Raw genomic sequence first — 72089 nt, 5'->3', positions numbered from 1 at the left:
ACAGGGCATTGAAGCCCTCATTTCAGCAGTTAGGATTACCCTTAATGTGGAGGAGGAGGAGCCTCCCTCACAGGTTTCCTTGTTTAGTAGGAAGAAAAAATCTTCCATTACCTTCCCCTTTTCAGAGGAATTGGAGGCCCCTTTATTGAAGGCCTGGAAGACACCTGATAGAAAATTTCAGATGTCAAAACGTTTTAACATCTATTACCCATTTCCTCAGGAATCAAGAATGCGGTGGGAAACCCCCCCACCAGCGGATACGTCTGTATCACGCCTGTCCAAGAAAGCAACTTTACCGGTACCAACAGCTGTGGCGCTGAAGGAACCGTCTGACCGTAGGTTGGAAACAACACTGAAATCAATCTACACCAATGCAGGGGTACTTATTCGCCCGGCCCTGGTAAGTGCTTGGGTTAACAGGGCAGTGGAGGTATGGGCTCAGGAGTTGGCTCAGGGCCTTTTATCTAACCGCCCAAGAGAGGAGTTACTCCCTTTGGCGGAACATATCAAGGAATCTGCGATTTACCTCGGAGAAGCAGCTAGGGACTCGGCAGAGTTGGCTGCAAAAGTCTCCGCCTCCTCCATTTCGGCCAGACGTACCCTGTGGCTCAGGTCTTGGCAGGCTGAGGCCGAAATCAAAAAGGCAGTGGAGGCCTTGCCATTTACAGGTGATTTTTTGTTCGGCCAGGAGTTGGACAAACTAATTGCCCAGGCTACCGGGGGGAAGTCAACCTTTTTGCCCTCAGCACCTCCTCCACAGAAGAGAGCTTTCGCGGGGCCGTCCTTTCGAGGCTCCTCTAGGTTTAGGGGAAAGACCAGAGGCGCCTCGGCGTCTGCCAGAGGCAGAGCCATGTCCTCTTTTACCTTGTCCTCCGCCGCAGCCTCGCGGCGTCCCGAGGCTAAGCCAGCTGACAAGCCCTTGGCATGACGGGCTTCCAGCCCACCTGGGGGACCCCAGGGTGGGCGGCCGCTTACAAGCTTTTCAGGTTCAATGGCTTCAGACTTGCAAGGACAATTGGGTAAGGAGCATCGTAATGCGGGGGTACGCTTTGGAGTTTGCCTTTCCACCACCCAGGCGGTTCTTCACTACAGGACTACCGGTGGATCCCTTAAAAAGAGAAGGGATTCAGAAGGCAATCCATACCCTCCTTCAATCCAGAGTAATAATCCCAGTTCGGAAAAACAGGGTCTTGCAGTAGGGTGCAAGAAAAAGACTGAATTAGTCTTACCTGGGGCACGCTTGTTTGATGTTTGTAATATTGATTTATTTAAAACGTAACTTTTAATTGATGTTCCTCTAAAAAAGAGAAGTGACCTTAGTCACATTGGTCTGCACCTTGTGATCATGAGATGCAGGTCCTGTCAGTATTATAGATAATACCAATGTTACACACAGATATCGGGTTTTTCTTAAAAAAGATGATGATATTTATTCAAATGTTTTCATCAATCATTAGACACAGAGAATATTTTTAACAGAATCTCTACAAATAAAGTGTGTAACAGCAAATTAAGTGAAAATTTTGAGGGGAATTATAGTGGGAAACAATGCAGGAATAGCCTGATACCAGTATTATACAAAATTATCAAGAGTGTGTTGAGTAATTACCAATAAAACCCCAAGAGGCTATTTCTCTGTTGACATCTGAAATCTCATTATTCTCACAAATCTTCGCAACTGGAGAAAAAATATTCTCTGTGTCTAATGATTGATGAAAACATTTGAATAAATATCATCATCTTTTTTAAGAAAAACCCGATATCTGTGTGTAACGTTGGTATTATCTATAATACTGACAGGACCTGCATCTCATGATCACAAGGTGCAGACCAATGTGACTAAGGTCACTTCTCTTTTTTAGAGGAACATCAATTAAAAGTTACGTTTTAAATAAATCAATATTACAAACATCAAACAAGCGTGCCCCAGGTAAGACTAATTCAGTCTTTTTCTTGCACCCTACTGCAAGACCCTGTTTTTCCAAGTTGAGTTCTCTGAAACTTTTTCTGGGAGCACCACCAACCGGCTATATCGCAGATCACTTTTTTTGATGATATGCATGTTGGTTGATACAATCTAAGACTGATTAAAGACTGTTTGCGGATTAAAAAAAAAACCTTTTCTAATAATCCCAGTTCCCCGGGAACAACGAGGCCTGGGTTTTTATTCAAACTTGTTCGCGGTCCCAAAACCAGACGGATCCCTACGCCCAATCCTAAATCTAAAACTCCTCAACAATTACATTCTGTATCAAAAATTCAAAATGGAGTCAATTTGGTCTGTAATTGCAAGTCTGGAGCCATTGGAATTCCTGATTTCTCTCGACATAAAGGACGCATACCTCCACGTCCCTATTTGGGAGCAGGATCTGCAATACCTGAGGTTCGCAGTCCAGAACCTGCATTTTCAATTTCAGGGCCTTCCTTTTGGCCTGTCTTCGGCACCCTGGGTGTTCACGAAGATAATGGCCTGCATGGTGGAGGCTCTCAGACGACAAGGCGTCACAGTGATCCCTTATCTGGACGACCTGTTACTGAAGGCCTCTTCGGTAACACAGCTCCAGAGGGATGCGTCCCACACCTGTCAGTTCCTAGTCCAGCACGGCTGGATTTTAAATTTCAAGAAGTCGCAGTTGATCCCTGCTCAGAGACTGGTCTTCTTGGGTCTCATCCTAGACACAGTCCAAAACAGGTTTTTTTCTCCCTTTGGACAAAATACTCTCGTTACAGGATCTGGTCAAGAAGGTGCTTCAAGATCACCAGGTCTCGGTCCACCTGTGTATTCGGCTCCTTGGAAATATGGTGGCATCTTTCGAAGCCATACCTTTCGGTCGTTTTCACTCACGACGGTTCCAACTAGACCTGCTCAGCCAATGGTCGGGATCCCATTTACATCTGCGCCAGTTGGTGAGGCTTGCTCCTCATACCCGTCTGTCTCTGCAATGGTGGCTCAACAAGGAAAATTTGTTGGAGGGTCGCAGTTTTGTGGAACAAGATTGGACCATTCTCACCACAGACGCCAGCCTCAGGGGCTGGGGGCAGTGGTGCTGGGACATCAGTTCCAAGGCAGATGGTCAGCACAGGAATCCAAACTCAGTATCAATGTACTAGAGTTGAGGGCTATTCGGTTAGCATTGGTGCAGGCCACCCCTCTGCTGAAGGGGCGAGCCATACGAATCCAATCGGACAACGCCACGGCGGTGGCTTATATCATGAACCAAGGGGGCACACGGAGCAGGAGAGCAATGCAGGAGGTGAAGCCGATTCTACAGTGGGCGGAGCGCCACACCATAGCCTTTTCGGCAATTTTCATCCCCGGAGTGGAGAACTGGGAGGCGGACTACCTCAGTCGCCAGGATCTCCACCCGGGGGAATGGGCTCTAAACCCGTCGGTTTTTCTCCAGTTGGTACAGAGATGGGGTCTTCCCCAGATCGACCTCATGGCCTCCAGACTGAATTGCAAGCTGCAGACTTACTGCTCTCGCACCAGGGATCCAGCGGTGGTGGCAGTAGACGCCCTGTCAGCTCCGTGGCCTTACAGGCTTGCTTACCTCTTCCCGCCGTTTCCTCTCATACCACGGCTACTCAAACGGATCCGGAGGAAATCGACCACGGTCATTCTAGTGGCTTCGGACTGGCCCCGTCGAGCCTGGTACTCGGACCTCCAGCGCCTGTTGGCAGACGAACCCTGGCGGCTTCCTCTACAGGAAGATCTACTGACGCAAGGACCATTCTCTTACCCCGATTTACAGCGGCTGCGTTTAACGGCGTGGCTGCTGAAACCATCCTTTTGAAGAAGAGGGGCATTCCGCAGGAGGTAATACCAACTATGTTGAGAGCAAGAAAGGAGGTGACGTCCGTGCACTACCATAGAATTTGGAAGGCTTACGTCCGTTGGTGCGAAATAAGAAATTTGCCCACTACTGCTTTTGGCCTAGCAAGACTGCTTGGTTTTCTTCAATCAGGTTTGACTGCTGGTTTGCGGCTCGGCTCTGTCCGTATTTTTTCATAGAAGATTGGCTTTACTCCCGGAGGTTCAGACCTTTCTAAAAGGGGTCCTCCGTATTCAACCTCCGAGGGTAGCCCCGACAGAGCCTTGGGATCTTCCTTTGGTTCTGGCTTTCTTACAATCATCTACTTTTTAACCTTTGGAGTCGGTTAGTTTGCGACTACTAACCTGGAAAACAGTCTTGCTTCTGGCATTAGCGTCAGCCAGGCGGGTATCAGAGCTCAGTGCGCTCTCCTGTAGATCTCCTTATTTGGTCTTTCACGAAGATAGGGCGGAACTCCGGACGCGGTTGGATTTCTTGCCCAAGGTAGTCTCGGCGTACCACATGAATCAACCCATAGTGGTCCCCGCATTGTCAGGGGATTCCAGCTCGTTGGATGTGGTCCGAGCATTACGCATTTATGTGAACAGGACTGCAGAAATTCGTAAATCAGATGCTCTGTTCGTCTTATATGACGCCAAGAAAAAAGGATGGCCGGCTTCAAAGCAGACGCTAGCACGCTGGATTTGCCTTACCATCAAGCAAGCATATCTGTCTTCGGACAGTAGGCCTCCTTCACCAATTTCTGCCCATTCTACACGTTCTGTTGGCCCATCCTGGGCAGCAGCTAGAGGGGTCTCTATGACTCAGTTGTGTAGAGCGGCCACCTGGTCCAGCTCTCAAACCATTCAGTTTTACAGGTTTGATACATTCGCATCCGCAGCGTCCAATTTTGGCAGAGCGGTTTTGCAATGTTCTCAGCGCTCTCCCTCCCATGGGGGTAGCTTTGGGACGTCCCCAGTGTAAGCAGCATTCAGTGTCCCCTGGGAATGAAGGAGAAAACAAGAATTTGGTACCTACCGATAATTCCTTTTCTCCGAGTTCCCAGGGGACACTGAGCGCCCACCCAGCGCAGACACATTGGGTAAGTTACAGTGTGATTGGCAGTTGTGTGGATACTTTCTGTTCTACCTGTTATTACCTCCTCTCTCTGGGAGGCTTTCTGGTCTCTCTCTCTCCTCTCCGGCACAGTTTCTTAGGCTGGTTTCACCACCTAATGAAAGGAGGAATGGAACAAAATAAAATCAACTTCTTGAAGGAAGCTATAGAATTTATCCTGAACAACAACTTTTTTTGGTTCAAAGAGCGGTACTATCAGCAGACAACTGGTACCCCAATGGGGACCAAATTCGCACCAGCCTATGCGAACATGTTCATGGGCTGGTGGGAAGATGAAAATGTTTGGAACAATAACCCCCATCGGGAACAAATTTTAATTTGGAGAAGATATATAGACGATATTTTGTTTATATGGAGGGGAGATCGAACAACTTTGGAGACTTTTTGCAATACTCTAAATCAGAACGACCACAATATAGAACTGACTTTCAATATCAGTGAAACAGAAGTACAGTATCTTGATTTATGTATATATGTTAAGGATGGAGAACTACACACTAGAAATTACAAAGAACCTACGGACAACAACAACTATATTCCTATGGCAAGTAATCATCACCCCACGTGGCTAAAAGGGATTCCGTCAGGGCAACTTCAAAGAATACGACGGAATTGCTCAGAAGTTGCAGTTTTCACAGAACAAGCCAATGAAATAAAGAATCGATTCATAGAAAAAGGCTATCAAGGGAAAAAAATTGAAGAAAAAAATAGAAGAACTTAAAACACATGAGAGATCACAAATGTTAAAATATAAAGATAAAAAGAATATCACAAAACCAAAATTAGCGTTCATTACAAAATACAATAATCAGCATAGGGAATTAGAAAAAGTTTTTAAAAAACATTGGCATATCTTAACCAAAGACCCGTTATTAAAAACCCACATTGGAGAGAAGCCCACTTTTATATATAGGAGGGCAGACAATTTAAAATCCAAAATCGTCAAAAGTGCAAACCCGGAACAGAGGGAAGGAAGAATAAAGACAAAAGGTTTTCACAGGTGTGGTATGTGTCCCATGTGCAGGACCCACAAAGATACCCCCACCAAAACCACAGAATTTGTAGCCACAGCAAATGGATCACCGTTTAAAATCCAGGAGTTTATTACTTGCAACAGCAAGAATTGCATTTATGTAATTGAATGCTCATGTGGACTTCAATATGTGGGAAAAACCGGTAGAACCCTAAGAGAAAGATGGGCAGAACACGCTCGAAATATAAAGAAAGGGTTAACGGGACACCTTCTCTCAGAACATTTCAAAAACAAACATAATTGTTCTACTGAGGAAATATCAAAAGTGATTGGGATAAAAAAGGTAGTGGGTAATTGGAGAGAAAAAGGATGCGAAACCCTTCTCGCAAAAACTGAAATGAAGTTTATTTACAATATGAAAACCCTCACCCCAAATGGCTTAAATGGGGATTTCGAGGTAAAATGGTTTTTGTAAAAAGTGTAATTCTTCTCTTTAAACATCAGCCCACTACCTTACATAATATAAACTACCCCCTTTTCTTTCACTCGATTTTAAGATTTTTTAACATTTCTATCAATTTCCCTATTCCTATACTTCTATTGAAGTCATTTGCAAAACGTATTATTGAATTTTATTGTAAACGTACTATTTCAAAAATCCATTAGAGATATCTACAGGAACGTATGTATATAGAAATTAAAGACAATATGGCCGTGCGTTCCACGGCACACATAACAGGAGGGACTTATATCCATCAAACCAGGAAATGCATATTTCCATCCCTTCTCCATGCGCCTGCACGTTACATTAAGCTCTGCTGTTCTGACGTCTACCAGGAAGTGAGACGCACGGCTGTGTAAAAAAACATGGCCGTGCGTTCCATTATGCGTTCCAACCGCGATCCCGTCATTTACCATTAGTAATGACGGCGCGGAGAGAAGGAGGCGCAGGCTCCACTATACAGTGAACGGAGGTAGCCCCCTCCTATGTATATACTAAACAATAGCTGGCACCAGCATTAAATAGAGTGGAGGTATACATATCACAGGACACAATACCCATATATGGACATCCGGTTTATGGACTTCCGGTGTCCTAATTGACATGTTTGTTTGAAAGGTATACATTATATGTTTTCTGTAAACATATTCTTATGTTCACAATGGGACAGTTATTTTTAACAATGTGATAAGATTTTTGATGTATTTTGTGTATTGTAAATAGCATTTTATGTTGGGAAACGCCCCCCTATGATGCAATGGGGAGGAAACCATACTGGGTATTTAATCCGGATTGTGACACCAATGCAACACCACCTTGATAAAGACCTGGAGGTCGAAACGCGTCGGTGCGGTGTTGCTAAAAGATTTTAAGGTATACGGAGTTTATGTCATTTGCTAAGAGACCTTTGCTGTTGATGAGCGTTCCCGGGCATATAACATCTGTTGCTCCCAGGCATAGGCCACAAGCAATCCACTAAAACTTGTATACAGTTTGTTTTATATTTTATCAATAAAAAAAGTTTGGATATTCACGTTGGGAGGACGTCCCTTATTGAAAGATACCTTGATGAGAGGACCCCCATACACAAGAAAGTAAGCATACATGTGAGAAAATTAAAGATACCTTGATGTGCCTTCTAAACACCTTTTTAGTGTAAGCATACATGTACGTCACCCTTGGAATAATCAGGAGACACGTGGTGAACCTCTAGAGATATTACTCACATTGGGAAAGAAAATTTCTAGCGGTCCAAGAAACCTACAAATAACTTTTCCCCATTTGAAAAATTGGACTACACATTGTTTTTCCGTTTTCTTTTCCCATTTTCTTCCACATGCTACATCGAGGAAGAAAATAACAGACTCCCTCAAATATTTACCAGAGACTGGGACATAGTAAGCATCATTGCCTAACTGTGGGCGCTTTTCCTTATTTTCCATTGTATTTTGTATTTGTTTACCAGGAAGGTAACTCCTGGCTAGGAAAGTGCTGCCCTTTTAGCGCCATTTTGTTGTATTTTACTGGTTTCACACTGTCCGGCTCCTACCGGACGGGAAATTACCGCACGGCTTAAAAGCCGTGCCGCCCCTACAGTGTGTAATGGACAGCTATGTGTCCATTCACACAGGACGGCCACGGCACGGTTACCGGGTAGCAGCCGGATCTTTCCACTGCAGTGTCCGGCTGCCGTGCCGTGGCCGTCCCATCCTCACAGGTCAGTGTGTGCTCAGGGTGATGGGGGCCTTTCACACACACCGGTCATTTGGTGTCCGGTTTTAGCTCTCCACCGCCCCCAAACTGACGTCACTTCAGTTTTTACCCTCAAATTTACATAGCACTGGCTCACGGAGCCGGTGCATGTGAAAGAGACAACTGTCAGGCAAAAAGCCGGACAAAATGTGTCCGGCTTTTTGCCGTCCGGACAAAACCGGAGTGTGTGAAACCAGCCTAAGGCTGGTTTCACACTGTCCGGCTCCTGCCGGACGGGAAATTACCGCACGGCTTAAAAGCCGTGCATGTGAAAGAGACAACTGTCAGGCAAAAAGCCGGACAAAATGTGTCCGGCTTTTTTCCGTCCGGTCAAAACCGGAGTGTGTGAAACCAGCCTAAGACTGGAGTCTGGGAGGGGGGATAGAGGGGAGGAGCCTGTCACACTCCAAAAGAATCTAAAGTGCCGACTCTTCTAACACCCACTCTATCCCCAGTGTAAGCAGCATTCAGTGTCCCCTGGGAATGAAGGAGAAAAGGAATTATCGGTAGGTACCAAATTCTTGTTTTTGAATCTTATTTAAAATGGTGACTCGTGAATTTGGAATTGGCTTGACAAAAAAATAAATAAAAATGTCCTTTGCTACACTAGCTTCTGGATAATTTTGGGTATCATCACATTCTTAACAGGACTCCATAGATTGTAAGCTTGCAGCTTGGCCCTGTTACCTCCAAGTCTGTCTGTTGCTACCCAATTTGTTTTATCACTGTCTACAATTGTAAAGTGCAACAGAATCTGCTGCACTATATAAAAAACTAAATAAATAATAGGGGTGTTTCTGGTTGGTCTGCAAAAGCAAGCTCCTTTTAATGGACAGAACCATGTTCACCTCTGGTGGGGCTGATGTAACCTATAAAGAGAGAGTTAGATTTAGGGGAGTTGTTTTGTTTTTGTGAAGAGTAACTACTGGCTGCTTTATTTGCTTTAGATTTCAGTTTGAACACACCCCACCCAAATCTAAAGGTGCGTACCCACGGTACGATTTATGTTCTGTATGATATTGTATACGATGTCCCAGTGGTCAAAAGCATAAGATTTGTGCTTAAAATAACGTACAATGTGCATAAGATATCATATACGATATGACATCACAGCTGTACTACACTATACTATCTTATGCTTTCTAGCCAGATTGCGTTGCATGCTCACCCGAGCAGCTCCCTGCCAGATGACCGGCGGGAGCGCGCATCGTATGTCGGATAGTGCGTACACACGGTAAGATATAGTGCTAGATTTTGCACTATATCTTACCGTGGGTGCGCACCTTAACTATCTGCACATGTTACATCAGTCTCACCTCCAGTGCACATGGTTTTGTCCATTAAAGAAGGAGTTTGCTTTTACAAACCAACCAGAACCATGACCCCACCCCCATATTTTCATATTTTGCAATGTCTTTCAGTATTGGGAGCTCAGGTGGCAATATTTCCCTGCCACTTGTTATTTTTCAAAAGCAAAACAAAATTAAAAAATATTAACATATCAAACATTTGGTATTATTAAACCGTATTGCAACTTTTAAGCACCCATCATTTCTGGAATTTGAAAGTTTAAAACTTTGACATGCCATTCATTGAGAGATGGATCTGAGACTCAAGCCGCACTAATTTGAGGAAGCTCAGATGTTGGCTTTTTTTCTTCAGATCAGTCTGTCAGAACCATTATTTATTTACAGTTTCTTATATAACGCAGCATATTCCGTTGCGGAAACCGTGATTAAGCAAACTGGGTAGATACAGACCGACATGGTTATAGATTGTAAGCTTGCAAGCAGGGCCCTCCTATCTCTATCTGAAGAAAAACACCAAATCTGACTAGTGGTTTGGGGCTGTGCCCAAATTATGGCCCTCCAGCTATTTTGTAACTACAAGTCTCATCATGCCTTACCACGGTTTTGCTATTCGGGAGTGCTAAAACTATAGCAAAGCATGCTGGGATGTTAGTTACACAACAGCTGGAGGACCATAGTTTGGCCATGCCTGGTCTAATTGAAAGCCACACTAGCTAGCAACCATGCAAACTATATTTGCGTGTATAGATGTACAAATGATTGAAAATTCCATCAAGAGGATGGATGCTTACAGTATGGATTTTGAGATGAACTACACCCTGAGCTATTGCAAAAGAAGAAATTGGTGTATGAAATCCCTCTGTAGTTTCCCATTATTAGCACTGTGTGTATGTATAAAGACCTATATACGTCAACCTATCACACATTAGCCATAACCCTAAATCTATCTGCCTAATATTGTCTATCTTTTCCTGTCAACACTGCTGAGACCTGTCAAGGCCTGTTGATTTATGAAGGTGTCATGGTATCTGGCACTAACAGGTTAGTAGTAGATCATTATCAGTTTCATAATTTGCGAGATGGGGCTTCCATGGCTTTGACTTATTTTTCCAACCCACTCTACATATCCGATTTAGATCTGGAGAATTTGGAGGCCAAATCAACATCTTAAAAACATCATAATCCTCCATGCCATTCCTGAACAATTGTTGGAGTGTGTCAAGGCATGGCAATTAATACATTTATCAGGGAATACCACTTCCCTGAAAGGGCATCTTTCTTCTACGACATATTCAATTAAAATGCATTTTATTTGCAAAACTGAGCGAATAAGACATACAAGCAGCATCTGCTGATTAAAATTGTACACCCTTATTCTATGTAAGAGTGCAGCTGTATCTGCATAAGAAATGGAATGCTTTCCTTGGATACGCTGTAAAGTAGAATTTTGTATGCAGCCGCAGTCACACACTGAATATAGGCATGCGGCATATTTTAGTCAGCAGAAGCTGGTTGTGCATCACTTTCCCTCTGTTTTGCAAATGAGACTCATTTTAATGGTAAAAGTTGCAACCCCCCACCCCTGAGCAGTGGTGGTCAAACCATGGACTGTTGGTAGAGCTTGAGGACTGGTCTGGCCACCCATGGCATAGAGGATAGGTCTCGGGTTACACCTGTTTTTACGTGATTATATATATATATATATATATATATATATATATATATAAAATCTCATCTCCAAATAAAACAGATGTCACTCCGGATCTTGCTGTGTTATAAACAACGTTTACTGGTGCTTACGGCGTTTCGGGCTTTACCTGTCTTCACTCCGGGTCTTGCTGTGTTATAAACAGCATTTACTGGTGCTTACGGCGTTTCGGGCTTTACCTGTCTTCAGGACATACTCAAGTATGTCCTGAAGACGGGTAAAGCCCGAAATGCGGTAGGCACCAGTAAACATTTATAACACTGCAAGACCCGGAGTGACATCTGTTTTATTTGGTTATATGATTGGACGCCGTTCCATTTTGATGGGCACCTGGGCAGCTTTATGGATGAATACTACAGGATGGGCAGTGCCGGACTATAAATATATATATTTATTTTACGTATTGTCTAAATAAAACTTTTTAAATTTATTACAGTATATATATATATATATGGTACTTGTTTCCTAGCACGGCCACAATCGGGAGTAATCGTGTACCTTAAGTTAAGGTACACGATTAACGCGATGGACCCGATTTCCTATGAAATCAGGTCCATTTGGCCGGCTAAGACAAAATATCGGGGGCATCGCGTCGGTCGGGACCATTAACAATGGTCCCGACGCGACCAGCGCGATGCCCCCGATTTCCCCATAGGCTTCAATGTTAAAAAATATTTTAACATTGAAATCATGTCGAAAAAGGTAAAATATCGGGGACATCGCGTCGGTCGGGACCATTAACATTGGTCCCAACGCGATGCCCCCGATTTTTCCATAGGCTTCAATGTTAAAATATTTTTTAACATTGAAATCGTGAAAAAATGTGAAAAAATGTGAAATGGGCCAATATGACCCATTTCACATTATAGATGTTCCCGTCGTCACCCCACGATAGACGCCAACCCGAAGCGTGGCGAGCGGCGGCGGTGCGCGTCCTCCGACATTTTCATTCCCCTACTATCCACGTCGGCGTGGAGTTGAGAATAGAATAGTGTGGCGAGCCACCGAGCCCGAAGCGTGGCGAGCGCACGCGTATAACTTCACAGGTATACGCGTCCCCTCGCGGGGCTCGCCACGCTTCGGGCTCGGTGGCTCGCTGCGCTCGCCACACTATTCTATTCTCAACTCCACGCCGACGTGGATAGTAGGGGAATGAAAAGGTCAGAGGATGCGCACCGCCGCCCCTCGCGGGCTCGCTGCGCTCGCCACGCTTCGGGTTGCCGTCTATCGTGGGGTGGGGTTTACGACGTTAAATTTGGGGGGGTTGGGAATATTTTACATTGAATCCAATGTAAAATCGGGTCCCAGGGACCCGATTTACATTTCATTCAATGAAAAAATCGGGTCCAATAAAAATCGGTCGGTCGCGTCGATCGCATCGCATGCGACCAAATCGCATGCGATGCGATCGACCCGATTTTTCCGACACGACCACCCCACGACCACCCCGATGTAAATCGGTGTGGCCGTGCTAGGAAACAAGTACCATATATATATATATATAATATATATATATATATATATATAATGGTGAGTAGTCTGCACTTGCTGTCAGGACAACTGGGGTGGTACACGAACAAAGAAGGATATATACAGTAGAATATTGGCACTCGCTCACACTGTAAGAATAACGGAAGCTTAAAGATGCGTTTGCAATGTTTCGGGCTTTATTAGGCCCATCGTCAGGCAGTACAGTACTGGATACTAATAATAAAGCTTGAAACGTTGCAAATGTATCTTTAAGCTTCCGTAATTCTTACAGTGTAAGTGAGTGCCGATATTCTACTATGTATGTGTGTATGTGTATATATATATATACAGTCATGGGTTGTTCGGGCCTCTGTATAAGTATGCAACTGCGTGCTGGTGCCTCCCTGGATGCTGGATAAAGGACAAAGATCCGGGGGGGAGAGCCTTGAAGGGGTTACCTCAGGAAAGGAGGTGGCACTCAGACGTCTTTTTTTAGAAGATTTTTATAGAAGGTTGCAAAGTCAAAACATAGCAGTGGTCGTCAACGTTTCGAGACTACTAGAGTCTCGTCCTCTGGACGTGCGCTGAAAGTGCAAGGTGCAAGTGCATATAGAATAGGGAGAATACAGAGCCGTTAGGCTCTCTTACCTTATAAGTGCTGCGTGTGTGTTGAAGACGCTGTTCCCCGCTGCCAGGACTGAACGCTCAGCTTCCGGGTGTGTGGCTCCGCCCCTGTGTGACGTAGCCGTTGCCTAGACACCATAGACGCTGTGTGTCTGAGCTTACCGGCATCTGGGGGAAGTACATCTGTGTAGGACCAGCTTGAAACTGCTGGAAATAAAGTGACAAAATGCGTGCAGTAGTAAACTTAAAAAACGAGTGAGCAGCATTAAAACACTATGGCTATGATAAAGGTTAAAGGAACCAATGCGTGTAACTTGGTTTGGAGCCGTTTTACAGACGTCTATTTTACAGACTTTCTGCTGGCACAAATACAGATCTCAAGCCTCTCTTGCACTTTCTCTGCTCACGTCTGTAATACAATAAATATTAGTCATATACATGTTACTCTGATGGATGCCGGTAATACTACAAGCTAAAAAACAGTTATGTCTATACATGCATGTAAACATCTAGATATATGAATAGCTGAAAAAACTGAGAAAATGGTAATATAGTTTTTTCAGCTATTCATATATCTAGATGTTTACATGCATGTATAGACATAACTGTTTTTTAGCTTGTAGTATTACCGGCATCCATCAGAGTAACATGTATATGACTAATATTTATTGTATTACAGACGTGAGCAGAGAAAGTGCAAGAGAGTCTTGAGATCTGTATTTGTGCCAGCAGAAAGTCTGTAAAATAGACGTCTGTAAAACGGCTCCAAACCAAGTTACACGCATTGGTTCCTTTAACCTTTATCATATCCATAGTGTTTTAATGCTGCTCACTCGTTTTTTAAGTTTACTACAGCACGCATTTTGTCACTTTATTTCCAGCAGTTTCAAGCTGGTCCTACGCAGATGTACTTCCCCCAGATGCCGGTAAGCTCAGACACACAGCGTCTATGGTGTCTAGGCAACGGCTACGTCACACAGGGGCGGAGCCACACACCCGGAAGCTGAGCGTTCAGTCCTGGCAGCGGGGAACAGCGTCTTCAACACACACGCAGCACTTATAAGGTAAGAGAGCCTAACGGCTCTGTATTCTCCCTATTCTATATGCACTTGCACCTTGCACTTTCAGCGCACGTCCAGAGGACGAGACTCTAGTAGTCTCGAAACGTTGACGACCACTGCTATGTTTTGACTTTGCAACCTTCTATAAAAATCTTCTAAAAAAAGACGTCTGAGTGCCACCTCCTTTCCTGGGGTAACCCCTTCAAGGCTCTCCCCCCGGATCTTTGTCCATTATATATATATATATATATATATATATATATATATATATATATATATATATATATATATATATATATATATATTTTTTTTTTTTTTTATTAGTGCAAAAATGCAATGGAACTTAGGAGTCTTGTAAACATATCAAAATGTATTGGCAAACATATGGCAAACTGTGCCTCAAGTGTCCCTTTCACTTTCTACACAAAGGGTTTAATACTGTTGATAATACCCAAACTATTATTTTCAGATCATCTGCTACAAGAGGTTTCACTGTTTTTTTAAAATAATGAAAATGTAAGCTATCTAGACCTGTTGAATAATTTTCATTTATAGCCTTAAACTATCCCTTTGATGTTTTTTTGTACCATGATGTAGTATGTGAATACAAAAATATTTAAAACTTTTGTGATCAGTTTGTTTTTCATTTTAAGAAATCGATCATTAACATTTTATGCTGCTGCTCTGAATGGATGGTGCCCCTTGATGGGTTTGAACTGGAGATGTAATTTGTTTTAAGTATTTCCATTTCAGAAAGGGTGTACACTCAACCTATTGGAGGTAACCGGTTCACCTGGCACAGAACGTCTACCATAAGGTCCATAAAACATCTGGCTTCCTTGGTATCAAAAAAAGGTTGTGATGGTCCAGCTGGATGGAAGAATGTCACTTTCTTCAGAATAAATATGAGCTACTATTTGTTTTCATAGACAGCAGTTACATACCCTCTGATGTCAACAAGTGGGAGCTTTACTTGGGATATCTTCACAAAGGTTTTTGTTGTGGATACTGCATGGAATGACCGCATGGAAATTTTGGGTACCAGTAATTGTTACTGTGTTTTTGAAGTGGTCATCCAGAAATAGTGCTGTCTCGATATGTTCTTGTGTTGAGAATGTAAAATGCATTCCTATAATGTTTTCCTTTGCCAATCAAAAAGTTGTGGTGTAAAAATATGATTATCTTATGGATGTTCAGGATGCTAACCTCTTCTTCACAGTGCCACCTACAACATTGCAAGGCCCTTTGCTGTAAGCAATCACTGAAAAATGCCACTTACTTTATAGCAAAATCATATTTATGAGCACTTAAGTTGACAATGTTTTTCTTGTTCGCAAATTGAGCAGTTGAACAATGGGAGACTTAAAAAAAAATGAGGTTGGTTTCCCAAATGTTTTTTGAGTTTCCGCTGGAAGCAGTAGACAGCCACTGCGGTGCACTCCAGACAGTCTGAATTAACAGCATAGCTCAGATACTCCGATTTTGTCTAACCCAGGGCTTGACAAATTTGTAAAAAATCTAGGAGCCTAGCATGTACGATTTGTTGCGCGGTACCGTGCACATCGCATCAGAGCCTGCGAGTCATACTGGCTGCAAAAGCAGTCTGTTGGATCGCATCTGAGCCAGGAAGGCTTGGCTGAGATCGCATGCAATATATAGGATGCCATCCTGCTCAAGCGGAGATTGCATGCAACTTCTTAGAGGGGAGAAGTCGCACAAGTGACTTGCATGTAAATGTAAAAGGAGTGCCTTTTGAACACAATTGAAGTGTCTTTCCACTTAAGTTGCATTCCTGCACAATATTGGGAGTTGGCACTGTCGGTAGATTCTTTTCTATTGAAGTAAACTGGAAAAATTATTGTTTTGTTGATTTTTTTGTGTAGTGCTTTAATAAATTAAGTTTTCATGAATCACTCAAAAATAAATTCTCTTTACAGCAATCTTGGGATTTATTAAAATCAGAGTGAATCATTTTAAGATAAAAAAAACCCCGTAGCATTAGGTGAAATTCAGATTAAGCAAAAACTCTGCTACCCTGCTCTGCACTGGTACTGCCGCTGCCTGTCACACTGTCTGACAGGCAGCAGCCAGCAGCATGATTCGCCAGTGTCAGAACCCTCCCCCAACCTGCTCATCAGTCCTAATTGCTCCTATCACAATAGATAACAGACAGGCAGCAGTGTCGCCATCTCTCCCCCATGACTCCTCTCCCATCAGTAGGAGGCACCAATGCTCCTTCTCTTGCTTCCTTAGATGGACAGGAAGTCACCTGACTGAGGGCTGTGCACTGGAGGAGCTCTACACACCTTGGGAGCTGAGTAATGTGTGTTTAGGGGGGAGGAGGGTGTCATAAAGTAACGTGTGCTGGGGAGGGTGTCAGCAAGTAATGTTTGCGTGGTATGTGTCCGTAAGAAATGTGTGCTGGGCAGGAGTGTCCGTAAGTAATGTGTGCTGGGCAAGAGTGTCAGCATGTTATGTGTGCTGGTGAGGATGTCAGTAAGTAATGTGTGCAGGGGAGGAGGGAGGTGTCAGTAAGTTATGTGTGCTAGGGAGGGCTATCAGTAATTTATGTTTGATGGGTGGGGGGGTTCAGTAATTAAAGTGTGCTAGGGGTGTCCGTAAGTAATGTGCATTGGGGGGTGTCAGTAAATAATGTGTGCCATAGGAATCAATGTTAAATGGTTCCAAATGGTCCCTGACACCAGATTTCACATTAGGGGAAATGTTAAATGCCCCCCCAGGGTCCTGCCATTAGGTGTATTAGCCCAAATGCCCCCGCATTGTTAACGCCACCTCACCACCAACGCCAACCCGAAGCTTGGCGAGCGGCGGCGGTACGCATCCTCCGAATTTTTTCATACCCCCACTATCTACGCCGGCGTGGAGTTGATTTCATATAGTGTGGCGAGCGCAGCGAGCCACCGTGCCCGAAGCGTGACGAGCCCACGCGGAATACGAGCCGGAAGCGTGGCGAGCGGCCACAAAATACATGTTAAGTAATCCGCGTCCCCTCGCGGGGCTTGCTGCGCTCGCCACGCTTCGGGCTCGTATTCTGCGTCCGCTCGCCACGCTTCGTGCTTGGTGGCTTGCTCGCCACACTTTATTAAATCAACTCCACGCGGACGTGGATAGTGGGGGTATGAAAAAATTCGGAGGGCGCGTACTGCCGCCCCTCACGGGCTTGCTGCGCTCGCCACGCTTTGGGTTGGCGTTGATGGTGGGGTGGCGTTAATAATGAGGGGGCATACACCTAATGGGGGGGCCTGGGGGGCATTTAACATTGCCCCTAATGTGAAATCTGGTGTCAGGGACCATTTGGAACCATTTAACATTGATTCCTATGGCAAAATCGCGTTGATCACGTCGATCGCATCGCATGTGTGATTTGGTCGCATGCGATGCGATTGACGCGATTTTCCGAACCCGATGAAAAAATCGGGTGCCCAGATAATACAAAAGTACCTGTATTTTATTTATTTATTTACAGTTTCTTATATGGCACAGCATATTCCATTGCGCTTTACAATTGGTGTAAGGCTGTTGATGCTGACACATAAGTGTTATTATAATCATAATAGTAGAGTTAAAAATGCCTTCATTATATCATCAACTGTTACCATTATATCATCAAACTGTTACTGTGAACTGATTTTTCATCAGTCATCAACAGGTAAATTGAACAACCATTACTCCCATCTAATGTGAAAGAAATAGGTCAGGGGTGGCCAACCAATCAGAGACAAAGAGCTCAAAAAAATGTCACCTTTGGAATGACATTTATAGGAGCATGACCTTGTGTCAAACCTCAGTGTTTAGATAGGATGGGGGTGAGACAAGCACATAAAAATGCACAATTTCTGTAATCTTTCCACTATAAACACTTTATTTCCTTTTCACTTTGCCGTAATTTTTTTATTAGTGAGACTCTTGACAATCCTTGTCTTCAATATTTTTTTTTCTAAATTCTGGCTCATACACGGATGAAGCTTCTCACAGTAATTCGCTCAAATGTGAGTCTGTGAGAACAGATCAATGTTTTAATTTCTCTTATTTCAGTGTTGAAAAAAAAAGACTCACAAACGGTAACAAGTAGACAGCCCCCACTCTGCTATGCAGCTGCAGACCTGCTCTTATGCTCAGCTGCCGCACCCCTCGCCGGACGCATTGAATACTGCCCAGTGACTGAGTGTAAGTATATGCATTACTATTCAGATCTGTTCGCTAGCAGCCTAGCGAACAGGTAAACACCTGCATGGTACCAAGGGGATTCGTCGGCAGGGGTGGGCGTTTAGCCGGGCGGCGTTTATGGGCTTGCTAAGCAGCAAATGACCAATGCTGAGCAAACCTTGCTGAATCAGGCCCAATGTGTACACACTACTTTACTATTTCAGGCGTTATGTGTATAAGTGACGTCACTATATAGAGTCAGTAAGCAGGGTACTCGTGGCACCAAGGAAGAGTAGTGCTCTGTTCCATCACCTATACACCGCTGGATCCCTGGTACCTAAAAAAAATTGAGCTGGGATAAGCAGTGGGATGTTTAGCAGCCAAGGAGACAGGTGCTAGAGGTCCCCTCAACCTCTAGTGTCTGTATTGGGAAACGAGCATGTAACCCCCCTGAAAATGAGCATGTATCTCCCCTCCTGACATCGAGCATGTAATCCCCTGACAAGCATGTAACCCACCCTGGGCAACGAGCATGTAACTCCACCCTGTACAATGAGCATGTAACTTCCCCCTTGACAACAAGCATGTAACTCCCCCTAGGGCAATGAGCATGTAAACCCCCCTGGCAAGCAGCATGTAACCCCTGGCAACAAGCATGTAATGAGCATGTCGGTAAGCAGAATTTATGTGGCATACTATGTAATAGGCATTATGGGGTTTGGTAGAATATGTAATAGGGAGTACAGTGTGTGGTATAATCTGTAATAGGTATTACGGTATGAAGCATAATCTGTAATGGTTAATATGGAGTAAATATTTGACGCACACCACCACGTGTCCCTCGTTTTGGTGTGTATGTGGGAGGAGCACCAATTTCTTTTCTGACGCAGTGCAAAATATCTTATTACGGCACTGCTGTTACTGGCCACATTATGGAGGTCATTCTGATTGATCGGGCGCAAAATCATTCGATGGTCGCCAACCATCAAATGATTTTGCAAGCGCTCGCAGACTTAAGACACCTCTCTGGTGTCTTAGATCTGCGGCGTCCTTGTACGAGAAGCGGACATGCAGCTAACATCAGCTGCCCGCCCCCACACCTGTGTCATGGTCGCATTAGTATGGGAATGCCCAGCATTTTCATAGGGATGCCCATGAAACGCTGGGCGTTCCCATGGGCGCAACCCCTCGCTGCCGCCATACACCCACGCCCGCACAGCTAGGTGCAAATGGGCCGGAGAATAAGCAATTCAAACAAAGCAGCTGCACTTGTGCAGAAAAGTGCATGCGTAGTCGCTAAACATTGATAACCTGTGGGAACGCACAAAGTAGCAAATAAACCAGAATCAGGGTCTATGTATATGAATCACTACTACTGGCATTATGCATCTTTCTTGTCCGTGTGCATCGTCGCCATGCGCTGTCTCTTTGTAAAGTATGGGAGGGCACTGAACACCCTAGCACCAGCCCTGCTAAGCAGTAAACAACTACTGCTTAGCGAGCCAGCCAGAATGACCCTTGTGTCACACACCAAAAAGCCCATTGCACATTGGCCCTCATTCCAATCCATTCGGTCGTGGGGGACCGAAGGTTGGGACCTGCGCATGCAAATAATCAGTTATGCTCATGTGCCTTCTGTGCTTGTGCCCTCGCCAATATGCACTGTCAGCGTGGCACTCGCACGGGGGGGAGGGGGGATGGGACATGGGAACGCTCAGCAAATAGCAGCATGTCGCGGGATGCCGGGGGAGAGCGGCTGACATAACATGACATCAGCCTCCCGCCCTGTCTTCGGCTGGAAGCCCACAAATATAAATCAGTCTCCACTGACTTATATTTGCAAGCCCTGGAGAAATCATTCGATGGTCGGCAACAATTTCCCCTTTGGCATACGAGGGGATGTGTCTTTGGGACTCAGTAAGCTGCGCGATTTGCAGCTTCCTGAGTAAATCAGAATGAGGGCCATTGTGCCATACACCGTAATGCCCATTACACATTGTGCCACACACCATAATGCCCATTACACATTGTGCCACACACCATAATTCCCATTACACATTGTGCCACACACCGTGATGCCCATTACGTATTATACCACATAAGTGCAGATTACCTACATACTCATTTCTAGGGGTTTCTTGCTCAATGACACCTGCCCAAAGCCCATTAATGCCTACTTACAGGATAACGGTTACATAGAAGTAAGAGATTTAGCAATATTATTTAACTCCACTGCCAGATACAATTTAAAATGTAAGGAAAGTTATTAATTTATTTATATATATATATATATATATATATATATATATATATATCACCACGGAAGCGGTACATCTGTCAGAATGAACTTAGGTTTACAGTCATTAGGTCGACCCCACTAGGTCGACTGGCAGGAAGGTCGACCTGACTTAAGGTCGACATGGGCCAAGGTCGACATGACTTAAGGTCGAATTTGCATAAAGGTCAACATGAGGAAGGTCGACTGGTCATAAGGTCGATATGGGTTTTTCACTGTTTTTTTATCCGAATGTCGACACAGTCAACATGGACACAGTTGGCAATGAGAATCGGACCCTCGCATCGCTCGCGATGCTTCGGGCACGGTGCCTCGCTGCGCTCGGCACACTATTTTATTCTCCCACCATGCCCTAGTGGATGGTAGGGCATGAAATACCGCCTGTCGGCACATGTCGGCTCAAAAAACAGTGAAAAACCCATGTCGACCTTATGACCAGTCGACCTTCCTCATGTCGACCTTTATGTAAATTCGACCTTAAGTCATGTCGACCTTGGCCCATGTCGACCTTAAGTCAGGTCGACCTTCCTGCCAGTCGACCTAGTGGGGTCGACCTAATGACTGTAGACCTAAGTTCATTCTAATAGATGACCGCTTCCCATCACCACAATAGTGTTATATAGCGCTTAGTTTCTTTTTTTAGTTTTTTTTGTCTTTCCTTATCTTAAAACATCCATGGACACAATTTCACAAATATATAAAACATTTATTAAAATACACTTTTATTTTTTTATAATTGTCTTTATTTGGTTTTTACGACAAGTAACAAATGACATTTAACAATTCATACAGAAAACATCACAGTACATAAACATTACACTACTACACACACATCTTAAAACATCCTGCATTATAGAAAACCCTATTCCCCCTCCCCCCCACCTCTATCCCACAACGGAGACTCGCTACTACATATTTTCCCGGCTAAGCACCAAAATTCTGTTGTTATTCCAGGGGAACGTTTTAATTTTATTTTTGGACTACCTGTCTAGTTAATCTACTATTCTGTGCTTCCGTGGTAAATGGTTATTTTTATCAATATTATACCCTTTGTGAGTGCGTTTACACTAGCTTAGTGCTCTATCTAGAGATTATTATTTTTAGTGAGTTTCTCAATCATTTTTTGTGATATGTTTCCCGTTCTCGTTTTATTCTGTGATTTTACAAACTATATATTTTATAACCGTGACATATTTATTCAGATTGCAACTATCCCCATTTTTAAGTTTTCACTTACATAGTTTATGCATCTCTATAATACCGTGAATGGTACCATTCACCCCATATGTTAAAAAATTTATTTATATTATTTCTTGTGATATAAACTTCTTTCTCGTGTTTAAATGTGTGATTAACCAGATTAACCCATTCTGTTATCCCCGGAGTGTTTTTGGCCATCCATGCTCGTGCAATGGACACCTTAGCTATTGAGCTTAGATTCAGAGCCAGCTGTTTGGATTGACTGGATATTCCCTGTTCAGGCCAGGCTCCCAATATCAGGGCTGCCGGATTGATTGCCCGTTGGGGAATACCCATTCCAATCAGAATACCTCTGATGTCCTTCCAGAGTTTTTGCACTGAGTTACACTGCCATATAAGGTGCCAAAAATTACATCCACCTTCCCCACATTTGGGGCATCCATCCGCCTCTTTATCGGTAAACCTACTTATTTTCATTGGGGTAAAATAGATTCGGTGAATGATATTATACTGAATCTGTTGGATTTTAAGGGAATTAGTTGATAATTTAATATTAAAAAGTGCTTTATCCCAGTCCCCTTTTGTTAAATCTGGGAGATCTTCAACCCATTTTCGCATGAGGCCGTCCAACTGATCTGTCTGTATAATGGATGTTATAAATTTATACATTTTCGAGGTGGTTTTACTTGTACCCAATTTCCTGACAAGGGTTTTTGTTGGATTGTCCTTTACCTCACTGGGAGAATTTTTTATATGTTCCTCAAATGCACTCCTCATTTGGAGGTATCGAAAAAACATATTTTTTGACAGAGCATATTCTTCCTGAAGTTGCATGAATGTTTTCATTATATTTTGATCTGTAATTTGGCCAATAGTTTCAATTCCCACCTCTATCCAAACTCTATTTCCCTGCTGTTCCTTTAATTTAATAAAGGGAGCTAAAGAAAAAATATTTGTTTCAGGATCCAACCCTTTATAGCCTTGTTCCTTATTGACCCATCTCCATATTTTTATGGCCTGGTTTAAGATCGGGGGATATTTTTTGGAGCATCTATTTGCAAGAATGGCTTGTAGTGGCGAGTAGCCTGGAGTGCTTAATTTTACCATGTTCATTGTTTCTCTTAGTTGTCCCGAATCCTTGAGCCATTCCTGCAAATGTGCCAGCTGGGCTGCTATATAGTAGGATTTAAAGTCTGGGAAGGCGAGCCCCCCCTGTTCTCTAGGCCGCATAAGTGTGGCAAGCTTAATCCTGGGGGTCTTATTTCTCCAAATAAATGATGTCAGCACCCCATTCATTCTCCTAAATACGGCATTACTGATGTATACCGGTGAGTGCTGTAACTTATAGAGAAGTTTCGGTAATATTATCATTTTTATAAGATTAACCCGCCCCATAAGGGTCAAGGGTAATTTGACCCAATTTTTACATTTTATCTTAATTTCATCTATCAGTGGGGCGATGTTCATGGCAACATAGTCATCCGGGTTTTTGGAGATCACTACTCCCAGATAGTTAAATTTATCCACCCTGGGAATACTCCCTTCCTCATTGGGTATAACCTCCCGTCCTCCCAGTACCATTAGGTGGGATTTATCACTATTGATCATCAGACCGGAAAAGGATCCAAACTCATTCAGAATTGCCATAACCCGAGGAAGATCTACCCTATGGTCAGACATTCCCACCAGTAGATCGTCGGCATACAGTGAGACAAGACTGCCCACTGATACCCCTTCCCCCATCTGCGCACCCGACAGATCTTGCCTAAGGTTACATGCCAAAGGCTCGATGGCCAGCGCAAACAATGTTGGGGAAAGTGGGCAGCCCTGTCTCGTGCCCCGGAACAGAGGGAACGCCTCGGAGACAAACCCGTTTATAGACACTCTGGCAGTAGGGCTATGATACATAGAGAAGACCCTATTGATAAACTGGGGACCGATACCAAAGGTTTCCAAGGTATTTCTCAGGTATGGCCACTCCAATGAATCAAAGGCCTTATTGGTATCGAATGAGGCCACTGCTATCTCAATTTTCGACGCCTTCCCTGTTTGTAGATACATAAATAATCTTCTCAAGTTTATGGCCGTGGACATACCTCTTCTAAATCCCGTCTGATCGGGGTGAATAATTTCATCAATAACTCTATTTAACCTATTTGAAAGAATTGTTGCGTAAATCTTTGCGTCCACTGTCAACAACGAGATTGGTCTATACGACTCCACTTTTAGTGGGTCTTTCCCTTTTTTAAGAATGACCGTTATTACGGCCTCTGTCATGGACTGGGATAATGTGTTTTCTTTTTCCATCTGTTGGTAGAAGTAAAATAGCCTTGATGCCAGAGTGTCTTCCATTATCTTATATAACTCTGCCGGGAGCCCATCTATCCCCGGGGCCTTCCCGGTTGAGAGGCCCTTTATTGCGGTAGTGATCTCTTCCGGCCTAATGGGCTCTTCTAATATTTCCCTAGCCTCTATTGATATTTTGGGGAGTTTAAGTGTATTTAAGTATGTCTTACACTCATCATTCCTACTTATATGCTTTGATTTGTATGTCTCTACCAAATATTTAACAAAGACATCCACCACTTTTGGCGTTTCAGTAACTACTTCTCCCGTCCCTGTGGCTATTTTTGGAATCAGGTTTGGGGGTTTATCCCCTCTGGCAATATGTGCCATGAGTTTCCCCGCTCTATCAGCATTCAGATAAATTTTATGTGAGTCTTTCAACATCCTACACTTTGCCATTTCTTGGAGATGAGTAACCCAGGTACGCTGTGCCAACAGCCATTCTTGTTTGATGGGTTCACTTTTATTTAGCAGATAAATTTGCTCAAGGTTCATCATTTTTGCTTCCAACTGCAACTCGGTTTTTTGGAGTGTACCCCTGATTTGTGCAATTTTTTTAATCATTATTCCCCTCAGGAAGGCCTTAAAGGACTCCCACACAATCGCGGGTTTAGTGGAGTCGATATTTATTCCGAAGAAGCCGTCAATTTCCACTTTTACTTCACCCAAGTCTCCTATCTGGGGCAGCCAAGCTGGCTGAAACCTCCAGTACTGATGTCCTCTTACTGGCTCAGGGTCCAATTGTACCATCACAGGAGAATGGTCCGATATTCCTCGAGGTCTATACTCTATATGGATGATACTATTGAGTACATTCCTGGAGGAAAAAATCATATCGATCCGCGAGAAGTTGTTAAACGTGGGTGAGTAACAGGAAAACTGACGCTTCTCCGGAAACCTTTCTCTCCAGACATCATACAGACCCATTTCTTCAATGAATTTAGCAAAATTACTTCTCCCCTTCTGATTTCCCCTTCTGGGGCTCCATATGTCCAACCCATAATCTATCACATTATTGAAGTCCCCCAAGCAAATACAAGAGTTATCTGGCCTAGCAGCGATAAATTCAAGTGCATTTCTGAGTACATCAAAGCGGAAGGGCGGTGGTACATAAACTGATAGAAGGTTAAACCTAGTTGTATTTATCAAACCCTCTATAAACACATATCGACCATTAGGATCGATCTGTGCAGAGATATGCTCATATACCACCGTCTTTTTAATTAAAATCGAGACCCCACGAGAGGATGAGGTATATGGGGCATGAAAAGCTTGCGCAATCCAGGGTCGTTTTAGGGACGTTAATTTGTCTCCCCACAAATGTGTCTCTTGTAGACAGATAATATCGGCCGCTAAAGCCTTGCATTGCCCAAGAACTAAAGATCTCTTGATCTTATTATTTAAACCACGGACGTTCCAGGTCATTATTTTAACCATTTACTGTTTTTTTTTTTTTTTTTTTTTTTTAAGAATTTGCAGGCTTTCCCATCTTTTAAACTTCATATTACCAAACATATAAACATTTCTATGCTTTATATTTTGGTTGTATTTGGCCTCGGTCCTCCTTATCAACTTGTGGGGGTCGCAGGACAGGATCTCACTAATGCAGACAAACAAAAAATAATGACATACAACATATAACAAATACCCGCCCTCCTCCCTCCTCCCTGTATAACCTACCCATTGAGGCATACCTTTGACCTTCCCCCCAATCTTTTCTTCCTCCTCTTGGGGCTCTTTACTTATTAACCACTTCTGACGTGGTGGGAACCCCCGGCGTTAGCCTAAGTCGTTGAATGTACAATATTTTAACTCCACCCTTTTTTTTTTTTCTTTTTTATATAAATCCTTTCCCAAGATGGCCCACCCTAATATTTATGGATCTGTTTTTTTTTTTTTTTGTTTGTTTTTTTCCCTTTTTTACCCCGTCTCCCTACTCCAGCTGCCTTTTAGCTGATATTACCGTGTCTATACAGCCATTTTACCCCAAATTCCCATCAACTCAATTACTAATTGCTTTTTTGGCAGGGTATGTAGTATCCAACCATGTAGCTGCTTCAGATACTTCAGTGAAGAATCTTGATTCTCCGTTAACCATCACTTTAAGTCTTGTGGGGTACAGCATAGCATATTTGAGGTCCAGCTCTCTCAGCCTAATTTTAATATTACGAAACTTGGCCCTATCCCTCTGAACCTCTTGCGGGAGGTCCGGGAAGGCCGCTATCTTAGAGCCGTTAAGCCCAAAGTCTGGTTTGTCCCGGGTTAGTTTCAAAACTCTGTCACGGTCCCTAAAGTGGAGAAACTTGGCTATGAGGGTACGAGGGAATGCTCCAGGTATGGGTGGACGTGCTGGAACTCGATGCGCCCGCTCAATTGAGAATTATGCAGAGAAATTCTCCTGCCCCAACTCTTTTTTAAGCAGCTCTTCCAAGAATTTTTCGGGCTCTCTTCCCTCTGCTCTTTCCTCTATGCCCACGAACCTGACGTTGTTCCGCCGCAACCGTCCTTCCATATCTGTAACTTTTACGTGGAGATCCGATAATTGACTGGATATTGTGTTAACTTGGGCCTGTAGGGGGCCCATTATATCCTCCGTGGTTGAGACCCTCTTCTCCAGCTCCAAAACCCTGTCCCTGGTTTTCTGGGCGTCATCCCTGATCAGCATGATATCTGACTGCAGTTTATTGATCTGTTCTGACAATCGTACTTCGGAGTTGTTTACTGCATCCAGTACCTGCTGCAGTGTAACTTCTGGGACAAGGGTTTGGCTGGTTTGTTTAGAGGGTGTTTTAGAAGGTGTTGTTTGCGGTGTAGCAGACTGGGAGTTGTTTGCCGCTTGTGTTTGAGTGCGGGCGAATTTTTCCAAACGGGCCGCCGCCGTATTTTGGTTGCCTTTCACCATTTTTATTCTAGCGGTGTGCCTTCGTATTATATAGTTCTTGGGCTAATAGCTCCTGAGCAGCACTCCAGAAGTCAACTTTAGTATAGAGGAGTTCGAGTTTACAAAGCTACCGTAGTAACCTTTTACCGTGCACTATTATCTCAGTCAGTAATACTGTTGCTGCAAACCGAAATACAAACGGCAGACCTGTATTACACCACTATACAGACAGCACCTTAATGTCCTGATCGGGCCAAGTTCCACCTCTGGAATAGCAAGCTTAGTCACGCCAGCCAAAAAAATAAAAAATAAAAAATAAAAAATAAAAAAATTTTAAACAGTACCTCACTGTCTCGGACCAGACAGGTTAGAGAATAGTGGCAGCTGTTCAGGGTTCCCGCTGATTCCTTAGAGTCTCTTTATAGTTGGTCCAGGAGAGAATTATTTCCGCTGGAGCCCTGTTGGGCCACTCAATATCTCCAAACGGTCACCTGGACCTCTTCCTCTGTTACTGGGAGTTTCACGACTCAGTAATTGCCCTATACTGCAGTCCTATTTCTGGGCCAATTTCCTGACCTTCTCCTTTCTCAGGAGGGGTGCGATGTGTATGCTTGTGTATTTAACACTTCCCTTTTGGGACAGATATGACCCCCAGACCACGATTCTTCAGGGCTGTATGATCCCAGCTCGATGTTACAGTTCAGTGCAAATAAACAACTGGGAGGAAAGAAAAAAAAAAAAAAAAAAAAAAAATTCCAGTTACTGAGAGACTCCTCTGCTCAGCTGGTGCACCGGAGGGTCCAGGAGCCGTGACCGGGTAGCCTGTGTTTGATGGCAATATCGATAGCAATTGCTACAGAGGTATCTGGGTTCTCGTTAGTGCTGCGGGTGCAAGACAGTTTCAGGCGCTGAGCGGCAGGCACCCCACAGTACAGCCGCCTCTTTATATCGACGAAGTAGCCGGGGGGATCGTCTGCTGACGTACGTCCGCCTCTTCTGGCCCCCGGCACGGGAGGATGCGCCCGCTGTTCGGTCAGAGGCTAGGACGGCGAAAGGATACAGCAGCCTCCGGAGTTTAGCGGCAGCCACACCGGACAGCCTCCGCTCGCGTCGAGGGAGCGGCGGGGGATCGTCTGCCGACTTACGTCCACCTCAAGGGCTCACGTCGTGGGGGGGATGCGCCCGCGGTCTGGCCAGAAGCTGGAACGGGGATCGACGGCCGGGAGGATGTAACAGCCTCTGGAGCTTGTAGACAGGGTTCACTTGACTGGTGAGTGGGTATCCATCTGCAGAAAATTATGGCGTGGAGAACATTCACATGCCGGAGGCTCCCGCTCTCCTGAGCCTACTCACACGCCACCGTGGTCACGCCTTAAAATACACTTTTAAAACAAAAGTTTTCAAGTAGTTCCTTGTCAGAGGATTTTCTTAGACATAGGCTGTAAACAATAGCCCGATGCGTTTTTTCTCACTAAGAGACTTCATCAGGGGTGCTTTTTATATAAATCTACAAAAAGTAGAACATATTGGTAAGCATATAAAAAAGGGAAGACAACAATATGTACAATCTTTTTAACATATGGTCTAAAATAGGATCTAAAATAGTAGAGGAACAGATGGAAGTTGCTCAGGTGTTCTTTAATGGTTATTTTTCTAGGTTATATCATATGTATTATTATGAGTTACTATGAGGGGGACATTTTTTAAACCATAATTTCCCCATATAGTTAGAAAAAAGGAGGAAGGGGGAGGAGAGGAAGGGAAGAGGAGGAGGTTTGAATCCAGAATATCCAATTACTTTTATATAAAGAGAATATATCATACCTTTTCTGGTCTGTATAGGGATTTCCCCTATTTCAACAGTGATAGATTTCCATATGTAGATACTATTTATAGTGCGGAATGAATGCACTCTCCACTGGATGTGATCTTAATACCAATAAAGAGACATAATTTTAAACTATTGATATCAAAATTTCTTGATTTAATTATATGTATGTATATTTATTAATTTCTATTACCTTTAATATAAGGTCTTTTTAGTAATCCATATTCACTCTTCTTTCAAGAAATAACTGAAAATATATCTAATGGATTTATAGAGAGTGAATTCATTTATTCATTAGTAGGCTATATTTCTTATACGTACCAATTTGTTTTGGATTCTGAATATGATCTATAGAGTCCCACATATGAGAGTCCAAATTCAAACCAGAACTGTAATTCTGATTTTATTCTATAGAGGGAAGAAGGGCATATTATATATTATTTTCTCTATTTATAGGGAGAGACTAGTGAGCTCATATCCTGTGTTTCTTATTTTTATTTATATTATAGTTTATATAATTTTCTATGCCCATATTATATATTTCTTTAATTATATCCATTTACATAATATTAGTGCCTTATATTTATATTATTACATTAAAGTGTATTTATTTCTCAGTGTCACTGTGCTCTTATTTTTTTACCTATAATCCCCTATTTCGGAGGCTTAGTGATTCTAACTTTACTTTTACAAAATTATATGAGTGTTTATGTATTTTATTTAGGGAAAGTGGTAAAAAAGCCTTAATAGGCTTGTTTGCGTTCCACCCTCGGACTGGTAGAACGCACCGCCATTATAATAAACTTTTATTACTAAAAAGGATGGCCCTGATTGGCTATTTAGCGTCCCACCGCATGCCCGGTGGAACGCATTAATTCCCGCCGGAAGTTCACTCCCCGGCCACTGCACAACTGATATTGGCGCTATGCGTTCCACCCATTCTCCGGGTGGAACGCACCGCCATTTTTCTAACTATCTTCCACCGGAAACTAGCTTTCCTGCTGCGGCGCTTCCTGGATCAATATTATGCGTTCCACCCATTCTCCGGGTGGAACTCACCGCCATTTTCCTCAAAACCTTGTGCCGGAGGTGGACTTTCCGGCTCTTGTGCACCCTAAATTGGTGTTATGCGTACCACTCATTCTCCGGGTGGAACGCATCGCCATTTCTTTTTCTACAGATTTAATATTGATTTTGATTATGATTACTAAAAATCACTTTGCCCTATTTTTATTATTATAAGCACTATGCACTCAATCTTATTTTCAGATGGAACATCTCTTTAGCATTTATAAGATTATAAATTTTAGATTTGATTTAGTGGAAAAAGTCTAGAAATTGTCGATTTTATTTACAGTTCCCCCCTTTTTTTATATTTACCCTACTTTTTGCAGTAAAATTAAACCTTACAGTTTGTTCAAATAAATACTATGTATTTTTGCTAGTGAATAATATGCGGTTTGTTCAAATAGATAATATGTATTTTTGCTTTTATTTTCAGGATAGTTAATTGGGAATAGTGTCTGCTTTACAGAGACTCATTTTTCACCCCCTGTTACATAAGACATTTAGATTAATTTATATAGCTTAATGCTATTTGTATAATGAAACAGGATAATAACAAGAATAGTATTTTTGTATACTTCATATTATGTAGAATAGCAAATTGTTACAATCCCATTTTAAGTTTCACATGGTTATATAAAAAAATAACAAACAAAACTGGTATAAACTTGAGAGTAGTGTCAGCTTTACAAAAATTCATTTTACACCCCCTGTTACATAAGACATTTATGCTGGGTACACACCAGGACGACTAGGGCCCGATCCCCTCAATCTAGATCCAATTCTGACCAATTGGATGTAGATTGTGTGGCGATTGGGCCCTTTTCTGTCCTGGTGTGGACCGATACCGATCCGATGCGCGGTCCCGCGGGTCGGTTGGTCGTTATTGAGATCCTACCTGCTGCAGGTAGGATCTGAGTGACGACCATACAGCCGGGTGCGGGTCGCCATCGGATCGGACCCGCTCACGGTGCACATCGTGAGCGGGTCGTGCCCCCCCCCGCATCACCGTGAGCGGGTCGGACGAGACACTGATGACCCGCTCACGATGTGCATCGTGAGTGGGTCGTCGTGGTGTGTACCCTGCATAAGATTAGCTTATACCACTTGACGCCAAAAAATAAGATACATTGTATAATGGAACAGGATGATAGCAGAAATAATATTTTTGTATACTTCTTATTATAGCAATTTGTTACAATCCAATTTTAAGGTTCATATGATTATACAAAAAATATACAGCAGAGAAAAAAATAGCAAAAATGGTATACATTGATACAAATATGAAATTAATTCGGTTGGAAACTATCAATGCGGTATTTAAAGGAACGTTGTAATCTCTATAGTTTCGTTGAGCCCATGTGGAGTCATTGTATTAAGAGAATAAAGGCCCCCATACATTATGCGATTTTCGGTCGATTTCACCCGATGTCGGCACTTTGGGCCGATAAATCGGGTGAAATCTGCCCAAAATCGCATGTGTTTGACATCTGATCTGATGCGCGGTCCCGTGTGGATCGGATCAGGGCGTCGAACCTGCTGGACATAAGATATATCGGAATCTGACCCTTCATGGGTGCTTTATAGCACCCACGATGTTTAAGATCGGATATATCTCCGGGTACCTCCTTCCGGCGCTGTGGACCTCCTCCAACCCCCAGTGTAGAAGCAGCAGCAGCCGGAACTTATGTCACAGGAAGTGACAGGCACCACAGGAGAGAAGAGTGCAGAGGGCGGCGTGGCAGTGAGTGAGAGTCTTCTCTACTGGCTGCTGCTAGATGACAGCTAGATGACAGCTCGGGCAGCAGATGAAAGCACAGGCAGAAAAGCCCGGACCCCCCCCCCCCCCCCTCTCCTCTGCTAAGACAGTACTGATTTTCAGCTCGGTCAGCAGAGCCCAGACACTGTAGACATACATATTATATATATATTTTTATATATATATATATATATATATATATATATTACAGTGGGAATTCTGTGTGTGCTCTACCCCTATTATGTGTGACTGGATGTTAAGGCCCCCATACACTAGCCGATTTTGGTCAGATTTCAGCCAGATCAGTCGGATCTGGCCGAAATCGGACCAAAATCGGCTAGTTTTGATGTCCCCTCAGATCCGATGCGCGGTCCCGTGCGCATCGGATCTGCATCGGGTGGTCGGACCTGCTGCACGTCCGACCACCCGACTTGGGACCTATTGGGGCGGCGCGGCAGGTAGAGGGAGCAGGGGGGGCTGGGGACGCCGCGGGGGACACAGGCGGCATAGAGCCGGGCAGGGGGAGCCGGCGGGAGCTGTCAGTACGGAATAAAAAAAAAAGCCCATACAATGAATGGGCGGCCAGTGATTGGCCGAGCGCTCTCTCAGCCAGTCAGCAATTGGCTGAGAGAGCGCTCAGCCAATCACAGGCTGCCCATTCATACATAGCAGCAGCGGGGACGGGCAGCGCAGTGGCGGCTATTATATTTTTAAAATACTTGTCAAATGACCGGCCGCTCTCTGATTGGCTGAGAGCTCTCCGGCCAATCAGAGAGCGGCCGGTCATTTGACAAATATTTTAAAAATCTAATAGCCGCCACTACGCGTCCCGTCCCCGCTGCTGCTATGTGTAAGTACACTGCCCGGTCAGGTCAGCAGCGCTCACCGCACCCGCCGCCCGCCCCCACCACCGCTGGCCGCCACCGCCACCGCTGCCCGCCCCCACTACTCCTCACCGCCCTGCAGCTCCCCGGGTTTTTTTTTACATGGGATAAATCGCATGCGATTTATCCCATGTAAAAAATGGCACATCAAGTGCCAAATTGTATGTGAGCCTCCCGGGGAGCTGCCGGGCGGCTCGCAGGTAAATTGGGTCCGACTTGTCCCTAGGACAAGTCGGCCTAATGTATGGGGGCCTTAACAACACAGGTGTAATCCACACCTGTGTTGTTACATGCAGTCACACATAATAGGGGTAGAGCACACAGAATGGTCAGCTAATGGATGACAGAGAGGGTTGTGTTGGTAATCTGCTTTATTATTCAAACGTGCTGTTAAAGGCCAATCAAATAATAAATACAAAATGCATATATTGGATCAGACCACTATGCAACTAGTGGTGATGATCACAGCAGGGCTTATATTTCTAATTTTGTGTGAACAACAGTTATCCAGTCTCTGGTTGTTCCCTACAGGTAGCATGTCAGGGCTCTCCAACCCGCCGTGCAGTGTCTGGCGTTGGTTGGTCTGCGTCTGGTTACAGGGGAACTGGCGAGGGGGTGAGTGGAAAAGTCTTATGGAGGGGGGAGGGGGGGTTGCTTTGCGTCTGGCTGCGGGAAATGGTGCCAGCGTGTGTGCAGAGCAGAGCGGTGAGTGTGATCTGGGAGGGGGGGTTTGAGGGGGGCATATATATATGTATGTCCAATCAATATCGCACCCGTCAGTCTTTTTATATATGAATAAAGATCACCAGGACTATGCCTTTAAAGTGACATTTCGGGACTTCTTTATTGTCCCTTATATATATTTATACGGTAGAGGCACTCCTAGGTCTGTATCGCACAAACGACACAGACACAGGGGTCTGAAAGCAACGTTTCGGTTTATTTAATGACCATTTTCAAGCTCATACAAACAGTAAATGGTACATACCTAAATAATCTCCACCAACACCATGCCCAGGTCGTCAGCTCCCCGCTGCGTGTCGAAGTCCAATGACCTCACCTTCCATACCGGCCGGTATGCATCGCTGGACGGTGACGTCATTGGACTTGGACACACTGCGGGGAGCTGACTACCTGGGAAAAATGTTAACAAACAAAACAGTTCCCTCCAGACAGCAGCGCTGTCGCTATGTAGAGTGGGCATCAATGTACAAAAAGACACCAGGCATGGAGTATAAGCCAACATTTCAGAGCCAAGTGGCCCCTTTATCAAGGTGCAGAGAGAATCGAACATCTCTAATATAAATACCCCAGTGGTTTGTTTGTGTCTCCTGCTGCAGTACCATGTCTGGTGTCTTTTTGTACGAGTGCCCACACCCCCCGAACTATATATACATATACCACCATTCTCATTTTCTCAGGACAGTAATTACTGCAAGGTATAACACTGTTTAGGCCACTCCCTAGAGCCATCCCATCAGATAAATCTCATGGCACATCCAATTTGCGTCAGATAAATTGCGTGATTAATCACATGTGATAAATCACATGTGATTTATCTGACGCAAATTGGATGTAAAAAATGGCACATCAAGTGTCAAATTGTATGTAGGCCTCCTGGGAAGTTGCCAGGGAAGTTCAGGGGAAATCAGATGCAATTTTACAGGTCAGATAAATCTCATAGTGTATGGGGGCCTTAAATCCAGAAGGATTCTCTCATAATTAGTAATTTATCTTTATCTCCTCCTCTTGGATCATCCTTAATTTGCTCCAAGACAGAGAATTTAAAGGAACTAATTTCGGAATTATGTTTATGTTCAAAATGCCTAGGTAAGCTATGGGTCTGTACTTTTTGCAGGTGTTCCTGAATTCTGTTTTTCAAATTTCTCTTTGTTTTGCCCACATATGATAGATTGCAACCGCATTTCACAATATACACCACATATGTGGAATTGCATGTCACAACATTATGCATCCTATATTCTCTCTTCAAATTTTCAGGAATACCTGGTCCCTTCTTATCTACATGCTTGCAACAGATACATCTATTGCAAAGATATAATCTCTTCCTATCAAAAACACATTTTGGTACTTGTGTTTTATCAGGGCGCCTGCGAAATCGGCCGCAAATCGCATGCAAAAATCGGATGCGATTTTGCGGCCGATTGTTGGCTGATTTTTGGCCGATTTTCCGCGTTTTCCAGACGATTTGCATGCTGTTCCATCATTACACACCTTGCACACCCCGATTTCCATCGTAGTGCATCGCACCGCATCGCATGCAATATTTCGGCATGCGATGCATGCCATGCAATGCATGTGATGTGATTCGATTTTTAATTGTACAAGCACTGATGGGTGCTTACAATGTTAAATGCACCCCCATTGTCAACGCCACCTCCACTATCAACGCCAACCGGAAGCGTGGCGAGCGCAGAGAGCCCGCGAGGGGCGGCGGTACGCATCCTCCAACCTTTTCATACCCCCACTATCCACGTCGGCGCAGAGTTGTTTTTAGATAGTGTGGCGAGCGCAGCGAGCCATCGAGCCTGAAGCGTGGCGAGCGGACGCGGAATACATGTAAAATAATCCGCGTCCGCTCGCCACGCTTCGGGCTCGGTGGCTCACTGCGCTCGCCACACTATCTAAAATCGACTCCACGCCGACGTGGATAGTGGGGGTATGAAAAGGTCGGAGGACGTGTACCGCCGCCCCTCGCGGGCTCGCAGCGCTCTCCACGGTTTGGGTTGGCGTTGATAGTGGGGGTGTCGTTGACAATGGGGGTGCATTTAACATTGCGAATAGCATCGCATGCCACTTGCTGACATGCAATGCTATGCGATATTTCATTATACAATCAGGGGCATTTTCCAGAAAATCGCATCGCATACCATCGCATAGTACCTGGGGGTGTCCAAGGATGGAATAGCAGTCAAACTGGCAGGAAATGGACGAAAATCGGCCAAAAATCGGACTCAAATCAGCCCCTAAATCGCATAGCAGATCGAATCGGCCAAAAATCAGCCGCAAATCGGCCGATAAATCGGATGCGATATCGTATACGATTTTTTTTTTTTTTAATTGAGTCTTTATTTTAATTTTTTCATATAAAAAGGAACATTTAGACATAAACTTATACCGACATACAACACTACACAAAAAAACATGTCGAACCATTATACATCAGAAAGTTGGTCAAATTTCACAACAGCATATTTCCATTCAATATTTTATACCAACCAAAAAAAATCAACATTCGACAGTTACAAAGACATAGACATACAAACAAATTCACAGCACCGTTTTTGAATATTTATCTCTACCCCTGTCCTCACCCGTTCCGTTTTTCCCCAGTCTGTCCTGCCCTATAAACAGTTAACAACCCTTCAGACTCCTCCCCCTACTTTTTCTCTCCCCAGTCGTTATCTATCCCCTTCCTCTTAGTTAGTACGTACCCCCTTCATCATGTTTGTTCCCGACATTTTTCCGTACCCCAGACCAATCTGATTCTACTGCGTACACCAACCACAGAGTTACCACAAACACACACAGTGATACTAACAAAAAAAAAACAAAAAAAAAAAAAATATATATATATATATACCGATAGGAAAAAAACCAATCAGATATGTACAGTTTCTCCTTTTCCCCCTTCCCCCTTTCTTCCCTTCCTTGTGACTACAATTTATTGCGAATCAAGTATAAGACCTGAATTAAAATTATTTTAATACCTTGTGGCTAACAAATCGTAATTCTTAAGTGAAATCCGATCCCTTTTCGCTAGGGAATCGTTATTATATGGCCTCTCAAGAGGCAGTCTCATTTTGCTCACCATGTGCTAAGTAGCCCAGCCGTGTGGCCTAAATGTGTTCAACCAAACTAAATATATATTCTTTAAACTTACTTCCTCTATGTTAATAATAATAACCCTAATTTAGCTATCCACCCTCTCACCATTTAAAACTCTGTGGTTGATTGACCTATTCCAGTAACCCCATATAGCCCGGTACTTTATTGACACCCCCCGGGAAGCATAAACAAATTTCTCATGCTCACTAGTCTGATTTACCAAATAAATCCAATCACCATGAAGCGGACTGAGGGGAGACATCCACCGACGAGCTACAATTACCTTTGCTAATGCTGTGAGGCTCTTAGCCAGTTGCCTCAGTTCCCATTTCACCTCTCGCCCCTCCCATGTCCCCAAGACTAGATTCAACTTGTTGAGGGCAACACGTGGAAGACCTATCTGGACTAGGGAATTAACCACATCATCCCAGAACCTACTGACCATACGACAACTCCACAGCAAGTGGTCAAATGTGACCCCCTCTCTCCACACTTTGGGCAATTATCCGCCGCTGCCCCCGCGAATTTTTTCATTTTTACCGGCGTTATGTACGTCCTATGTAAGATATTGAATTGGACTTGCTGGGTCCTCATTAGATTGGTAGCCTGCCGAGGGCCGGCCAGGGCCACCGACCAGCTATTTTCCTCCAGTTGAGGGATGTCCTCCATCCATTTTGCCCGTAGAGCCGCAAGATCATCGGCTTGGATAAATGAATGCAGGAAATTATACAGTTTGGCCAGGCGTTTGCCCTTTGGGAGTTGTTTTAAGAATTTTTTACATGGAGCCTCCTCCACCCTCCAAGTATTAATACTCCCTGATTGGGTCAACGCGCTTCTTACTTGCAGGTATCTGAAAAAGAATTCATTCCGTATACCAAACTCTACTTGGAGCTGGGAAAATGACTTCAACACCCCGTCTTCACACCATTGGCCTATTGAGCCAATACCATAAATTTTCCAGACTGTCCCCCCTTGTTGTTCTTTAAGAGCCCGCATACCAGGCAGGGATAAAATAGGAGTGTCGGGATCCAGGCCATCTGATTTTGTGAGTCTACAAGTCCATCTCCAAACCTTAACGGCCTGGCAGACTATTGGAGGTGTGTCCCTCCGCAGCCCCCCCACAAATAATCTCTGAAGAGGGGTATAGTCTGGATCCACACACTCCATAAGATCTCGCAGCTCTGGAGTTTCCTCCCCCCGCCTTACCCATGAACAAATATGAACCATCTGTGCGGCCATATAATATGCTTTAAAATCTGGGAGAGCCAAGCCCCCTCTTTCTCTGTCTCGGGTCAAAATATCCATTCTGACCCTGGGCTGTTTATCCCTCCAGATAAAGGATGAGACAATGCTCTTTATTTTCCTAAAATAGTCGTCCTTAATAAAAACTGGAGAGTGTTGCACTATATATAGGAACTTGGGGAGGATTGCCATCTTTATCAAGTTAACACGGCCTAATTGTGACAGCTGGAGTTTGGTCCAGCTCCGACATCTAGATTTAAGCTCTTTAATGAACGGGCTTAAATTCTCGCTTATAAACGCTGAGGAGTTCCTAGTGAAACAAATTCCCAGATATCTAAATTTATCCACCCTGTTGAGTTGTACCTTATTCCCTTGGTCACGTCTCCCCTCATTCCCCAACTGGATATAATTGGACTTGTCCCAGTTCATTATAAGACCGGAGAACCCCCCGAACTCCTGAATAGTCTCCAGGACCTCGGGAAGCCCTCCAGGCTCCTCTAGACCCACCAGCAAGTCGTCCGCATACAACGCCACTAGATTTCTACCAGGGACCCCTCCTACTCTCCCCAGGGCAGTTCTCAATGCACACGCCAGGGGCTCCACCACCATTGCAAACAGCAAGGGGGATAGAGGACACCCCTGTCGGGTACCTCTGGAGAGGGCGAAAGATGGGGACGTAAACCCATTAATAGTTAATCTAGCTCTTGGTTTCTGATAGAGAACTGAAACCCATCCAATAAACCTATCCCCGAATCCAAAGGCCCGAAGAACCATCCAAAGGAAAGGCCACTCGACCGAGTCGAATGCCTTACTCGCGTCAAAAGACGCGAGCACTGCATCCGACTTACTCATCTCCGCCCGCTGTAGGTAGGTATAAGCTCTTCGAAGGTTAATCATGGTGGACTTCCCCACCATGAAACCCGTTTGGTCGGGGTGGACCACCTGATCTATCACCTTTTGAAGTCTGGTTGCTAATATTTTTGCATATATCTTGGCATCAGATGTTATTAGCGATATAGGCCTATAAGAGTCCACACAGGTTGGGTCTTTGCCACTCTTAGGGATCACAATAATTGCCGCCTCCATCATAGACTGTGGGATACAATCCTCTATCTCCATATTCTGAAAGACCCTCAACAAGTGTGGACCCAATTTATTGATGTATTTTTGATAAACCTCACCGGGTATCCCGTCCAATCCAGGGGCTTTACCCCTGGAAAGGAGTTGATAGCGGCAGTCACCTCCTCAATTGTCAGGGGATCCTCCATCATGTCCCTTGATGCGGGGGGCAGTTTTGGAAGCTCCAACCCTGCCAGGTACTCCCCAATTAGCGCCTCACTGCAGGTTAATTTAGATTTATATACTTCTTCAAAATGCTTTGAGAAAAGCTCGATTATCTCAGGGGTTTTGGTTACCACTACCCCGGAATCCGATATGATCATAGGAATAATATTAGACGGACTCTCCTGTCTCATTATATGGGCCAGAAATTTCCCAGTGCGATCGGAGTTAGCATACCACCTATGCGACCCCGAGGCTAGTCTCCGACAAGTGACCTCCTGAAGGTACTCTACCCATTCTTTTTGGGCAGCCTCCCAAGTTAACCTATCTGAATCAATTTTACTGGCCAGGAAGATATTTTCATACTGGACCATCCGGGCTTCTAGTTCACTTGCCCTCCTCCGGTTTGTTGACTTCAGATAGGCTATCCTCTTAATAAATACCCCACGAAGATAGGCCTTGAAGGCGTCCCACACCACAATATTTGGGGATGACCCATTGTTCTCGTCAAAAAAAGTATTTATCCAGCCCTCCATTTCTTCCTGCTCCCCCATTTGAAGTAACCAAAATGCTTGCAATTTCCAATATTTAAACCCTATTTGGCGCTCTAGATCTATCTCAATGCTGACAGGGGAGTGGTCCGAGATCCCTCGCGCCCTGTATTGTACATTTTTAATATTGCTAAGGACCCTTTCAGATACCAGAATCATATCTATCCTTGAGAACACTTTATGGGAGGCGGAATAGCAGGAGAACTGCTGCATATCCGGGTTTCTCATTCACCAGGGATCTTTCCAGCCTATTTCCTCAATGAATTCCGCAAATTTATTACCCTCATTTGTATTTTCTGTTGCCGCCCTCCTCCATCTATCGACATGAGGCTGCAAAACTTTATTAAAATCACCCAAGCATATTATCAAATTATCGGGGTATGAAGCAGCAAATTCCACCGCCATCCTCACAACATCGTATGAGAACGGGGGTGGAACATACACTGTAAGAATGCAGAATCTTATGTGGTCGATAGCACATTCAACAAATATATATCTTCCCCCTGGATCAGTCTTCACCATTCCCGCTTCGAACACCACAGTTTTCTTAACCAACATTGCAACCCCCCGGGAAGAAGTAGAGAATGGAGCATGGAAGCTGTGACCAATCCATGGCCGTTTTAACGCGCCCAGGCGCTCAGCGGACAGATGGGTCTCTTGCAAGCATATAATGTCAGAGTCCATACTCCTACATTGTTGCAAGACCAAAGCTCTTTTTATCCTGCAATTCAGGCCTCTAACATTCCAGGTAACCAGCTTAACCATTTACAGTTAACCAAAAGATATATTGGGCTTTCCCTCTATCCCATACTCTTATGGGATGAGTGCAGGGGGAGGGTCATGCTCACCAGATATTCACGGCCCCTCATGAGCCATCTGAAGGGGACTCTCAACTTGTTGCTGTGAACACACATATACATATACATATACAAAAACATATAACCACAAAGACACCCCGCCCAACCTCCCCCACCCTGTATAACCAAACCCCATGGCATACCTAAATCCCTACCTCCCCACATCAACCCACCCTACCCTTACACTATATCCCCCTGAGGACAATTAACTAATGACCACCAAAAGAGGCCTACCCCCGATCCCCCCCCGCACCTCATGCTGCCTCACAACGGATCCAAAATAGAAAAGAGAAATAAGCCGCTCGTTTCCCACCACTACTTATACCTATAAACATTTCTCCAATCCCACCTAGATTGGTATACATATACCGAGCACTTCCCCACTCAGCCTGAGCACGGCACACTATAACTTCATAGGCCCAGAACAGGTAAGTAACCCTTCATATCTGACACAGCGGAGCCGTGTCTGTTACGAAACCCCTTTCTATGCCAACACCTGCTTCCTTCCAGGGTATGTGGCATCAAGCCAATTTGCCGCCTCCCCGGGAGTGAAAAAAAACTTCGTAGCCCCATCCGCCACCACTCTCAGTTTGGACGGGTAGAGCATAGAATATTTTAATTCCAGCTCCCTAAGGCGGACTTTAATTTCTTTAAATTTCGCACGGTCCTTCTGGACATCCAAAGGAAAGTCCGGAAAGGCAGAGATCTTTCTTCCATTATAGGCAAAGTCCACCTTATCCCTAGCCAGTCTTAGCACACTGTCCCGATCTTTGAAATTTAGGAACTTGGCTATTAACGTGCGAGAGGGGCCACCCGGAGGGGGAGCCCGGCCTGGGATACGATGGGCTCTCTCAATAGCGAATTGTGCAGAGAAGGCTTTGCTGCCAAACATCTGGGTCAGCCATTCTTCCAGGAATTTCTCCGGGGCATTACCTTCTGCACGTTCCTCGAAACCAATAAAACGAATATTGTTCCGTCTTAGTCTGCCCTCCATATCGGACATTTTTTGGCGTATTTCAATCATATGACCACCCAGGGATTTAACCTGGGACTGCAATGGGCCGATCATATCCTCCACTGCACCTATTCGGGTCTCAGCCTCCGTGACTCTCTCACGAATTATTTGAGCGTCATTCCTCAACAAAGTAATATCAGACTGTACTTTGTTAATTTGCTCTAGAAGGCGAGTCTCACATGTATTGATTGCTTCTAGGACTTGCTGTAATGTTACCTCAGGGGTTGAGGGGTTTTTATTTTCCTTAGTGGGGGTAGACAGTGGTGTATTTACCTGGGAGCTGCTGCCAGCCTGAGATCTGGCATATTTTTCCAGTCTGGCTGCTGCCGTAGTTTGGCCTGTTTTGCCCATATTTGGGGTTACACAATCCCAAAGGAAGAAATATGTCACCCCTCTGTCCTGACTTAGCTCAGACTCACGCACTGACTACCTGTGTCAGATCACACTTTGCGCAATCCCAGCCTCTCACAGATGGCCCAAGTGAATGTGATTTCAGGCACCTCTCGGTGTACAATGTCCAACCTGTATCCCGTCTCCCACCCGGGCAGAGGCTGTAAGTTATACAATCTCTTCCTCCTTTGATGTTTGCCTGTATTACGGGCCAGTCCTGCTGCTGGGGAAACACTCAAAGCACCGCTATAAATACCCCACTGCCCTGTGCCTGCTGCTCTTGATACGCAGCCCACAGGTTTGCAGAGGCAATTTAATCAGCCAGCAACAACACAAAATATCCACTGCCCCAAGGGGGTCTGAGAGTACTTTAATACTGCTTGTGCCCAGCACGACTCACCCACCAGGCCAGGGCACACTGTGTTCTTTATGCTTCTCAGCTCCCGTTTGGGCACCCGCTGGAACACCACCACTTCTTCAGCAGACGACTTCTGCCCTGTCAGCTGTGGCAGATAGAACTTAGTTTTACCCAGCCGCGGCGCCTCTCACCCACCGCAGGCAGGGACTCCAAACCGGCTTCTCCGAGGCTTCACAGTGTTGCCTCCTCTCCGGGCAGGCACTTACAGGGTCAGACCCTGAGGGGACCCCCTGCCACAGCGTCCTATCTCCGACTGCTGGGGATTGCCTGGGTTGCGGCGTCTCTCACCCGCCGTTTGCGAAGGTTCAGTGCTGGCGTGTGCGGCGTCTCTCACCCGCCGCTTGCAGAGGTTCAGTGCTGGCATGTGCGGCGTCTCTCACCCGCCGCTTGTAGAGGTATAGTGCTGGCGTGTGCAGGCGTCTCGCCGGCGTCTCTGCCTCTCTCCAGACAGGCACCAGCCGCGGCCGGCTCAGGAAGGACCCCTCGCTGCAAGCGTATGACGTACAGGAGCCGGCTCTCACTCGACCCCTCCAGGACACGACTCAGGCTCTCAGCGGGTACGTTTTTTTTGAAGTTTTATCGGTGGGGGCAGCTACCAAACTTTGGACGCCGGCAAAGGCTCACCAACGCTGGGATAGTGACATGGGAACCAGCTTCATAGCAGCGGTGTGCAGGGGGGAGATCGGACGCACTCCCTCACTCACGTCCTGCCGTGGCCACGCCCCCCTCCTTCACTTTCTTGACTCAAATGTTCTCTTCGATATCGTATACGATTTACATTAAATCGGACGCCCTGATAATACACAAGTACCCACATTTTATCTGTGGTAAGGGATCTGGATTCTTAATCTGCTTTAGTTTGCTAGGGGCAAGTATGCTTTTGAGATTTTTCGCCTTCCTAAAAACTATATCTGGTCTATCTGAAAGATGGGGACCTAAGATAGGATCCATTTTTAATAGGAACCAATGTTTTTCAAGACATTTTGTGATCTGTTTATTCTCCTGGCTGTATTGCGTAATAAATGGTCTTAATTTCTTGGGAATATTTTTTTCTTTTAAATGGGGGATGAGGCATTCCCCTGTTTAGCTGGGTAATTTTCCTGCATAAGGTTCAAGATGAAATCCAAACACGATTGAATTTGGTAATAGCCTCTGTATATCCTCTAACCTGTCTCCTAACAGGTATTTTTTCAGAACAAATGTTTTAAAAGGCTCCTGTGGAAAATGTGCATGTGTTCTCATCAGAGTCCTACAGAGTCCTCTGATGAGAACACATGCACATTTACCACAGGAGCCTTTTAAAACATTTGTTCTGAAAAATACCTGTTAGGAGACAAGTTCCCTACTACAAGTTAGAGGATATACAGAGGCTATTACCAAATTCAATCGTGTTTGGATTTCATCTTGAACCTTATGCGGGAAAATTACCCAGCTAAACAGGGGAACGCCTCATCCCCCATTTAAAAGGGTCCTCCATATTTATTGCTAAAAAGGACCTATCAATGCAAGCATTATCTTGACCTTAAATCTGTCACAGGAAATCGACCCAATACAGAAGGGTTCATTCATTTCACCAGATTCATCCTATACCATTAGAAGAAACCTTCACCAAATATATAAAAGATTTGTTTTAACACTTATCCCCTTGATGAAGTCTCACAAAGGAGACGAAACGCATTGGGTTTCATCCATAATCTTGTGAACAGAATTTTACTTGAAAAAGTGTTTTAAAAGCTTTTTTAATAAATGTTTTCTGTTTTAAAACTGTTATTTGTGTGTATACTATAAAGTAGAAGAGAGACAGGAAGAATTACCATCTTGTAAGGGCGCCGAGTAACACTATTGTGGGTATATCTGGATTGTGGAGCCCCACTAGTAGGGGGCCAAGTGCTACTGGCAACCATTTTTGAATTATTGTAATTAGCGCAACATAAGAGATTTTGTATCATATATATATATATATATATATATGTCACAAACTTGGGTGCACTACCACTTGGGGATTGGCTAGACCGAACACAGGGGCACGGAGTCTAACCGTGCCGGGGTTTTCTGCCAGTGACCCCTCCAAGCGGGATTTGGGCTTCTGCGGCTCCCGACACGTCGGTCGCGGCCACCTGGTCAGGTTCCCCGTATAAGTGGTAGTAGCTTGTGGAATATGGAACGTGGTCGTCAAGCTGGGTCGGTAACAGTCAGGCAGAAGCGATGTCAGGGACTGAAGCAAGCGAGTAGTCGAGATCAAGCCAGGTCGATAACAGGTGAGCAGATATGGTACCAAGGGATGCAGCAATGAATAGTCAGAGTCAGGCCAGGTCTTAAGGCCCCCATACACTATGAGATTTATCTGACCTGTAAAATTGCATCTGATTTCCCCTGAACTTCCCTGGCAACTTCCCAGGAGGCCTACATACAATTTGACACTTGATGTGCCATTTTTTACATCCAATTTGCGTCAGATAAATCACATGTGATTTATCACATGTGATTAATCACGCAATTTATCTGACGCAAATTGGATGTGCCATGAGATTTATCTGATGGGATGGCTCTAGGGAGTGGCCTGAACAGTGCTATACCTTGCAGGTATTACTGTTCTGAGAAAATGAGAATGGTGGTATATTTATTTATTTATTTGCAGTTTCTTATATAGCGCAGCAGATTCCTGTATATATAGTTCGGGGGGTGTTGGCACTCGTACAAAAAGACACCAGACATGGTGCTGCAGCAGAAGACACGAACAAACCACTGGGGTATTTATATCAGAGAGGTTCGATTCTCTCTGCACCTTTTTTTTTTTTTAATTGCGTTTTTATTTACATTTTCCATAATAACATACGATACAATACAATCACATACATACATCACAGCAAGAGATTAATATCACGAGTAGTTATACAGACCCCACTCTTTTTTGGTTCAACTTCCCCAAATTGGCCGAGTCACCCTTTACAAATCCATATTGTTAACACAATCCCTGCTCACTGTCCCTCGTCCTTTCCTGGATGAAATGAAATCCCCTCATCCCTCCTCCCTCACCTCTTGTTGCACCTGGCCCTTTCTCAGTCCCATTCCCCTCTCTATACTTGCTGCCTCCTGTTCCCCAACCCCCCTATTGGCAACAAGCGGCCGCGTTTCCTGATTCCGTGAGGCATCCCGTCCACCCTGTTTCAGGCCTTATACCCTGCAGTCCCCCGTTTTTTAAAGTTCCCTGCAGGCTAGATGGCAAGCTTCCATAATTCCAAGGGTGAACACACAAAACACCAAAAAAAAAAAAAAAAAAAAAAACACCCCTACCCCCCCTCCTACCTTGGTGTTTATCAAGAACCAACACAGGATTTGTGTCAGCCTTTCCTTACATGCCCGTGTGCCCGTGAAATCTCGTCTCGCTCAGAGAGCATTCTATTTAACCCTTCTGAGCTCTCTATGTGAAAGGTGACTCATATATGACCATACTTATTTCCTCTCAATCTAGTATGGAATGGCGTGCAACTCATATCTATGTGACGTCCTGCCCCATTCAGTAAAAAACCGAAAGGGAGCCCCCTACCCCTATCTAACATGCTTATCATCCGAAATACCCTTCTACATCTATATATACCCAAGCCATCATTGTCTATGGCTCTGTGCTGTACCAACATAGGTATCATTGAACCTTATTTACCCACTAGTCCTACTAACTGTCTTGCCCCCCCGTGCTCTTTTACTATCTAAAGTGTCACTTGTGTACCCATGTCCTACTCTCCCCCCTAAAAAAAAAAAAAAAAAAAAAACCCCTTTCTCTCTTTTTTTTTTTTTTTCCGCTTTTCCTGCTTACCGATCAACCCTCTCACTGTTGGAGACTTTATAGTAGCCTGACTTGTTCCAGGGGCCCCATATACCCTGGTACTTAACATAGGATCCTCTAGATGCAAATACATATTTTTCATGTTCACTAGTCTGGTTAACCAAGTTGACCCATTCTCCATGATTCGGAGCCATGGGGGACATCCACCGTCGGGCTATTATCACCTTGGCCAAGGCCGCGATGCTTCTTGCCAACTGCCTCAACTCCCCATTAATTGCTACTTCCTTCCACACACCTAAAACCAAGTTTATTTTAGTTAGAGCAGCTCTCGGGACCCCTATCTGGGCTAGGGTTTCCCTTACCTCCCCCCAGAACCTGCTAATATCCCTACAACTCCAAAGTAAATGGTCAAATGTAGCCGGCCCTTCCCCACATCTAGGGCATCCATCGGACGCGGACCCTGAAATTTTTTTTACTTTGACCGGGGTAATATAGATCCTATGTAGAATATTAAATTGGACCTGTTGTGTTCGCATTAAATTAGTCGACTGCCGAGGACTTGCCAGAGCCGTTCTCCACCCATTTTCATCCAGCTGAGGGATATCCTCGGTCCATTTGGCCCGCAGGTCCCCCAGCTCCTCGGATTGAGAGAAAGAATGAAGATACTGGTACATTTTAGACATTCGCTTCCCTTTTGCTAGTTGTTTTATGAAAGTTTTACATGGGGCCTCCTCCACCTCCCAGGTTACTGCCTTGCCCCCTTGGGTCATGGCACTTCTTACTTGCAAATATCTAAAAAATACTTCCTTGGGCAAACCAAATTCTACTTGCAGCTGGGAAAAGGATTTCACCATCCCATCTTGGCACCATTGTCCCATATTCGTAATGCCATACCCACGCCACACTATCCCGCCTTGTTGTTCTTTAAGTTCCCTCATTCCTGGCAGGGACAGGATAGGGGTGTCTGGGTCCAGGCCCTCTGCTTTTGTTAATTTGCAAGACCATCTCCATACCCTGACCGCTTGACTGATCAGTAGAGGGAGATCTCGTCGGAGCCCACTCGCAAGCAATCTTTGGAGAGGCGAGAAGTCTGGATCCACACACTCCACCAGGCATTGTAGTTCAGCGGGGACCTCCTCTGGCTTGACCCACGCACAGTTTTGTACCATCTGTGCGGCCATATAATATAGTTTAAAGTCAGGAAGGGCCAAGCCCCCTTTTTCCCTATCCCGGCATACAATATCCATTCTAACTCTAGGCAGTTTATCCCTCCATACGAACGAGGAGACTATACTCTTAATCTTCCTAAAGTATTCATCCTTTATAAAGACAGGGGAGTGTTGGGCAATATACAAGAATTTAGGCAGAATTGCCATCTTGACCAGGTTGACCCGGCCAAGTTGTGAGATCTGAAATCTTGACCAGCTCCTACACTTCAACTTAAGATCATTAATGAACGGGATGAGGTTATCGGAGATAAAATCGACTGAGTTCCTGGCCACCACAATTCCCAAATACCGAAATTTTTCCACCAATTTTAACTGTGTATCTATCGCAGTGCTTATCCCCCCGTATTTCCCCAGCTGCATGTAGTTGGATTTGCCCCAATTCATTGTGAGCCCGGAGTATCCCCCATATTCCTGAATATGTTTAATCACCCTTAATAGATCTCCGGGTTCTGCCAGTCCAACCAGGAGATCGTCCGCATACAACGAGACTAAGTTTCTACTGGGCCCACCTCCCCCATTCCCTCCCCCCAGAGCCGCCCTCAGGACACACGCGAGCGGCTCCACCACCACCGCAAACAGCAGAGGGGATAGAGGACATCCCTGGCGCGTGCCCCTGGAGAGAGAGAAGGAGGGAGACGTGAACCCATTTATGGTCACTCTGGCTTTAGGGTTTTGATACAGCAATGATATCCGTTTAATAAACCTTTCCCCGAACCCGAATGCCCGCAACACCCTCCATAGGAATGGCCATTCAACCGAGTCGAATGCCTTGTTCGCATCAAAAGATGCGAGCAAAGCATCCGACCCCCCCAGTTCAACCCCCTGGAGATAGGTATACGCCCTTCTAAGGTTAATCATAGTGGACTTCCCAACCATAAATCCAGTTTGGTCTGGATGAACCACTTGGTGTATAACTGTCTGGAGCCTAGTTGCTAATATTTTAGCATAAATCTTAGCGTCAGCCGTTATGAGTGATATAGGCCTGTATGAGTCGACTCGGGTCGGGTTTTTCCCACTTTTAGGGATCATTATTATTGCAGCCTCAGTCATTGACTGGGGGATACACTCCTCGGCCTCCATGTGCTGAAAAACCTTCAGCAAACGCGGACCTAGTTTATTTATATATTTCTGGTACACCTCCCCGGGAAGACCATCCAACCCGGGGGCTTTACCCCCTGGGAAGGAGTTGACTGCCACTTTCACTTCCTCAACTGACAGAGGGGCCTCCAGTATTTCTCTTGATGAGGGCAGCAAATTAGGGAGATCTAGCTGTGCCAGGTAGTCGTCAATTTCTTCGTTACTACGATCTAATTTAGATTTATACACTTCTACCAAATGTGTAGAGAAGAGCTCTGTAATTTCAGGGGTCTTTATCACCACTTCGCCTGTTTCTAATTTAATCATAGGAATAATATTAGATGGGCTCTCCTGCTTCATTAGGTGGGCCAAAAACTTCCCTGTTCGATCAGAATTAGCATACCACTTATGTGACCCAACCCCCAGCCTCCGACAGGTCATCTCCTGTAGATACTCCACCCATTCCTTTTGGGCAGACTGCCACACAGACCTGGCTTGATCGGATTTACTTAACAAAAAAGCATTCTCCAGATCCATCACTCTTACTTCCAGTTCCTTAGCCCTTTTACGATTCAAAACCTTCAAATATGCTATCCTTTTGATAAAAACCCCTCTCAAATAGGCCTTAAACGCATCCCAGACGAAAATATTGGGGGAGGACCCCACATTACCCTCAAAAAACTCCTCAATCATTGCCTCCATCCCCTCCTGTTCTCCCAGTTGCGCTAACCAGTACGCCTGTAATTTCCAGTATCTAAACCCGATCGGGGTCTCAAGATCCACCTCCATTATTACCGGGGAATGGTCAGAAATCCCTCGGGCTTTATAGTCAACATGTTTAATAATGGTAAGGGCTTTATCTGAAACAAGAATCAAATCGATCCTGGAGAATGCTTTGTGGGAGGAGGAGTAGCAGGAAAACTGCTGTACCTCGGGATTTCTCATTCTCCAGGGGTCCTTCCATCCTATCTCTTCTATGAGCTCGGAAAACCTATTTCCTTCGCTACGGATTTCCTTCTCTGTCCTATTCCATCTATCGAGACGCGGCTGGAGAACCTTATTAAAATCCCCCAGACAGATTACCATATTATCCGGGAAAGAGGCTGCAAATTCCACAGCCATTCTTACCACATCGTAGGAGAATGGGGGTGGAATGTACACTGTGAGAATACAAAACCGCAGATGGTCAATAGCACATTCTAAAAATATATATCTTCCCCCTTGGTCAATCTTTACCGTTCCCACTTCAAACGCCACAGATTTTTTGATAAGGATCGCGACCCCACGGGACGTGGAGGAGAAGGGCGCTTGAAAACTGTGTCCAATCCAAGGACGTTTTAAAGAGCCCATTCGTTCCTTTATTAAGTGTGTCTCTTGTAAACAAATAATATCAGAATCCAAGCTCCTACATTGCTTCATGACAAGAGCTCTTTTTACCTTACAGTTCAACCCTCTAACGTTCCAGGTCAAAAATCTAACCATTTATACTTTAGAAAAAAATAGAAGAAAAAAACAAATTTTTACATTTAACCCAACCATTCCGATTGAAACCCAATAGCCCTCTTGGTCTAAGCGAGTTATCCTGGCCCTTTGGGGACATACTAGTGATGGATCTTATCTTATTGCAGCTGTGATAGTAAAAAAACAAGTACAAAAACACACAAACCCACATACACATAGACCCCTTCCCCCCGCCCCCACCCTGTATACCCAGACCCCATGGTATACCTATACCCCTTCCACCCATCCACGTACAAATCCCTTACACTAACACATACACCCCTGAGGCAATTTACTAATGACCACCAAAGAAGCCTACCCCCATCCCCCCCCCCCCCTGCACACCACCCCACCCTTCTCAGGTTATATATCCGGTGGAGAAAGAGAGCCAAATCAAAAATACAAAAAATACACACAGAAATAAATAGCTCAGTTCCCCCTACCGGTTTCCCTTAAATGTCCCACAGGTGCCCTCCCCACATCAGATAACAGAAGCAAAAACATCATACAATATAAACAGCCCATATTCAGAGCCTCATGCAATTTAGCTGAAAAACCAAACTACAGCCTGCAACCAAAACCGCAAGGCTACTATCGGTGCAGAAACACATTCTTATTTTGCCAGAACCTGTTTCCTTCCGGGGTATGTGGCATCAAGCCAGCTCGCCGCCTCCCCGGGAGTGAAGAAAAATTTCGTAGCCCCATCCGCCACCACTCTCAGTTTTGACGGATAGAGCATGGAATATTTCAATTCCAACTCCCTGAGACGGATTTTTATTTCCCGGAATTTTGCACGGTCCTTCTGGACTTCTAAAGGAAAATCCGGGAAGGCAGAGATCCTACTGCCGTTATGAGCAAATTCCGCCTTATCCCTGGCCAGTCTTAAAACAGTGTCCCGATCTTTAAAGTTTAAGAACTTCGCGATCAGAGTCCGGGGTGGACCTCCCGGAGGGGGGGCCCGTCCAGGAATACGATGAGCTCTCTCAATTACAAACTGTGCTGAGAAAGCCTTGTCGCCAAATATCAGAGTCAGCCAGTCTTCCAGAAATTTTTCCGGGGTATTTCCCTCACACCTTTCTTCAAAGCCAATAAAACGGATATTATTCCGTCTAAGCCGACCTTCCATGTCCGACATTTTGTACCGAATTTCAGTCATTTGGCTACTCATGGTTTTAACCTGGGACTGTAGTGGGCCAACCAGATCTTCCACAGCTGAGATTCTGGTCTCGGCCTCCGTGACTCTCTCGCGAAGTAATTGGGCGTCGTTCCTAAGCAGGGAGATATCGGACTGAACTTTATTTATCTGCTCGAGAAGACGGGTCTCACATGTATTGATCGCCTCGAGCAATTGTTGTAGCGTTACTTCAGGTGGCGCCGGATTTTTACTTTCTTTGGTGGGGGTAGATAATGGGGTACTAGACTGTGAACTATTACCCGCCTGCGACCTGGCATACTTCTCCAGCCTAGCCGCGGCCGCTGTCTGACCGGTTTTTCCCATGATTAAAGTAGCAAGTAGCAAAAAAAAAAAACCCTGGCACCTGAAGTTGTAAGTCCCAGGCCGTTTATCTGCGGGCCGGCCCCGCTTCTTCCCCAGCAAAGTTTAGCAGTACAGTCTTTATGCACTTCGCTACTGACACAGAAGTACAAAAAAAAAAAAAAAAAAAGTCCCGGGCTATGGAGTACTTATGCCCCCGGATTTCACCTTGAAGTAGGCTGAATTAAACTGTGTGCCTTGCCCTTTTTTTTTTTTCCTTCCTTTTTTTTTTTTCCTCTCTTTTCTTTTTTTTCCTTTTTTTTTTTCAGGAGATTTGCACAATAAGTGCCCCAGAGCCAATTATCGATAGCTGCCCCACATATGGTCCAAACGTGGACTTTTCTAGGACCTCAGGCCACGGGCCCCAGCAGACAATTCCAACCAGGGGATCCCAGTCGGATCCTTTCCCGGCAACCTGCCTCACACCCAGGGCCAGGGAAGGGACCACTTGTGTCAGAGACAGTTCACTCCGGCCTCTACCTCAGGCCACAGACCCCAGCAGCCAAATTCAACCAGGGGATCCCAATCGGATCCTTTGCCGGCAACCTGCCTCACACCCAGGGCCGGGGAAGGGACCACTTATATCAGAGACAGTTCACTCAGGCCTCTTTATTCCCCATGCTTGCCGCAATAAACCCTCGTGTACCCTCGTGTATCTCCGTGTACCCCAGAGTACCTCAGTATGACGCTGGACAGATCTGCGGCTTCTCGCTGGTGGGACTCTCCACCCGACTTGCTGGTACAATGTACCCACCCGACTGGCAATTGCCGGAGCAGGCAGTCCCGGGTCACTGCGCCTCACACCCGCAGCTTCCCGGAGAGCAGCGCCCACACCCGGCGTCTGCTGGAAGCTGTAGCCGTCTGTCCTTGGCTGCTGATGCGTCTCACACCGCAATCTCCTGGGGAGCCGCGCACACCAGCCTTGTAGCTGTCCTCCGTGGACCGGCACCACCTCGGGCACTCTTCCAGGGCCCCACACCTCGCGTCACCAAGCCGGACGCCCTCTCTCACCAGGGCGCACCCGCACTTCCGCCAGACTTCCGCCAGCCACGGAGCTGGGCAACAGGGTCCCCCGCAGACGGCAACTACAAACGGCTGTTTAAAGCTGGTAAGGCAAAGCCTGCTGGAGCTTCTATCAAAGCACGGGGACAGGCACCATTAGCGTGGTGTGCAGAGGAGAGGGCAGGCGCACGCTCTCACTCACGTCCTGCCGTGGTCACGCCTCCTCACATCTTCATTCTTACACATCGTGCTGCTGTACCATTTCCTTCGATTCTCTCTGCACCTTGATAAAGGGGCCACTTGGCTCTGAAATGTTGGCTTATACTCCATGTCTGGTGTCTTTTTGTACATTGATGCCCACTCTACATAGCGACAGCGCTGCTGTCTGGAGGGAACTGTTTTGTTTCTTAAATTTTTTTCCCAGGTAGTCAGCTCCCCGCAGTGTGTCCAAGTCCAATGACGTCACCGTCCAGCGACGCATACCGGCCGGTATAGATGGTGAGGTCATTGGACTTTGACACGCAGCGGGGAGCTGACGACCTGGGCGTGGTGTTGGTGGAGATTATTTAGGTATGTACCATTTACTATTTGTATGAGCTTGAAAATGGTCATTAAATAAACCGAAACATTGCTTTCAGACCCCTGTGTCTGTGTTGTTTGTGCGATACAGACCTAGGAGTGCCTCTACCGTATAAATATATATATAAGGGACAATAAAGAAGTCCCGAAACGTCGCTTTAAAGGCATAGTCCTGGTGATCTTTATTCATATATAAAAAGACTGATGGGTGCGATATTGATTGGACATACATTATATATATTCCCCCCTCAAACCCCCCCCCCCTTCAAACAAAACTAGAAATATAAGCCCTGCTGTGATCATCACCACTAGTTGCATAGTGGTCTGATCCAATATATGCATCTTGTATTTATTATTTGATTGGCCTTTAACAGCACGTTTGAATAATAAAGCTGATTACCAACACAACCCTCTCTGTCATCCATTAGCTGACCATTCTGTGTGCTCTACCCCTATTATGTGTGACTGCATGTAACAACACAGGTGTGGATTACACCTGTGTTGTTACATCCAGTCACACATAATAGGGGTAGAGCACACACAGAATTCCCACTAGTGTCTGGGCTCTGCTGACCGAGCTGAAAATCAGCAGCAGGGGAGAGGGCTCTGCTGCCTGTGCTATCATCTAGGTCTAGGAGCAGAGGAGAGGGTCCGGGCTCTGCTGACCGTACTGTCATTAGCAGAGGAGAGGGGGGAGGGTCCGGGCTCTGCTGCCCGTACTGTCTTAGCAGAGGAGGGGGGGTCCGGGCTTTTCTGCCTGTGCTTTCATCTGCTGCCCGTGCTGTCTTCTAGCAGCAGCGCATGCTGAGCTCAGTGAGCTGTCATCTAGCAGCAGCCAGCAGAGAAGACTCTCACTGCCGCGCCGCCCTCTGCACTCTTCTCTCCCGTGGTGCCTGACTGCCTGTCACTTTCTGTGACATAAGTTCCGGCTGCTGCTGCTTCTACACTGGGGGCAGGAGGAGGTCCACAGCGCCGGAAGGAGGTACACGGAGATATATCGGATCTGAAACATCGTGGGTGCTATAAAGCACCCATGATGGGTCAGATTCCGATATATCTGATGTTCAGCAGGTCCGACGCCCTGATCCGATCTGATGCGCACGGGAACGCGCATCAGATCAGATCAGATGTCAAACACATGCGATTTTCGGCCGATTTCATCCGATTTATCGGCCCAAAGTGCCGAAATCGGATGAAATCGGCCGAAAATCGCATAGTGTATGGGGGCCTTTACACAGGAGGCACAGTTCACAGTATACTGGGATGAGGCTGCAGAATGGTCACTGGACAAGCTGAGATCAACACCAGATAACACAGGTTAGGTACCGAGGGCTAAGGCAGGAGAATAGTCAGGAACAAGCCGAGGTCAAATACAACAATCAGGAATCTAGTAAAGGACAAGACACAGGAACGCTGGAGCTGGTGTGAACCTCTATACTCTGGCAGCCTCTGTCTGCCAGAGACTGCCTTTTTATAGGAAGCACAATTAGCTGGATACTCACAGGTGCCTTAATCAATGAGGGCTGAGCATGGTCAGTTTACACAGAACTTCTTGCAGGAGAGATTCACCAGGTGTTGTAACTAATTAGCAGAGCTCAGATCACACAGAACTTTCCTGCAGCATGGAGTGGACCAGGTGCTGTAATCAGCATACAGAGTTCAAACTGTCAGCAACATGAGACAGAACCAGCAGGATTTTACAAGCAGGTAATGCTGCCCATACACGCTGCTATGCGTGCTGTTCCGATGTGTGCTTTGAGGTGCGCGCTCCAGCGGCACCTCATCGCACAGTACAAAAAGTATGTACTTGCACATACTTTTTATACTTAGGTTTCATAACATTGCATCGCATTGCATGCACAACGTGTGCACAGGCAATGCAATGCAATGTGATCCGTGCTAGTACAGCACGGAAAGCACGCCCTCATAGCAGCGTGTATGGGCTGCTTAACACTGAAATACTTGAATGTTGTGACATTACCCCCCCCCCCCTCTAGGGGTGGGCTCCAAACACCCCACAAGGAAATTTTCCAGGTCGCTTGCGGCGCTTCTTTTTCTTAGAATAACACTTAGATCCTTTCAAGGCTGGTGACACCTCTGGCTCTTCAAAATGGGCTCTGGCCAACACTAGACCACCCAGAAAGGGAGCGGCATCGTGTTCAGAATCATAATCTGAGTTGGAGTCTAGTTCTGGGGTGCAGATCAAAGACTTTTTGGCTGATGATTCATTATGATCATGAAGTGCTGAATGCCCCTAACTGTTCTTTGATTCAGATCTTGGTAAAAAAAAATTCCCAGAAGCACTATTACTCTCAGCATGCCGTCTAGATGACCCATGGATTTGAAAAGGCATGGACAGACTTTCAACAAAGGAAGATGAAGGAGTCTTTAATCCAAATTTGTCAATCACGGCCCTGGAGAATGATATCAGATCTCGCAGTCGAGGATCATTGGCTTCAACAAGTGGATTAACCCATTCTAGGAAGGATAAGATCATAAATTTTACAATATTAGCCAGATTAACCCCGGATTATGGATCAAAGTTCATAGCATCTAAGTAGTAATCAGCTAAAGCCTGGTAATGGGCAATGTTCCCATCAAAGCAAATTACTTCAGAAGACTCTTCAGCTGGCTTCTGTGTCATAGCCAACCCTGGTGGGACCTTAGACACAACGGATGTCTCTTGAACTTGAGGCACTGCTGAAGCCTCATGGATGTCCAGTACAGTAGGCATCGGCACTCTCAAAATTTTTTCTTGGCTGACATGTTTAGGCCCAGAGGTCATGGAAGCAATAGACTCAGGCTTGGAGACCACGGAGAAAGGCCCGGAGGTCATGGAAGCAGACCTGGAGACCACAGAGGTAATGGAGACAGGCCCGGAGGCAACGGAGGAAGGCCCGGAGGCCATGGAAATGGACCTGGAGAACACGGAGGCAGGCCCGGAGACCACGGAGACTGGCCCGGAGGCCACGGGGACTGGCCCGGAGGCCAAGGAGATTGGTCCGGAGGCCACAGAGACTGGCCCGGAGGCCACGACACAAAAGCCCTCATGCCCAGGGGCAAGGGCAGACGGATCCTCATGCCCGGAGGCAAGAGCAGACGGGTCCTCATGCCCGGAGGCAAGGGAAGATGGGTCCTCATGCCCGGAGGCAAGGGCAGATAGGTCCTCATGCCCGGAGGCAAGGGCAGATGGGTCCTCATGCCCGGAGGCAAGGGTAGATAGATCTCTACCAGGAGTGACAGACCTGGAACCCCTACCAGGGGTGACAGACTCGGAACCCCTACCTGGGGTGATTGGCTTGGAACCCCCACCTGGGTTGATGGACTCGGAACCCCTACCTGGGGTGATTGGCTTGGAACCCCCATCTGGGGTGAAGGACTCGGAACCCCCACCTGGGGTGACGGACTCGGAACCCCCACCTGGGGTGACCGACTCGGAACCCCCTTCTGGGGTAACTGACTCGGTACCTCCTTCTGTGGTGACTGACTCGGAACCCCCTTCGGGGGTGACTGACTCGGAACCCCCTTCTGGGGTGATTGACTCGGAACCCCCACCTGGGGTGACGGACTCGGAACCCCCTTCTGGGGTGACTGACTCTGAACCCCCTTCTGGGGTGATATATAGAGCCCCTTCTTGAGGCAAAGTGCTCAGTGGCCCATCTTGGGAAGCCACACTAAGAGACCCTTCTTGGGGTGTGGCAACCAGAGGATTTTTTTGGGGTGCAAGACTCGGAGATTCATCTTGGGGTAGTGTACTCAGAGGCCCTTTTTGGGGTATCACTTTCAGAGACCCCTCTTGGGGTGCAGTGCTCAGGAAACCCTCCTGGGGCGCAATGCCTGGGGTGTGGTACTCTGAGACCCTGCTTGGAGTCTGACAGTCTAAGACCCCTCCTGGTGCACGCCACTCTGAACCCCTTTCTGCTTCTTGAAACTTTGAGAACCCTCCTGGGAAATGACCCTCCGAGACCCCTCTCGTAACTCGACACTGTGAGAGTCCACTTGGGGTGAAGCACTTTGATGCCCCTCTTCGGGCAAGACACTAGGAAGCCCTTCCTTGGGCAAAACACTAGGAAGCTCCTCCTGGAGCACAATACTCGGAAGCCCCTCCTTGGGCTGAACTGACAGGACCCCCATCTGGGGCTGGCTAGACAGAATCCCATCTTTGGGTTTGATACTTGGACTCCCATCTCGGGTCTTATACTCGGATTGCCCTCCTGGGGCTTGTGACATTCAGAGACGCCCCCTCCTGGGGCTGGAAATGAAGACTGTGGACCCCTACTCGCGGCTGGAGGTGGTGGACCCCCACTCAGGGCCTGGACCTAAATTTTACGGGTTTTAGGTAAAAAGATTTTAGTTCTTGGACCCCAGTGGTAGCTATGAAACTCTTCCTGAGTAGGCACAGAAGCAATAACCTTATTCCTGGCCTCCCGGAGGGAACAATGCCCAATAAAATAGAAACATAAATTTAAGGACCTGCGCCGCTGGCGTTCCTCATCTGACAACTGAGGATGAGGCCAACTCAGGTACCTGTCCTTACAAGGCACAGATGCATCCGCCAATGGGGTACCATAGCGGAATCGCCAAGCAATTTAGTGACAAGGGTGAGGATGTTGGCCAGCAGCCCCTGTAACTGCTGTATTAGCAGGCGAAGCACTCCAGTAGTACCTGGATCTGATATCGCAGGCGTTGGAGGGGATGAGGCGAAGTCCATTCGCTGCTGCAGAGTTTGCAAGTTTTGCATAGTCAGAGCCTGGTCCTGTTCTTGCTTGCTAACCCTGACCAGCAGGTGCTCCAGGAGTTTTTTATGAGACAGACCACTAGCAGGATCCATATTCCAGTTAGGGCCAGAGTTTTCTGTCACAAACTTTGGTGCACTACCACTTGGGGATTGGCTAGACCTGACACAGGGGCGCGGAGTCTAACCTGGGGGTTTTCTGCCAGTGACCCCTCCAAGCGGGATTTGGGCTTCTGCGGCTCCCGACACGTCGGTCGCGGCCCCCTGGTCAGGTTCCCCATATGAATGTTGGGGGGGGGGGAATAGGATGTACGTGCGCAATCCCTACTGCTAAATAACAATTAACAAGTGACACCTCTTCGGTAAAGCATAAAAATGTTTTATTAATTTGTGCAAAATACAGTGTTGGTCATCTATAAGATACACTTAAAGGAATAAAATGGGAGTGTCTCCTAATACCGGTATACATAAACTAGACATACAAACATGAAACATAGAAAAATATTGAGAAAAAATATAAAATATATAAAAAATCCCACAGGGGCCTGATTCAGCTCCTGCTAATAGAACAAATGTTGTACTAAAAAACGGGGGCCAAAATTGTGCCAAAGATAAAGTCCTGCAATGAGGATAATAAGGGTCCTGTAAACCAGTGTACCCGCTGTATGGACGATTGGTGTAGGGGCCTGATTCAGCTCCTGCTAATGGGACGAATGTTAGTACTTAAAGATGGGCAAGATAGTGCCGAAAATAACGTCCTGCAATGAGGATGGTAAGGGTCCTGTAAACCAGGATACCCTCTATATGGACGATGGGTGTGAGGGTCTTTGAGCGTTTGGAAAGGGTTTTTACCTTATCACCAGATGCTCACTGACCATGAATCGAAAACGTCTGCCGGCAGACTTCCCTCCTGCTGAGCTGTATGTAAAGACAGTCTGGAGTCCAATTATCCTCTGTACCTTCAACGCGTTTCATCTGAGTGCCAGGCTTCGTCAGGAAGAGATTTGCAGAGTGTCAGTTGAGCTATCCCCATATGAATGGTAGTAGCTTGTGGAATATGGAGCGTGGTCATCAAGCTGGGTCGGTAACAGTCGGGCAGAAGTGGCGTCAGGGACTGAAGCAAGCGGGTAGTCGAGATCAAGCCGGGTCGATAACAGGTGAGCAGATACGGTACCAAGGGATGCAGCAATGAATGGTCAGAGTCAGGCCGGGTCATACACAGGAGGGCACAGTTCACAGTACACTGGGATTAGGCTGCAGAATGGTCACTGGACAAGCTGAGATTAACACCGGATAACACAGGTTAGGTACCGAGGGATAAGGCAGGAGAATAGTCAGGAACACGCGCTCGGCCATCCTGACTATAATTAATTTCAGGAGGCTGGTTCACTGCGGCGCCACTGATTGGCTGCTCCATCCTTTTAAGGGATGGGCGCAGGCAACATGGCACCGGTTATAGCTAGTTTATCAGCTGTTTCTGGTCATCGGCTCCCAGATTGTTCTGGTTCTGTGCCTGGATCCTTTCCGTTCTGTTCCCTCTCCTAGGGTCACGTAAGTGCTCATGTGGAGCCTGATTATTTCATTATTATTTCGGTGGCAGTTAGCCTATTTTAATTATTTGGCTGCCCAGCCTGCTTCTTAAGTTGAGGCTTAGGTTTAAGCCTTACTATCAGAGCCCTGCTTGTTTCTGCTGGCAGTGAAGCTGGTACCTTATTTCTGTTAGTATTCTCCCACCTTTGGGGGCCCGTGTTAGGCAGGGAATATTTCTGTTGTTTTGGGGGTTTGTTATTTTGTTACCTGTCTCTGTCTGGTGGTGACTCCATGCCGTTTTTTAGAATTATTTAATTATTTATGGGGTTTTTTTGCACTGAAGGCTGCCGATACTAATTTGTATTTAAAATTGTATCGGTAAGAATACAAATTCATACGAAATCGGAAAATACAAATCAGTCAATTACGACTGCTTTCTAATTCCCCTCCGGAATATGAATTTGGGTACTTATATGTTAGTTGGGCGCACACTAAGCTATTTGCTTAGTTTTACACGTCCCCTCGCAGGGCACGCTACGCTCGCCACGCTTCGGGCTTGAATCCTCGCCTGCCACACGGGAGGCCCGGGTTCGATTCCCGGCCAATGCAGTACTTAAGTTTTGCTGAAACAACAGTATATTTTGTTAAAGAGTGGCTGGCTCTTTGCATTTTGGTGGTGCAGGTATAGAATTCCAAATACCATGATTTAGTGGTAGAATCTTCTGGCTAAGTGGTAGATTTCTCACCTGCCATGAGGAAGGCATGGATCTGAAAAGGGAATAAACACCACCCAATGTGGTGTTCAAAGCAAATGACTATTAGCTAGCTAGGCTTTTTTGCAGTGTTATGGCATCATGGCAAGGCAAGGATTGCCCTTCAATCTATTAATCCAAAGCAAGGTTTCCACATTCAGTAGATCCTGAGATTCCTGCTAGTTTTCACACACTGATGTAGGTCACTTTTAAGTTACAAAAAAAACATATGTTTGGTGGTGTAGTGACAGAGATCTCACCTGCAGAATTATTGAAGAAAACACCTGCCAACCTGGGGCTCAAACCCACGACCCTGAGATTAACAGTCTCATGCTCTACCGACTCAGCTAGCCAGGCTTGGTTACTGTAGTGTGACATAAAGGCAAGTCGAGCCCTGGGGTGCACTACTAGCTATTAAAGTAGAGCTAGGCTACCACATTGAGTACACTCAGAGATTCCTGCTTGGTTTCACACATGGATGAAAATGGGTAAGTAACAGGTTAAACACACGAGAAGCATTGGTTGTTCAGTGGTAGAAGTCTCCCCTGCAGTACAAGAGGCATGGGTTCGACTCCCGGTTAATGCAGTACTTAAGTTTTGCTGAAAAAGCATTATATTTTGTTAATGATTGGCTGGCTCTTTGCATTTTCGTGGTGCAGGTATAGAATTCCAAATACCATGATTTAATGGTAGAATCTTGTCGATTAATGGTAGATTTCTCACCTGCCATGACAGAGGTCTGGATCTGAAAAGGGAATAAACACCAAACAAACGTTTTGCTCAAAGCACATGACTCTTAGCTTGGGAGTTATATTAGCTATTGACTCAGATAGCCAGGCTTTGCTACAGTTTTGTGGCAACATGCCAAGGCAAGGCTTTCTCTTCAATCTATTAAAACAGCAAGGTTTCCACATTCAGTAGATCCTGAGATTCCTGCTTGGTTCCACGCACTGATGTACACCTGGAACAGTGATGTATATTGTTAAAGAGTGGCTGGCTCTTTGCATTTTGGTGGTGCAGGTATAGCATTCCACATACAGTAATTTAGTGGTAGAATATTTTGGTTAAGTGGTAGATTTCTCACCTGCCATGAGGGAGGCATGGATCTGAAATGGGAATAAACACCACCCAATGTTGTGTTCAAAGCAAATGACTCTTATATTAGGAGTATTATTCGCTATTGACTCAGCTAGCTAGGCTTTTTTTTACAGTGTTATGGCATAATGGCAAGGCAAGGATTTCCCTTCAATCTATTAAACCAAAGCAAGGTTTCCACATTCAGTAGATCCTGAGATTCCTGCTTGGTTTCACACACTAATGCACACCAATTTTAAGTTTGGTGGTGTAGTGACAGAGATCTCACCTTCAGAATTCTTGGAAAATACACCTCCCAACGTGGGGCTCAAGCCAAAAACCCTGAGATTATGAGTCTCATGCTCTACCGACTGAGCTAACCAGGCTTGGGTACTGTTGGCAAGTCAAGCCAAGGAGTGCCCTACTGGCTATTAAAGTAGAGCTAGGCTACCACATTCAGTACACTCTGAGATTCCTGCTTGGTTTCACACATTGATGAAAATGAGTAAGTAACAATTTAAACACATGCGAAGCATTGGTTATTTGGTGGTATATTTCTCGCCTGCCACGCGGGAGGCCTGGTTTCAATACCTGGCCAATGCAGTACTTAAGTTTTGCTGAAACAGCAGTATATTTTTTTAAAGAGTTTTTACAGTTTTATGGCATCATGGCAAGGCAAGGATTGTGCTTCAATCTATTAAACCAAAGGAAGGTTTCCACATTCAGTAGATCCTGAGATTCCTGCTTGGTTTCACACACTGATGTACACCACTTTTAAGTTACAAAAAAAACACATGTTTGTTGGTGTAGTGACAGATATCTAACCTGCAGAATTGTTGGAAAAAACACCGGCCAACGTGGGGCTCAAACCCACGAACCAGCGATTAAGAGTCTCTTGCTCTACCGACTGAGCTAGCCAGGCTTGGTTACTGTAAGGGTGACATAAAGGCAAGTTAAGCCAAGGAGTGCCCTTCGCTATTGACTCAGATAGCCAGGCTTTGCTACAGTTTTGTGACATCAAGGCAAGGCAAGGCTTTCCCTTCAATCTATTAAAACAAAGCAAGGTTTCCACATTCAGTAGATCCTGAGATTCCTTCTTGGTTTCACGCACTGATGTTCACCTGAAACAGCATTATATTTTATTAATGATTGGCTGGCTCTTTGCATTTTCGTGGTGCAGGTATAGAATTCCAAATACCATGATTTGGTGGTAGAATCTTGTGGTTTAGTGGTAGAATTCTCACCTGCCATGAGAGAGGTCTGGATCTGAAAAGGTAAGAAACACCAAACAAACATTTTGCTCAAAGCACATGACTCTTTTTTTTTTAATAATCTTTTTATTAAAGGAATTTGTAAAGTAACATACAATAACATATTCATTATTTGACAACTGCATATACAGAGACTTAGCGTGCTTAATAGGTATACTCGGCAGGGTGGATACCAGGCCTTTAACCAAATAGTATCGATTGCACCTTGTGACTTAGAAACACCTTCAAAGGGTAGCGGAAGGGTATGCAGATTGAGAGTTTCTAAGATTAAACTCAAGTCTCTTCTACCCATTGTTATAAACACATATACTAGAGATACTATACTAATCTTTTGTTTTCTTCTCAGGTATCTTACGCATCTCTTGATATAACCATGCCAAAAAGCATACCCAGAAAGGATGGTTGTATGATCACCTTGAGTCTCAATTGTTCTAAATGGAATCAAAACAAGAAATAAGACAAGACATAAGACAATGGACTGGACACAATAGGGAATGTATATGAGGAATAATCAGGGCTTTAAGACTATGTCTCTTGGGAAGAGAGAGGTAATGTGATTCAGGCTTAAATATATTTACCACTAGGCTGCTACAGTATATCGGGAAGATTGTCTGCAGCTTATTACCTTAGGTTATATGATAACACATAGAGAGATTTAATATAACTTGTATCAGATGATCGACCCAAACATAAGTTCAAACATTTTCAAATATCGAGACAATATGTATCTTTACATTCTCATCTAGTATGTCAATATAAGGCGACCATTTTTTAAAGAATTTTACCAAACCTCCTTGTAGGTCTAATTTCGCGTATTTCCTGTCAAAAAATAAAATTTGCATGAGTTTCTGATGCAATTGTGCCAACTGAGGAGATGTTTTCTTTATCCAATGAAGCAAAATACATTTCTTTGCCACTTCGAGAATAACTATAAGCAATGCTGACTTGGTTTTATCTATTTTGTCCATTGGCCATCCCTTAAAGGACAGACCCATCATGCGCCAATACCTTCCACCAGAATCTTCTGATTTTAAAACAACTCCACATACAGTGTGCAAAGTCAGCTACAGCATATCCACACTTGATACAATTTCCCTGTTCTTCCTGAACCATATATTTGCGCCTATCAGGCGTTATGTAAGCCCTGTGTAGAGTGCGTATAAAAACCTCCTGGAGATAAGCAGACTTAAGCACTTTTAAGGACCTTGATTGCAACGATGTGATATCATCTAAGTGTGAAACATAAGGAATATCAGAAGACCATTTATTTAACAATACCTGCCATTGTGCATTATTTTCAGTGATTTTGTCCACTAGGATCCTATATAGGTATTTTATCTTATATGTCTTATTCACCAAATATTTTAAAAGTAGGTCTATAGATGTGACTTGAGACAATAAAGGGGTTGTATTTACTATTAATCGATGTGCTTTTATATTATTAAGGTAATGACGTAACTGATAGTATGTAAATAGGTGTGACTGTGGTAGATTATATGTTTGTGCAAGATAAGAAAAAGTATGGATATTGCCCCTGGATCAAACACCTTGCTGGATAGGTCCAATCCCCTGTCACGCCAATCCTTATAAACCGAGCTTAGCATGGAGGGAATAAACGAGGGGTTTCCCCATAAATGAATGTACTGTGAGAGAAAAGGATTCCTAGAGGATTTTCTGTTAGTTGACAGCCATACGGCATACGTATCTTTGAACAATATGTTCATTTTGATTTTCAAGGGAATCGCCTTATTTTTAGATGGAATTAGGGTGGCCAATCCCGGGATCGGGATCGGCGGGATCCCGGGATTTGGCTACCAAAACGCCGGGATTTCAATCCCGGGATTGGAATTTCGAATCCCGGGATTTCGGGATTAAACTGCGCATGCGCAGTTTAATGCCGGGCAGCGTCTGAGCACTCAGACGCTGCCCGGCTTCTCCCATACCCCGCAGTGCGCAGCGTGACGAGGTCACGCTGTGCAAGGCACATCCGCCTCGGCCACCGAATCGCCCGCCCACCCAGCGCTCCCGGCCACCCGCCCACCCAGCGCTCTCGGCCACCCGCCCACCCAGCGCTCCCTGCCACCAAGCCCTCCCACCCAGCACTCCCTGCCACCCCGCCTTATGAGACAGACTTCCTACCCGCCCATTTAGCAACCCAGCTCCCGGCTGCACCAGGGACCAGGCTACCGGCCGCCCGCTCAGCAACCTGGCTCCACAACTGTAAGCAAATATACGGGCGGCCAGGGTGTTTTTTATTATTAGGGAAGCCAATCCCGGGAATCCCGGGATTGAGCATTTTTCAATCCCGAATCCCGGGATTGAAAAAATGCCCCTGGATTGGCATCCCTAGATGGAATTAGTGCTCCTGGGGCATACAGGTGAAAAACAGCACGATCCAGGTCTAAATCTGTATAAGTAGATTTATTTAAAATCCAGTCCGACACGTAACGGAAAAATATAGCCATTGAATAAGCATTTAAATCAGGGAATCCGAAACCTCCCTTTTCCAAGAGAGTTTTCAGTTTCATTTTGGCTATTCTGGGTCTTTTTCCTTGCCAAATAAACCTGGAAAACATAGATTCCAGATGGCAATGTCTACACAGGACAGTTTTATTGGTAGCATCTGCATGGCATAAAAGAGTTTCGGAAACACTATTGATTTTATAATTGCTATTCGCCCTAACAAGGATACAGGAAGGTCTTTCCATGTAGTCAGCTTTGTTGCAATAGTATTTATGATGTGCGAGAAATTTAGATGGTATAATTTGTTAAGATCTGCGCTAATCTGTATACCCAGATATTTGAAATGTGATTTCGTAAAACTAAATGGGATATGTATACTGCTTAAAGACAATGGCTCTGCTCCTCCCAACAACATCACTTCAGACTTAGATAGATTCATCTTATAGCCAGAGATCTCTCTGAACGACTCAACCACATGTAGCAGTGCTGGGACTGAGTGAGATTGTCTCGATAGAGGAATTGAAAGTCGCGCTGTTCGCAGACGACACCTTAATTTTTCTGAGTGAATTTTTATTCCATGTATAAGTGGTGAGAGCCTTATTGCTATTGCCAGGGGCTCTATCGCCACCGCAAAGAGCAGGGGCGACAGAGGACATCCCTGCCGTGTGCCCCTTCCCAACTGAAAGTAGTCAGAAAGCAGACCATTACAGGCTATGGCTGACCTTGGTGTTGAGTTAATCGCCTTAATTATCGATATGAATTGAGGGGTAAAGCCAAATTGCCTAAAGCCTAAAGTTTTGTTTAAATGGTTCCATAACACTAAGTCGAAAGCTTTTTCGGCATCGACTGTTAATACCAGATGAGGGAAATCGCTATCTTTAATAAGATTATTTGAATGGTGAATAGCCGCCAGAACCCTGCGAACATTAGTGGTAGAGTGACAGCCTGATATAAACCCCGTCTGGTCCTTATGTATAATACTGGGGATTATCGGCTTCAATCTCTCTGCTAAAATCTTTGTAAATATTTTGTAATCTGCGTTTAGCAGAGAGATTGGTCGATAAGAGCCCGCTAGTTTTAGGTCCCTACCAGGCTTGGGCAAGACTTTTATAATTGTTTTAGAAAAATATAATGGGAGTTTTCCATCGATTATGATTTGATTATAACAATCAGTTAGGGTTTGAGCGATTACAGGCTACATAACTTTGTAGAATTCATTCGAATACCCATCTGGGCCTGGGGCTTTAGCTAGTTTAAAATTTTTTATAATTCTCGAGACCTCCTCGACACTAATTGGAGCTGTCAAGGCTAGTCTATCCTGCTCTGAGATTTGAGGGAAGGACAAAGAATCCCAGAAGCCCCGTCTAGAGCCCAATGAATTAGAGTCTTCAGAGACGGAATTTGTCATCCCGGGAGACCCCCGGAGGTGTATATAGCTGCCTGTAGAAGTCCTTCAGGACCTCTGCTATCTGAACGTCAGAAGTGGAGACAGAGCCATCCTTCCTCAACAGAGGATGTACTACCGTTTTTTGCCTGGATCCTTTAAGTAATTTCGTAAGCAGAGAACCTATCTTATTTCCAAACTTAAAAAATTTAGCCTGGACATTAAAAAGATATCTATCTCCCTGTAGACTTAAGTATTCTTCAAACTGAATTTTACTACTTTGGTAGGCCTGTTTAGATTGTAAGTCAGGGTGTCTCTTAAAAGATTGAAAAGCCTCTGTAAGGGCTTTTTGTAGCTCCAAGTATTTGGACTTGTGTTGTCTCCTCATCCCCGAGACATATGCTATAAGTTCTCCCCTGATAACAGCTTTGGCAGTCTGCCATAAAATGGCTGGATTTCTATTTGCTTTTTCAGTGGGGGTATTTTCCTCTATCACTCTATGCCATACAGATGTCAACTTATCCATCAATCCTTTTGTCTGGGACAGATGTGAGGGGAACCTCCAGGAAGGTTTATTTATATGCGGTTTTGGCAAGGCCAATTCCATTGTAACTAGACCATGATCTGAGAGAACTGGTGGGTTTATTTCTGCAGATTTAACATAAGGGAACAAAGGTTCCGCTACAAAGATAAAGTCTATTCTCAACCATGTTCCATGTGTCAAAGACAAGCATGAAAATTATTTTTCTATTGGGTGAAGAGAACGCCAAACATCGATTAGATTTAACATTTTCATAAAGTACGAAATACAGTACCTATTTTTGGGGGTGTGATGTTACGTTTAGGGGGAGGGGACCTATCCAGCAAGACAGAGGCCAACAAATTGAAATCACCACAGATAATTAAAGTTGTAGGGTCTAGCATATGTAAAATAGTTAATAATTTAACAAAAAATTCCTTCTTGTATTGTGTTGGAGCATACACATTGCATATATGTGAGATTTTACCATCAATGTTTATCTTATTAATTAAATACAGCATTTGTTGACTCTACCTGAATTCCCAGAGTGCGTCTAGCAGGCGTTACTACGCCTCTTGCTTTTGAACTGAATTGTGCCGAACCGAGCACGACCCAATCTAGCATTTGTAGCTTTTTAACCTCCTCAGCTAAGAGATGAGATTCCTGTATGCATATCAAATTAACACTCTGTTTATTCAGGTATGTCAACAACTTACGACGTTTCGCGGGAGTATGTATACCTCTAATGTTTAGCTTTATTTGAAGAGAGAGGAAGGTATGTCCTTGTGGGGTGCACCTATGAGGTCCTTAAATAAGGTAAAATTTAACTTTTATTGGATGATAACTAAAACTAAGCGAAATATGACAAACACACATGTAACATTGAAACGTGAATACAAGGGGAAGGGTAGGTGTGTTTATTAAAAACGGTGGCCTGCTCAGTTCGCACTATTGTTATTACACAGGTTTGTCTTAGGTTTCAAATTTATCTGTACAATAAATTTGTCTCAAATGTCACGTGTATGTGTGCTCCTTGAAATAAATTTCTGGATTGGTACCGTGTCTCTTTATTTGCTCCTGGAGAGGAGTTATATCAATGGTCTTGCAGTGAATGAAACATAAATATCAAACATCACACATCAATCATCAAAATTGCAATGTAATTATGAAAAACTGTGGTAAATCAGTAAATTGGTGGTTGAGACAGTTCTTCAGTCGACTTGGTGTCGTCAGGTGAGGTCAAAATGATATCAGTTTAGATATAATACAGTACAATAGGTTCCAAAAGTATAGATACAGTGAAGTATCTGGTCAGGTGTTGACTGTCCCTGTCGACACACTGTGTGTCGGTCGACACTTGTTAGTGGGTGGTATATTCAATTATGGAGGGACCTAGGATGTAAATTGGAACACTTTGTATTTGTTCTTAATGTAGGGTGACTGACACTGATCTCAATACATTGGTAGTTAGGACAGTTCTTTTAGTCAACTAGGTGTCGTCACATGAGATCAAGTAATGTCGCGTAAATATAGTACATATAGTACAATAGGTTCCAGAGATATTTATATGATATCGGATCAGTTGTCGACTGTCACTGTCGACACACTGTGTGTCGGTCGACACCTGTCAGTGGATGATATACTCAAATATAAGGCAACCTAGAATGTAGATCTGAACATTTTATTTTTGATATAAAGTGACTGACACCAATCTATATATGACCTAATAGGTTATCAGTGGTGAGTCGACTGTAACCTGTCGACATGAAGGTGTGCGTGTTTTTTAGGAGGCAGTATTCACACTTCCTTTATCATGCAAACTGTGTATACAGATAAATGAGTTGAATCCCTTCAGCAGTTATAATGCTGGGGGGTCAGAAACGTCACTTTTATTGTAACAATTGTAAATAGCAATATTTTTACATATTCTCGCTTCTGATACACTGTAATAGATGTTTTATTCGCAAGGTAGACTTAGAAATGGAATACAGGTAGCTCAATTGTAACAATTATAACTGCTGCCATGGGTTGATTTAGTTTAATAGGAGGAATGGATTGGGTTACTGTCTCCCAAATCCGACACTGGTATCTGCTTAAAGGAGCTCTGTCGTGGAGATCCCTTTGGCGTATGCCGCACTAATACTGTGATAGCAGCAGGTCTCTTAGTCAATCAAGCAGCTCTATGGCTGTGTACTAGACCCCCGTTTAATCAGTATTACACAGGGATACGTGCTAGCTTTGCGAGTGACACGCATTCAATGGCGTGTCAGGTGCAGAAGCTAATGGATTTGCCGTACTACCGCCGCTGCCCTTCTGCAAGGCGAGGGATCAGCGGCCGGTATAAGACAAGGTACAGAGAAACCTGTGGGTAAAAATTACACAATCAAGATACAGTACTAAATAATGGCGAATGAGCAGGCACCACCGCTAGCCGGCGCGCGCTTCGCCTCCAGCTTTTTCAAGGCCAAAAAGCTGGAGGCGAAGCGCGCGCCGGCTAGCGGTGGTGCCTGCTCATTCGCCATTATTTAGTACTGTATCTTGATTGTGTAATTTTTACCCACAGGTTTCTCTGTACCTTGTCTTATACCGGCCGCTGATCCCTCGCCTTGCAGAAGGGCAGCGGCGGTAGTACGGCAAATCCATTAGCTTCTGCACCTGACACGCCATTGAATGCGTGTCACTCGCAAAGCTAGCACGTATCCCTGTGTAATACTGATTAAACGGGGGTCTAGTACACAGCCATAGAGCTGCTTGATTGACTAAGAGACCCGCTGCTATCACAGTATTAGTGCGGCATACGCCAAAGGGATCTCCACGACAGAGCTCCTTTAAGCAGATACCAGTGTCGGATTTGGGAGACAGTAACCCAATCCATTCCTCCTATTAAACTAAATCAACCCATGGCAGCAGTTATAATTGTTACAATTGAGCTACCTGTATTCCATTTCTAAGTCTACCTTGCCAATAAAACATCTATTACAGTGTATCAGAAGCGAGAATATGTAAAAATATTGCTATTTACAATTGTTACAATAAAAGTGACGTTTCTGACCCCCCAGCATTATAACTGCTGAAGGGATTCAACTCATTTATCTGTATACACAGTTTGCATGATAAAGGAAGTGTGAATACTGCCTCCTAAAAAACACGCACACCTTCATGTCGACAGGTGACAGTCGACACACCACTGATAACCTATTAGGTCATATATAGATTGGTGTCAGTCACTTTATATCAAAAATAAAATGTTCAGATCTACATTCTAGGTTGCCTTATATTTGAGTATATCATCCACTGACAGGTGTCGACCGACACACAGTGTGTCGACAGTGACAGTCGACAACTGATCCGATATCATATAAATATCTCTGGAACCTATTGTACTATATGTACTATATTTACGCGACATTACTTGATCTCATGTGACGACACCTAGTTGACTAAAAGAACTGTCCTAACTACCAATGTATTGAGATCAGTGTCAGTCACCCTACATTAAGAACAAATACAAAGTGTTCCAATTTACATCCTAGGTCCCTCCATAATTGAATATACCACCCACTAACAAGTGCCGACCGACACACAGTGTGTCGACAGGGACAGTCAACACCTGACCAGATACTTCACTGTATCTATACTTTTGGAACCTATTGTACTGTATTATATCTAAACTGATATCATTTTGACCTCACCTGACGACACCAAGTCGACTGAAGAACTGTCTCAACCACCAATTTACTGATTTACCACAGTTTTTCATAATTACATTGCAATTTTGATGATTGATGTGTGATGTTTGATATTTATGTTTCATTCACTGCAAGACCATTGATATAACTCCTCTCCAGGAGCAAATAAAGAGACACGGTACCAATCCAGAAATTTATTTCAAGGAGCACACATACACGTGACATTTGAGACAAATTTATTGTACAGATAAATTTGAAACCTAAGACAAACCTGTGTAATAACAATAGTGCGAACTGAGCAGGCCACCGTTTTTAATAAACTCACCTACCCTTCCCCTTGTATTCACGTTTCAATGTTACATGTGTGTTTGTCATATTTCGCTTAGTTTTAGTTATCATCCAATAAAAGTAAAATTTTACCTTATTTAAGGACCTCATAGGTGCACCCCACAAGGACATACCTTCTTTCTCTCTTCAAATAAAGCTAATCAATTTTTGTCCAGAGGTCGCACACCTCCCGCAGTAAACCAATATATTCTAGGCTTACGCCATTTTGGTTATTATTTAGGGGGGTCCTACTCTCCTCACTAATGAAATGAGGATCCTGTGCGGATGACCACCCTTTCTTTCTGTTGCTCTTACCTCTAATGTTTAATGTTCCAACAACCAGCGACATTAAGTGGTAGCTAAGGAGTAATCCAGAAACAATCCCATTGAACTGGGAAGGGTCATGAAAGGGGATTTAGTACACACAAGGGAAACATATGACGCAGACAGACTAAGACAGACAAACAGCCATAACATATAACCTGTACAAAAAGAAGACAAAAACATCATTTCTACAGCTCTAAACAATGCTATTACCATAGCATGGACTTCCCTTACAGACCCAAGGATATAATCTACCAGTTATATCCCTGAGTTTTTGCAACTCTAAAAGGAAAAGAAGCCTAAATTCAGGCAAAAGAAAAATACGGCTAGGCGGTATCACCAGCCAGCTCCTTATTGGTATATATCTAAAATATAGCAAAACATCTATCGACGATCTTAATATCAAAACTTAATCCTGAATGGAATATTCATTTAGCATTACTCACACCATTTTTCCTAATAACACATATAAAACATTTCCCACTTTCTAAGCGGGTATCATTCAACCTTTATAGATACTTGGACCACTGTTATTATAAGATTAAAAGTCATCCTGGGTTTTTCCCTGAGTGATCAGGAAAGTCTTCCTGTCGCTTGATTAGTTTATGTTTCAACAGGAATGCTTTAGCATTGGAGACATCATGGAAATCCTGGGGACCTGATTCAGTTATTATCCTCAGTCTGGCTGGGAAAAGCATGTAAAATCTTATATCAGCCTTTATCATTGCAGAGCAAACAGGGGTGAATAATCTTCTGGCCTTAGCTACTTCATTGGAGAAGTCTTGGAAGAACCTGAGTGTATTGCCTTCCCACTTTATTGTGGAGGCCATCCAGACTGCTTGCTTATGCAAATAATTCAGTATTTTTAGAATTATCACCCTGGGCTTAGCGGGTGTCTGCGCAGATATACTGCCCATCCTGTGGATCCTCTCCACTA

General features: G+C 44.8%; 1 long non-coding RNA gene across 1 annotated transcript; it reads left to right on the top strand.

Moving 5' to 3' along the window:
• Positions 1-18180: 18180 nt before the first annotated feature.
• Positions 18181-63311, top strand: LOC146063745 (uncharacterized). Its single transcript, XR_014471654.1, has 2 exons — positions 18181-18537; positions 62792-63311. It is a non-coding gene; the product is annotated as an uncharacterized LOC146063745 (long non-coding RNA).
• Positions 63312-72089: the final 8778 nt, after the last annotated feature.

This window comes from Crinia signifera, chromosome 3 (assembly GCF_055691185.1).
Source record: "Crinia signifera chromosome 3, ASM5569118v1, whole genome shotgun sequence".
In the NCBI taxonomy this organism is placed as follows: Eukaryota; Metazoa; Chordata; class Amphibia; order Anura; family Myobatrachidae; genus Crinia; species Crinia signifera.
This window is presented reverse-complemented; position numbering and strand designations above follow the sequence as displayed.